At 52.9% G+C, this 60948-nt stretch overlaps 2 protein-coding genes across 11 annotated transcripts; one reads left to right on the top strand and one right to left on the bottom strand.

Annotated features, from left to right (window-relative positions):
- Positions 1–11647: 11647 nt before the first annotated feature.
- On the bottom strand, positions 11648–33987 carry MAP7D1 (MAP7 domain containing 1). Of its 10 annotated transcripts, none has more exons than XM_060089491.1 (18): positions 33626–33986; positions 20646–20996; positions 20395–20463; positions 19635–19798; positions 18873–18987; positions 17316–17426; positions 16001–16123; positions 15750–15904; positions 15513–15655; positions 14379–14731; positions 13939–14116; positions 13714–13852; positions 13502–13606; positions 13154–13207; positions 12913–12958; positions 12731–12827; positions 12420–12613; positions 12243–12337 (listed from the first exon to the last, which is right to left on the bottom strand). In XM_060089491.1, the coding sequence occupies exons 1-18, from the start codon at positions 33669–33671 to the stop codon at positions 12264–12266; spliced, it is 2517 nt and encodes an 838-aa protein (XP_059945474.1). In that variant the 5' UTR covers positions 33672–33986; the 3' UTR covers positions 12243–12263. The 10 variants fall into 10 exon arrangements, with proteins under 10 accessions (XP_059945473.1, XP_059945474.1, XP_059945476.1 ...); XM_060089493.1 differs by having other exon boundaries at positions 14406–14731; positions 33626–33985; XM_060089494.1 differs by having other exon boundaries at positions 12913–12955; positions 14406–14731; positions 33626–33984.
- Positions 33988–39513: 5526 nt separating this feature from the next.
- Positions 39514–49702, top strand: TRAPPC3 (trafficking protein particle complex subunit 3). The gene is made up of 5 exons (XM_060082251.1): positions 39514–39689; positions 47221–47318; positions 47561–47660; positions 48748–48930; positions 49398–49702. The coding sequence occupies exons 1-5, from the start codon at positions 39648–39650 to the stop codon at positions 49515–49517; spliced, it is 543 nt and encodes a 180-aa protein (XP_059938234.1). The 5' UTR covers positions 39514–39647; the 3' UTR covers positions 49518–49702.
- The last annotated feature ends 11246 nt before the right edge of the window (positions 49703–60948 follow it).

The raw sequence follows: 60948 nt of genomic DNA, 5'->3' as shown, positions 1-60948 counted from the left end.
TCAGCTATTGCTATGACTTCATCCTGAGGTAGTCACAAGCCATCAGAGGAAGCCTGTGAGCCAGGGGGAGGCAAATCAGCTCTGAGTGGTCGCTGGGGCAGCCTGGAGGTGAAATTACTTACGCTCACAGTATCTGCATTTAGTTCCCTCCAGGCAGGTCCAGTCTAGCTGTAATCTCTCCTTGCATGGCCTATACTCTTCCTTTTGTTTAGTTCAGTGCCTCAGCGGGTTGTTGCCACCACAGTAATCTGACTACAGCAGAGAAATACATTGAGGTTGTAATTTGCATTTTGGTCTCCTTGCTGTGGGTGAGTTTCCTCCTTTTTGCCTGGGGGTAGGGACTGAGGCTGTCAAAGGTTGCCAGGCATCAAAAGACATCCCCCAGGCAGGGCTTTTGTTTACTAAGGCCCCCGGCTCTAGGAGACTAAAAGCTGGGTTATTCCAGAGTACAGGGCTCCCAGCCTCTAGGCTGGGGAGGGGAAGAAGTGGCCCCATCCAAAAAGGTTTGAAGGTTTTCCCAAGCTTGAGAAAGTGAACAGGGGTCTGCGTGTCTTGGCTGTGGCTGTTGTCTTTCTTTGAGTAATAGGGACTTTGCACCGCTCCCACTCTGATCTCCCAGGACCTCTGATGGGCCTGCAGAGCTTCTGTTTGCTGGGATGGGGATGGGTGTGAGTACGTGTGAGTACTAAGAATGCTGGCTTGGGAGTCACAGCAAAAGACCACTGTGGCTAAGCCAAGCAGGTCCACGAGGATAAATCAAAGTTGATTGACGATTAAACAGTCCTGCCCTGAATATTCTAGATCGGATAAACACAGGAATTAAACACAGTGCTTTAGAGGGGTGGGGGCATTATAAAAAATTAAATTATGTAAACTTACAATTAAATAAAGTATATTCAAAGGTAATAACATTCAAAGTGTGTCACTTCCTAATTATTTTACTGCACTTTGCTATTACACATGCTCTTGGGGTTATTCGTGTCTACATGGTGGAAACGCTACATAACGGGTGCACTGTTGCTGGCCTCTTCCCAGCAGCACCTTCAGTGACATCAGGTTGGCAGCTTGAATTTGGCGGTGGTGGGAGTATTTACACCACGGAAATTGGCAAATGCTACAGATCTTTCCCTAACACACCCCTCCCCCTTTCCCTCAAGTCGTTTGTAAACATTTTACCAGCACAACACTGGGTAGAGGATTCCCAAAACATGACAGTGATTGAATTTCCCACCAGCTTGGCTGGCAGGGGGTTTGGAGCAGATAATGTGATTTAGAGAAATAAATAAATATGACATGCCTTACATCTGATTATTGTGGGTAAAATGAATACTTGCTACAAATACCTAGTCCAGACATACTTGGGGACTCGTCTCTCCCTCCTCCCTTAGAGACAAGAGTGTATACCCACTCACAAAGCACCCCCTAGAGCACCCCCAAAACACCCTGTGGTGCCTTCTGGATGGAATAAGACCCGAAAAGCCATGAGGACACGTACTTTGTTCATGGCTGATTCAGCAGATCTTCAGACCCCTTCTCAGTCTCAGCAACTCTCCCAGTTTGCCTGGCTTCAGAATCAGGGCAGTTGAAGCCATGCGGGGAGCAAAGGGGGTTCTGGATGGGAGAACCAGAACGAGCCAGAAACCAGGAATTGGCTCTCAAGCACATGGATCTACTTGGGAGCAGGGAAGATTGTCAGTCAGGGGCAATTCCTCCCCAGGGAACATTTGGCAATGTCCAGAGACATTTTTTGGTTGTCACATTTGGGGGGAAGGGTGCTACTGGCATCTGGTGGGCAGAGTCCAGGATGCTGTTAAACACCCTACAATGCACGAGACAGCCACCCCTCAATCCCACATCAGAGAATTTCCTGCCCCAAACATCAATAGTGCTGAGGATGAGAAACTGGGGTAGGAGACACAGTGGGGAGACACTCAGACAGGGCAGCGTCTAAGAAGAGATAGAGGAAAGGTCTGCTGGCCGGGTAGCTACTCATCCCTCCCTCCCCCACAAAACCCACTTCTGTGGGTGGCCATTCAGTCTCTTATTTTGTGTCCTGTCCTGGTTCTCTAGTCTCTCTCTGGTGATGTCCCTGTTTATCTCAGTTTATCTCTTGGTCTCTTTTTCTCACTCTCAGCCGTGCCATCTGCTCTGGCTGGATCCTTGTGTTCTGAGACGTGAGACAAGCTTTTGGCATTCGTACTCCCTCGGCCACACTTAGCACTCCAGCTGCCTTGGCCTGGGAGCTGGGCCAGGAGCTTAGCAAACGGGAGGGTATAACGACAGGGGGCTAAAGGGTCCCACACCTCCCACCACCCATCTTGCCTTTGCCCCGAGGGCCCTACCTGTCTGTCTCCCTGAGGCCTGGAGCTCCAAACTGCTGTCACCCCCCCAGGGCCTGGCACCTGAGTCAGCCTGTCCAAGTGACCTTGCTCAACCCACAGATCCCTTCCTCCCCACCCCCAGCTCCTTAAATTTCTCCTCTAGCTTAGTCCAGCAGCTGTTACAAAACAACTGGAGTTAGGCAGCTCCTCCTGACCCGGGGCAGTAAGTGACACCAGGCTCATGACTGCCCCTGAGCCCAGTAACTTCTGCCAAGTAACCAGGCACTTGTGGCCTCTGCCCTGGTCCTGGTTTCCAGGACCCAGAGCCCAGAGCTCAGAGCCACGACAAGGTGCCCGGTGCTTGGAACCCAGTACTCAGCATCCAGGCTCAATTACCAGTGCCCATCACCAGGACCCGGGGCCTGGTGCCAGGGCTACTGACCCTGCCCCTCCCACTCACCACCCCTGGCAGACCCTGGCGGCCTAGGCTGCTGTGTGCAGGTGGGCACTGTGTGAGGACAAGGACACTGCAGAAAAGTCTAGTGGCAATTTTTAAAATAAATTGGAGCGACTTTTAAAGTAAAAATTATTCAAATCAAGATTTAAAATAAACGACTTCCCTCGTGGCACAAGTGGTTGAGAATCTGCCTGCCAATGCAGGGGATAAGGGTTCAAGCCCTGGTCTGGGAAGATCCCACATGCTGCGGAGCAACTAAGCCTGCATGCCACAACTACTGAGCCTGCGCTCTAGAGCCCGTGAGCCACAACTACTGTGAGCCCACGCGCAGCAACTACTGAAGCCTGCATGCCTAGAGCCCATACTCCGCAACAAGAGAGAAGCCACTGCAATAAGCCCGTGCGCCACAACGAAGAGTAGCCCCCGTTCTCCGCAACTAGAGAAAGCCCACACGCAGCAAGGAAGACCCAACGCAGCCAAAAAAAATTTTTTTTTTCTCAAAAAGATTTAAAATAAAAATCGGGGAAAGGGAACTTCCCTGGTCCAGTGGGTAAGACTCTACGTTCCCAGTGCAGGGGGCCCAGGTTCGATCTCTGGTCAGGGAACTAGATACTGCATGCTGCAACTAAAGACCCAGAGCAGCCAATTAAATAAATATTTAAAAAAAATTTGGGGAAAAGCCCAGCAGTATGGGCAGAGGGAAGAGAAAAGCTGGGGTATAGGGTTGCCGGATAAAATAGAGGCTGTTCAGTTAAATTTGAATTCAGGTAACAACAAAGAATTTTTTTTTTTGGCCATACCACCAGGCTTGCGGGATCTTAGATACCCAACCAGGGATTGAACCCAGGCCCTCGGCAGTGAAAGCGCAGAGTCCTAACCACTGGACCAACAAGGAATTCCCAACAAAGACTTTTTTTTAAATTAATTAATTAATTTTTGGCTGTGTTGGGTCTTTGTTGCTGCACATGGGCTTTCTCTAGTTGCAGCGAGTGGGGGCTACTCTTTGTTGAGGCACACAGGCTTATTGCGGTGGCTTCTCTTGCTGCGGAGCACGGGCTCTAGCTGTGTGGGCTTCAGTAGTTGTGGCTCACGGGCTTAGTTGCTCCGCGGCATGTGGGATCTTCCAGGACCAGGGCTTGAACCCATGTCCCCTGCATTGGCAGGTGGATTCTTAACCACTGCGCCACCAGGGAAGCCCCCTTTCATCCACTCTTTAAAACGATTTTTTTGACCAAGTGATATAGTCACATGCTTTAAAATTCCATAGGGACAAAAGAACATGCAATGAAATGTCTCTTCTGCCCTGCCTCTCAGCCACCCAATTCCCTTCCCCACTTCCCTGTGTGTCCTTCCAGAGACATCTTACTGCCACAGCCTCATAACTGTCTTCCTGCCTGCAGTCTGGCCCACCTGCCTCTATACTGTGGCCAGCTGGTGTTTCACCTCCAATCACATTACTTTCTGACTTAAAACCCTGCTGTGGTTTTCCATGCCATGGGATGAAGAACAAAATTCCCAGCTAATCAGGATACAAGGCGTTCGGTGCCTGATTCCTGCTCATCTACCTGGACATTTGGCACCATCCCGGCTGGTCTGACACGCCACCACAGAAACACAACCCGCCAAGTAGTCTCCCTCACTCTCCCAACTGTTCTGGCGTCCATGTTCTTGCTCATGTTTCTCTGTCAGACATTTATTGCACACAGACAGCATCTATGGTGTGCCCGGCACTGGGGGCTATGAGGGACATGGTGGACAACAAAACTGAAATGTCCCTGCTCCTGTGACTCAAGTTCTGGCAGAGGAGCATTTAATAGACAAATCATTTAAATAAAGCATTTGTTGTGCTAGGGTAGGTCCAGAGCTCTGGGGTCAAAGAAGGCCTCCTGGAAGAAGAGCTATTTAATTGAACAGTCATCAGCCAACTAAGGGTGGGAGACGGGCAGGCAGGGAAGAGCGTCCCAGGCCCAGGAAACGGTTCATTGGGAGAAGTCACAAATCCAGGGTTGGGGGAACACAGAGAAGAGAGGAAGGGTGTGGGAGCTGCAGGGTTAGCAGCCCTCAGGGAGCCACTCTACAGGGTTTGCGTTTTATCCTAAAGGCCTGAGGGGATTTACGCAGGGGAGTGTGTGGGCACATCTGTGGCTGTTCTGAAGAGACTGGATTGGAGGAGAGGACCTTGTTGCTGTTTCTAGGATGGCAGAAATGACGCAGCCTGGGCCAGCGAGAGGGCACTTGGGATGGAGTAGGAGATATCACAGAGGTGAGGCGGCAAGAGGAGTGACTTCCCAGGGATCTTGCTTGAGAGGCTGGTGGGTCCTGTGATGCTCTCTGGTGATATTTCTAAGTCCAGATTTGGACTTGAATTGGTGGTGCCTGCAAGATGTCCAAGCCAAGACGTCCAGCAGACACGTATGGTGTCAACCTCGGGAAGAAGGTCTGGACTGGAGATTCGTTTTTTTTTTTAATTTAATTTTAATAGTGTGCCCTCTTTTTAAAAATATATATATATTTATTTATGTTTGGCTGCATTTGTCTTCGTTGTTGTGCACGGGCTTCTCACTGTGGTGGCTTCTCTTGTGGTGGAGCACGGGCTCTAGGTGTGCAGGCTTCAGTAGTTGGGGCTTGCAGGCTCTATAGCACAGACTCAGTAGTTGTGGTGCACAGGCTTAGTTGCTCTGTGGCATGTGGGATCTTCCCAGACCAGGAATCAAACCCATGTCCCCTGCATTGGCAGGCGGATTCTTAACCACTGCGCCACCAGGGAAGCCCTGGACTGGAGATTCTTATTCGGGAGTCATTAGCAAAAAGTTAACCGAAAAATGTTATCTACCCCTTATCAACTGTTAGACACTTTTCTAAGTTTTTTTTTTTTTTTTTGGCCGCGCTGCACAGCTTGCAGGATCTTAGTTCGAATGTTCGAACCCCGGCTCTCAGCAGTGAAAGCACGAAGTCCTAACCACTGGACAGCCAGGGAATTCCTTCTAAGTTCTTACATACTTTAATTTATTGATTTCTTACAACAACCCTATGAGGTACTGTGCCTTCACTCTTTTTAAATTTTATTTTATTTCATTTTTTGGTCTCATGCAGGGCCTTTTTTTTTTTTTAATGTATTTTTATTATTTATTTATTTATTTTTGGCTGCGGTGGGTCTTCGTTGCGATGCACGGGTTTCTCATTGCGGTGGCTTCTCTTGTTGCGGAGCACAGGCTCTAGGCGCGCGGGCTTCAGTAGTTGTGGCACAGGGGCTCAGTAGTTGTGGCTTGCGGGCTCTAGAGCACAGGCTCAGTAGTTGTGGTGCACAGGCTTAGCTGGTCCGCGGCATGTGGAATCTTCCCGGACCAGGGCTCGAGCCCGTGTCCCCTGCATCGGCAGGCAGATTCTCAACCACTGTGCCACCAGGAAAGCCCCAGGAGAAGCATTTTTTAACTGATGTTGTTTAAAATTGCCAATGGGTGGTGATGATAAAAAGCAGGCCAATTTTTAGTTTTTTTTATTATGATTCTTTAATTCTCTACCTTTATTGCCCACACCTGGGGCACACCCAAACCATCATTCTACCCTTGTTGGCCATTGCTAGCAATGCTGGGACCCAAATCCACCTGGCAACAGTGGACCAGAGCTGAGTGCTAGGGGCTGTCCTTTCGAGGCATAACGTTCTCAGTTCTCAACCCTTAATTTAAAGGAGCTTCTCGGAAGTTGTCTCCTACGGGTAGCCGCCCCTGAGATCTGGATCAAATATTTCTCCTTTATACTCCTATCACATCCTGTGCCTGGTTCTGTCACTGACCTCTTAGGTTGCATTCAATGCCTCCTTCTACATCTAGACTGAGCACCCTGAAAGTACGGACCTGGCCCTATGTATCACAATGTTCTGGCCACATCGAGGTATGTCTAAAGAGGCTGTCCCGAAGCGGAGTGGTTTGGGGAAGGGGCTGGTAGTACACAGGAGGTGTTGTTGAGCAGCCCCAGGATGTCAAGGCCCCTCAGTTAGGGACGGGGTCTTGCAACTAACAAGACTCTTTTATTCTATGTGTTAGCTCAAGGAATGCCTCACCCAGACCACTAGCCCTAATTTGCAGGCGAGGAAATCGAAGCTCACAGAGGTCACGAGAATAGTCCAAAGTTATAGAGTGAGTCACTGGCCAGGACTGGACACTCACTTCCTGACCTCTCTGCCAGGACCCTGGCCACAGCCCTGCCTCTGGTTCCATCAGCTCCGGCCTCACCTAGCTCGCCAATGTGCTCATTTAACCACCAGGGGGAGCCAGATGCCCGTTCATGGAGTAGCCGGGCCCAGGCTGAGGGGTGGAACGACCGCTCCTTTGACCGAGGCCCATCCGGACTGACGCCCGCCCGTGAAGCCGGTAAAGAAAGTAGCGAGAGGATTGGGCGGTTATAAGAGAGCCGACGCTCAGGAGCGGTGGAGGCTGGGATGAAGGGAGGAGGAGGGAAGGGCATTTGTTGCCTCCTCTGGCTCTGCTGGGAAAGGGACAGAACTGGAGAAAGGGAGGGCTCTCCGGAGCACAGGCTTCTGCCCCCGCCTCCACTCTGCTCGGTCTTGCTCAGGAACAGACCGGACATTCCTAAAGCTCAGGCAGGAAACCAGGAAATAGACCAGGAGGCCAGCCTCTCTGCAGCCTGGCCAGTTCTTCCAAAGCAACCCCCCGTGATGTGCCAGAGGACCCAGGCCCCAGGCGCCTGGGCACTGCACCCTCCTAGAACGTCCCCTGCACTCTTCCCTCCTGGCCTCCAGGCCCCTTCCTCCCAGCCTATGGTTTCAGACCCATTCCCAGAGCTCCAGACCTGTAGGAGAAACTGTTATCCACCACCAACTTCTAGGTCAAACTCATGATCTGTCCCCCTAAACCTGGGTCTCTTCCAGAGTTCCTTCTCTCAGTGAATGATACCAGTATCCATCTGCTTATTTGCCTCAGAAAACTTCGAGTCATCCTTGACTTTCTTTTCTTTTCCCCATTTTTTCAGTTCCTCTGTCTACCTCTCGGTTTCCACCACTCACTGGAGGGAGGGCCCATCATGTCTCACCAGAATTGGTGTTCTTGTTCGGACTCCCTACTGTCACTCCTCTCTCCTTCTCCTCTGAATCCCCTCTCCATGTGGTAGCTTCTGATAATCTTTTCAGATCATCAATCTGATCATGTCACCCACCTGCTGAAATCTCTCAACAGCTTCCCAGTGCTCTTGCAATAAAGACCATACTCTTAGTATGGCCAGTCAGGTCCTGCATGGTCTGGTCCTTCCTCCCTCTCTGGCCCCACCCTCCCTCTCACTCTCTCTGTTCCAACTACACTGGCTGTGGTCATCACAGGGCCTTTGCACCTGCTGTTTTCTCTGCACGGAATTCCAGCCTTCTGCCTTGTTAACTCCTATTCCCTCAGATCTCTGCTCCAGCATTGCTTTCTCAGGGACACCCTCCTCTTGACCTTCCTGACCAGGTCAGATTCCTCATTATTCACCCTCCCAGCACCACATACTTCTCCTTCGTGTACCTATCATAGTTGTAATTGTCCATTTGGTTGTAGTATTATTTTTAATATTTTATTTATTTATTTGGCCGCGCCGGGTCTTAGTTGCGGCACGTGGAATCTTCGTTGCTGCATGAGGGCTCATGCGGGATCCCACAAGAGCGGCATGTGGGATCTAGTTTCCTGACCAGAAATTGAACCCGGGCCCCCTGCATTGGGAACGAGGAGTCAACCACTGGACCACCAGGGGAGTCCAGGTTGTAGTATTAAAGTAATGTCTGTTTCTTTCACTAGACTTTAAGTTCCGTGAGCGTAAGGACCCTGTCAATTTTTGCTCACTTGAAAATCTCCAGCACCTCTGTCCATATATATATATATTCTTTTTCAGGTACTTTTCCATTACAGTTTATTACAATATATTGAATATAGTTCCCTGTGCTATATGGTAAGACCTTATTGTTTATCTATTTTATATATAGTAGTGTGTATCTCTTAATCCTAAACTCCTAATTTATCCCTTTCCCAGCTTGTGGGATCTTAGTTCCCCAACCAGGGATCAAACCCTGGCCCTCGGCAGTGAAGGCACAGAGTCCTAACCACTGGACCACTAGGGAATCCGCTTTCCCCTTTGGTAATGTCTGACTTACTTCACTTAGTATGATCATCTCTATCAACGGGCCTTCCTTAATTCAACAAATATTGAGCACCTATTGTACCAGACACTGAGGACTCAGTGATGAGTAAAAACAGACCCCTTCAGATCTGTCTACAATCCTCCAGATACTCAAATATACCTCCTTTCCATGCAGTGCCTATGCACATGCTTTTTTTTTTTTTTTTTTGCGGTACGCGGGCCTCTCACTGCTGTGGCCTCTCTCGTTGCGGAGCACAGGCTCTGGACGCGCAGGCTCAGAGGCCATGGCTCACGGGCCCAGCCGCTCTGCGGCACGTGGGATCTTCCCGGACCGGGGCATGACCCATGTCCCCTGCATTGGCAGGCGGACTCTCAACCACTGCGCCACCAGGGAAGCCATATGCACATGCTTTTTTCCCTGTCTAGAAAAGGCTTCTCTTTCCTCTCCTTTCTCCATTCCTGACTTTGCCCAGTCAACACCTACCACCCATCAGATCTCAGATTCAGCACCATTTATTCAGGGATATCTTATCTGATTACAGCATAGGTCCACCTGTTAGATGCTCTTATTGCTCAGATATTCCACCTTCATAGCACTTAATCACATTTGCTATTTTCACTTTTGTTCTGTGGTTTTTTGGTTAATACCCATCTTCCCAGGAAGCTCCAAGAGCTTCCAAGTCTGGTTTTGCTTACCATCCTATCCCTCTGGTCCTCCACAATTGATTGAATGAATAAGTAAGTGATTCTCCTGCAGCAGTATTCAGAGGGTACTGCCTTCAGGGAAATGGCACCTCTGCTTTGGTGTGAATATGAGCTGGGGGCTGGGAGGGGTGTCAAAGGAGCTCTCACTAAGGAGAGGGCCTAGAAGCTGTTAGTCCCTTCCCTGCCCCTCTCATCCCCGACACCTGTGACTTGGCCCTGCCCACCACTCCTCCCCCCACCCCAGCTCTCCCCATTGTTCACAGTGCCCCAGTAGCACTGGTCCTGCCCCCGCTCCTCTGGGGCTTCTCACACCCTGATGCCGCCCCCTGCAACTCTTCTCCCTGCTCTTTTTCACACGGCTTGCTCCACCTCATCATTCAAGTCAAGTTGAAATGCTGCATCTTTAGAGGACACTTTCTCTGAGTAGGTCTCCCTGTTGTTGGCTATCTTTTCATCCAGTTCATTTCCTTCATCTCAGCTCGCAGGGAAATGCATTTATATATTTATCATCTAGGTCCCTAGATGTGTTAGAAGCTTTTGGCCACAGTAACAGAAAACCCAACTCCATTGGCTTAAACACAAGGAAGGTAGTCTAGTGGTAGGAATGGTTTTGAGGTGGGTTAATTCAGTGAGATTCTCAAGGTTTTTAAGTTCCCCCCACCTCACTGCTCTGCCTCCTGGATGTTGGCTTTGTCCTCAGGTTAGCAGGATGGATGCAGCAATTCCAGGCATCACAGTTGGACTTCATGTCATACTAGTAGAGTTTTCTCCTCATTATGGGTCTTAGTTAACTATTGCTGTGTAAGAAGTTATCACAAAACTTAGTTTTCTTTTGTTTTTGTTTTTTTTTTCCGGTATGTGGGCCTCTCACCGTTGTGGCCTCTCCCATTGCGGAGCACAGGCTCCGGACGCGCAGGCTCAGCGGCCATGGTTCACGGGCCCAGCTGCTCCGCGGCATGTGGGATCTTCCTGGACCGGGGCGTGAAGCCGTGTCCCCTGCATCGGCAGGCGGACTCTCAACCACTGCGCCACCAGGGAAGCCCCACAAAACTTAGTTTAAAATAACATTTTAACTGGAGTGGCTTAGCTGGTTGGTTCTGGCAGGTCTCTCATGAGGTTATTGTCAAGCTTTTGACCAGGGCTGAAGTCACCTGAAGGCTTAACTGTGGCTGGAGGATCCACTTCCAAGCTTATTCACGTGGCTGTTGGCAGGAGGCTTTGGTCCGTCCATACGTGGGCCTCTCCATAGGCCGTTCCTAATGTAGTGCTTGCCGTCTTCCTCCAGACTGACCAAGAAACCACATCAGAAGCTGCAGCGTCTTTTAGGACCTCATCTCAGACGTGACACACCACCACTTCTGCTGTATTCTATCATCAGCCCAGCCCTGGTTCTATAAGGGAAGGGACTACACAGGGTGAGAACACCAGAAGGTGGGGGACGCTGGGAGGTCATCTTAGAGGCTGGCTCCCACATGGCATTTTTTCTCTCAAAAGTGAGGGAGCCTTTCCTAGAAACCCGGGGAGACTTTTTTTTGTATCCGCTGGCTGCAGTTGTGTCCCATGCCCGTACCTAAACCAGTCCATCCCGAGGGGCGTGGGACCATCAATTACAATCATGATTCACCCTTGGGCTTAGGAGCCATCTCTGCTGAAGCACAGGGTGGGATCCAGGAGGAAGACAGCCACCTGAACAAAATCAGGATTCTGTCTGGAATGAGGAAGGGGCGATGGGAATGGATGTTGAGTGGATGACTGTGCCTCTGACGCTCACCTGCTAGACTGTCAACTCCACGAGAGCAGAGGCCAAGTCTTTTCCTACTACTACATCCCTGGCACAGAAGCCCCACTGCCTGGTACCGGGTAGATGTAACCATTTATGTTAAATGAATAAATGACAAAAAGGAAGGCCACAGGCAGGATGTCTAGGACTGATACCAGGTAGGGATGAATATCTGCAGGCCCCTGGCTCCTCAAGTTCTTCTTAGAACTCAGGAGGCCACCTGCTCCCAGCCCCACTGCCAGCCCCAAGAAGAGAGAGCACTGGCAGAATTATTCTCATTTTATTTCTGGAGAAATTTGATCAGATGCAATAACACTGATTCCAGGCGAGGGCAGGGGGCATGGGTACCCCTAAAGCAACCAGTATCCTGTGGCCCAAGGTGCCCCCCATCCCCAGACCTGGGTTCCCCCTCAGTCACAGTTAAATAGAGGGAGGAAGATCTCCCCAGGGAGTCTTGGGAGGGTCTGCCTCTTGCACCCACCCCTCCACGCAGAGGAGTCTGAGCACAAGCTATTTACAGTATTCACATCCACTGTACCCCACCAAACCAAGGCAAATACTACAGGTAGCCCTTCCCCATGGGAGGAGGCCAGAGAGGCTGTGAGTGTATGTGTGTGTGTGTGGGGGGGTGTGTCCGCGCGTGTGAGCACACGAATGCACTGAGGGGCTCCAGCCAAAGAGACATCAGTCTATAAGGTGCAGGTTAAAAATAACAGAGAGGACCCAACCCTCAGGGGCCCAGGCCACTTCCAGCTTTGTTCTGTCTCTTTCTCTTGCAGACATCCTGGTAGATGATGCAAAGGAGCCCTCATAGTTGTGCCTGGATCCAAGGCAATCCCTTAAAGGACTTCTGGGAAAAAAGCAGGAGGGGAAACAGTCAGGGGAAACCAGGCTCCAAGCTCAGACGGCTGGGGGTCTTCAGGGTAGAGCTTGAGAGGGCCTCTGGCAGAGCTAGAAGAGAGGGCACGGCTGAGGAGGCCAGGGAAGGCTGCTGGGAGGTACACATATAGGTCCGGGAGACAGGGAAACCTACCTGTGACCTGCGGGGCCTGCACCACAGCTTTCTTGAGGAAGGCTTCTGCCTCTGCGAAGGGCAGGAGTGCCTCTGGAGTTCGGCCCAGACTCTTGTCCCCAGGGGGTCCTTTAGGGGAGAAGCCATTCTCCTGGTGTGCTGGGAGAGGCTGTAGGCCATTCACCAGGGACCCCGGCGACTCCTTGTTTGGCAGGCTGTGGATGCAGAGGCCAACGCTTAGGCACCTCCCAGCGTAGGACAGCCCAGGTACCCCACAGCGCCAGCTTGACCTTGCCTCCCTGCTCTCGGCCCCTGGGGTTGGGAGCTGGTACCTCCACTGAGGCTCCTGGGGGGCCAGCTCCTCTTTCTGCACAGCCTCCTTCTGCAGCCCGGAGGGCCGAGCCTCTATGGCTTTCACAGGGTCTATCCCTGGGAAGGAATGGCCACCAGTTAGGGGCTGGTGAAAGGATGAGGTCTGAGGATCGGGATGGAAACGAGGGGGACAGGCCTTTACCTGGGCTGGAATTGTTGGCCTTTGCCTCCTTTCTGTCCTGCTTCTGCTTTGAAGAGGAAGAGCAGTCAGGCTCAAGGGGATATCTGGCCCCATCCCACTGAGCTGCTGAATTCTTCTCTCCCCAGCCCAGACCCTGAGCAGCCTCCCAGACGGCCTCCCTCCTCCACCCTGGATGCCTTTCCCTAACCTCCCTTCCGCACCGGACCTCCACTCCCAACACCGCTCTTGGAGGCATCCTGACCTTGGTTTCAGCAGCTTCCGACTTCCGAGTCCTCTTCATGATTTCCTCCAGGCGCTGTTTGGAAGCCCCACACCAGTTAGGCCCAAGCCCCGCCCTAACCCTCAACCTCCCACCAGCTAGTCCTGGTCCTGGAGTTTCAAGGCCCTTCCAGCTCGTATCCATTCTTTCCAGGCCAGGAAGCCAACCTCACCCCAACTCCTTCTTGTCCTACCCTCTACAAGTCCAAGGCAGGGCCCACTTCCCAGCCCCACCAGCCCCTCCAACGGAGTGGGGACTGAGCCCAGGAGCTGGCCCCGCCCACTAGGACCAAGCCCCGCCCACAGAACTCCCGCCCGCCGCTCTGCACACCTTTTTGCGCTCCTGCCGCTCCTGCTCCTCGCGCTGGAAGTGCTTTTCCCGCTCCAGACGCTGCCGCTCCGCTTCTTCTCGGGATCGAGCTTCGGCCTCCTCTTTCTGCCAGAGAACCCCGTGAGCTTTAGGCAGCCGGCCTCCAGCTGTCCCTCCCGGTCGGCCCCAGGCCCGCCACGAGGAGGCGCCCGCGCCCCACCCCGCGGGGGCACCTGCTTCTGCAGCCGCTCCAGTTCCTCCTGCTCCGCCTGCGCCTTCTCCCGGGCCTCCTGCTCCTCCCGCCTCCTGGCCTCGGCCTCCCGCTCTGCCCGGGCCTCGGCCTCCCGAGCCAGCTGCTCCTCTCGCATTCGCCTGGGGGACAGAGGAGACTCAGGCTTATACCCAGCTTCTTCTCCAGCCCCTGTAAAGGCCTCCTCCATCCCCGAGGGCGTGCTCACTTGTCCCTTTCTGCCTGCAGCCTCCGCTCCTGTTCCTCGCGCTCCCGCTGCTCCCGGGCCTGGCGCCGCTTCTCAGCCAGGAGCCTAGTGGCCTCTTCTCGGTCAGTCGTGCCAGCCATCGGTTTGCTAGGGGTCACCAGGGGAGCAGGGGCTGGGGGTGAGGTCAAGACTGCTGTATCTGGAGCGGGATCCAGGACCAGGAATCAGCACACACCAGCACAGGCACCTCCATCACCCCTGCACGCCCCCGTGCCTCCTGGACCTCAGGGCGATCCAGGTGGCCCACCTGCCCAACTCCTGCCACCAACTCAGAGCAGTGAGGTCCTCCTCTCTGGCAGGAGCCTCCTTTTGCCAACACCCAGTCCCCAGGCATCTCTGGCAGCCCACACCTCTGACCGCCTGCCCCTCACAGGCAAAGCTGGCTTCTCTGCCCTGCCCACCTTTTGGCCTCTTCTCTCCTTGCCCACCTGCAGGGATCTCCGTGGGTTGCTCCTCCTGGGGCTGGGCTGGGGTGGGTGAGGGCACAGGCGAGGGTGCTGGTGAGGCTGGGGCTGCGGGCTCCTTCTCGTCACTGGCCTTGCCCTTGCTCTGGTTCTTGTCCTCAGGCCCCACCACACTGAGGCTCTCCTTTGCCTCATCCTTCCTCCGAACCCGCCCCTTGGGTGATGCAGTGGTACCTCGAGGGGACGGTGGTTTTGGGGGCAGAGCATGACCTGGCCCTGGGCTGAGGCAGGGAGAGGCAGGCCTGTGCCAGGATGTGGAGGGAGAGGATGGCCGGGCCTTGGATTTGGGACTGGGAGAAAAAAAGAAGAGTTAGACCTTGAGGGCACAGAGTGTCCACGCACACACATGTACACACTTTCAGCATGTCACTTCCTCAGGGAAGCGTCCTCCCCAGGCTTGGGTCAGCACCCCACCTTATGTGCTCTCACAGAAACATAAAATTTCCTTTTAGAGCATACATCCCAGTTTGTAATTACATATTCATTTGTGATTCTTTGATTAATGTCTGTTTCCCCAATAGCCGGTAAGACTAATAAGAGCAAGAACTAGGCCTAGGGACTTCCCTGGTGGCGCAGTGGTTAAGGCTCTGCGCTCCCAATGCAGGGGGCCTGGGTTTGATCCCTGGTCAGGGAACTAGGTCCCACATGCATGCCGCAACTAAGAGTTCACCTTTCACAACTAAGGAGCCTGCCTGCTGCAACTAAGAAGCCCACGTGCTACAACTAAGACCCAGGGCAACCAAATAAATAAACATTAAAAAAAAAAAAGAACTAGGTCTGGTTTGGCTCACAGAAACATCCTCAGCGCCCAGAACAGTACCTGGCAAGGACCATTCATGCATCCAGCAGGTATCTGTTGAGTGCTTACCAGACGCCAGGCACTGTTCTAGGTGCTAGGGTACTTCGGTGATCAAAACACTCCCCCCAACCCCCAAAAAAATCCTCCCTCAAGGAGCTTTCCTTCCAGAGGTGGGTGCCTAACACATATTTACGAATGAATGGCTGCCTGGCTGGCTAGCCAGCTGCCTGGCTGGCTGGCATAGGCAGGCGGTGCCCCACTGCCCAGCCCACCTGAGCTCCGCGTTGCCAGTGGAGAGGCGCGGGCGCGGAGAGGCAGGCAGCGACTGGCGCTTCTTGAGGGTGCGCTCTCGGGCCAGGGCACTCTTCTCCTTCTCGTTTTCCCGCTCCTTGTCCTTCTTCTCCTTTTTCTGCACCTGGGGAGGAGGGTTAAGGAGAGCGTAGAGAGGGGGAGCAGAGGTCAGAGGCGCCCACACTGCCCTGGATGGGATCCCTGTCCCCACCACTCACCAGCGAAGCCTCGGGCCGGAGGCGGGCCGGAGCAGGGCTGCCCCCGGCGCTGGCCTTGCGGCGCTCCCCGGCGGGGGCGCAGCGGTGCCCACTTCGGGGGGCGCTGCACGGTGTCAGGGGGCTGGCGGAGGCCGAGCGAGGGCACACGGGCACGGCTGCGGAGGGATGAGTGTGGTCGGGGCGCGGCCCACTCACGAGGCTGGCCCCTGTCCCGCCTCTCAAGGGGGCTCTCCCAGGACCGTGGCCCCTACCCTGGTCCCGGCCATTTCGGGGCAGGGTGACTGCACTGCGACTCCGTGCCAGGAAGGAGAGGGTGGGCGTCATCAGACGGTCCACAATGCTGCTCTCCCATGGGCTCAGCTGCAGGCTGCGATCTAGGGGGAGATGCCGGGAGAAGCGGGTTACCGCAGGGCCAGAGCAGGCAGAGGCATCCGGAGACCGCCAGGTACCACCCCCATGCTGAGCTCAAGGAGTCTCCTCCCCCAGGAGACCTCTCCCCCCAGTCGTGGGGGCTACACAGGTCCGTCCTGGGGTCTGACCTCCACTGCAGACCCAGGCAACGAGACACTTCCCATGGCAATGTCCTGCAGGGCTAGAGGGTCCCCTCCTACCGCTCTCCCCAGGTGAAAGGGTTCTGCATTGAGTATAGAGAGGAGCCACCCAAGGTTGGTGGCAGACCCAACCGCCCACTTCCATGTCCCACTTCCTGCTCTCAGAGGGCTGGCCTGGGGAGGCATGCCCCATGGATCTGGGACAGTGGGGTTCCTTGTGCTCCTCTGACTGAGGAGAGGCCCAGCTTTTGTGCATCCCATGCCAGGGAGAGGCTGCTAGGGGGGCCTGGCTGCCCTGGGCCACCCTGCTCTGTCCCCTCAGCTGCTGGGTTATTTTTAAGCTTCAGTCAGGTGGGGTTGGTAACAGCAGCTGATTTGGTTGCTAGGCAACAGAGCAACCAAATAAAAGCTGGAGAAACTTATAAATAACTCCTACCATGGCCCCTTCACATGTGAGCACCAGGGCATGGTGGGAACACAGGGGCTGTGCCACCCTCCTTGGCCAAGGCTCTGGAGCCAGCCAAGGCCATGGCTGGGGCTCTGAAAGCAGAGAAGGCAGGGTGGCATGGGCCCTCCAGGGTGGAGTCAGAATAAGAGGGCTCCTCCACACACGGCACCCAGGCTCGTCGGGTACTCGGGGGCAAGGCCACCTGCCTAAGGCTGGCCTAGGCCAGCTGGCTGTGGTTGGAGATGAGGCTGCCTGCCCATTCCCACCCTCCACCGCCAGTCCCACCCCCAACCCACCTGCTCTTGAGGCCCCAGCCAGGCTCTCTGCCTGCTGGGTCACTGCCCTTTGTCTCTGTTCTCCTCCCCTGTGGGGCACACCTCTGTTCGCAGGGCCCAGACCCAAATGCCGGCTCCCCCGAGGGGTGCAGAGCCCCGAGTGGGGTCGAGTGGGGATGGAGACCTGGGGTATGTGAGGGCTCCTGGGACCTGGGGTTCTTGCTGAGCTCTGGATGAGGCTTGGTGGGGACTACAGGAGCTCTGGAGGGAGGAGGGCTGGGCCTTCTCTTACTTCTACTGGGGGAGTTCCAGAGTGTGGCAGAGGACTTTGAGAGCCGCTTGTTGATTATAGAGTCCACGTGTTTGGGCAGGTTTACTGCCGACACGGAGCACCTGCTCCCACCTGGAGGGGAAAACACACGGCATTAGGGCCGGGCCGGACGGGAGCCAGTGGGGGCACTGAGGCCTTCCATGCAGGATGCTCCGCGGGCAGGAGGGGACAGGGAGGAGTGGGCAGGCTAGGAAGGGAAGGAGGAGGCAGACTCGGCTCTGAGAGGACGGGGGCGGGGGGGTGGGTAGGTGACCAGAGACAACCTGGATTGGGGGAGCCGACGGAAAAGGAACAGAGGAAGGAGATGGAGTAAAACTAGAGAAACTACAGCCTTCCTGGCCAGGAAGTCACTCCCTAGGGCTGGGTGCTGCAACCCCGCCCCCATAACCACCCAGCGTCGGCACTTGCTGGCACTGCCCAGCCAAGGCTCTATGGCTACAACACCCACGGTACTGGGACAAATGCAGAGACGTTCCTAAACAGAAGAACCCATGGTCAAAGTCACTCACACAAATCCACATATTCATAGGGACACACAAAGACAAAGACGTGCAGGCCCGGGCATATAGAGTGATAGGTACTTCCACATGCATGCGTGTGTGCAGACATGCACAGATACAGAAACAAAAACAACAGAAAGAGGGTCAGACCCAGATGCACACAGGCACAAATACATTGAAACAACTTAATCATATTTGTAACAGCTAGAATTTGCTGGATGCTTACCGTGTACCAGGCACTGTGCTGGGCACCACACACATGTTACCACACTTGATCCTCCCCAACATCTACCTACAACCTCGGAGGCAAGTAGTACTGTTATCCCCATTTTACAGATGAACAAAGTGAGACAGCAAGAAGTCAGAGGTCACACCACACGTGCCAGAGCTGGGATCCTGACCCAATTCCGTCTGACTTGGGAACCCACACTGAGGTACACAAGGCCACAAACACACCAAGGCAAACACATATTAAGACACATAACGCACAGATCCACGAGCACATACGCCAAAAGATGCACAATGAGAAATAGAGTCTTGCCATTACATAAAGACATCCAAACACAGCAGTACATACATGCCAGCAAAAAGACCAAAATCCGCGATGGCCCTACGTGAAGAAAACTCAGAGACAAAAATCTACCTTCCAAGACAGATACATAAGGGGGTGGCTGTTTTCTTTAAACATCCAGTGTCTGCAGGGTATTAAAGTGCTCTTCTATGTATCAGCAACTAATAGTAATTGACAGGAGCAAAGAAGGCTAATCTAAAATGACAGAGGTTTGAAGAGCAAACCAAATGAAGAGACTCGACCTCTGACTTGATAGTGGAAGTCCTTGTAAAGGACTTGGCTGTACAGACTTGGGTTTACAGATCATTCCAGAAGGCACAAGTCACAGGAAACAGGGCATACCTGCTGCAGGGAGCTGCCAGCTCCTTGCACTGAAGCTGCTCCCTTCCCCCACCTCTCAGGCCCCAACCTCCCCCGCCCACCCTGCGGCCCCTCGGGCGCACTCACTGGTCTTCCGTCCTGGGGAACTGTGGTGCAGGGCCCCTGCCCAGGACCAGCGCTGCTGCCGGATTTCGGCCCACGTCTTCTTCACTGACCGCTGGATGGCTGCCTCATATCGCTCCTGGTGAGGAGGGGGCAAAGGGGAAGGGTCTGGGCTCAGAATCATTCCTCCTACCTGGGAGAAAGGCCCTCTCTCTCCTGGGACAGTGCCTCCCCCTATGATTGAAGACAGTTTGCAACAGATCCCTTTCAACTTGTTCTTGGGGAGCTTTTCACTGTTCTTGACTCATTATCTGAGTGTATGAGCTGTTTCTCTGAGGATGGAGCGGGACTCTCCGTGCCTGGGACTCCCAGGTGGGCCACTGGCACGAGGATCCTGACCCTGGAGCTGTGTTTGCTTTTAGCCTGAGGCCCCGGGGCAGGGCCAGGCTGCCTTTTCCTTCATATCTTCATGGTGCTCAAGCCAGGGTTCTCCTAACTAGGAGCTCGCTCAGCGCACTCAGACAGACACATCTCTGCACACCTATACACACACACGTGGGGCACACACACACACATACGTGTACTGACAGCACAGGGTTACAAGTGCTCACCCTGGCGTGTACAGAACCAAACACATCTGCACAGATGCCCAGATGTAGTACCCATGGCACACAACTGCAGACACATGAACACAGATGTGCATACACACTAAGCCAGTGTGCAGATGTGTGCACACACACGCACACAGATCCACGTGCACCTGGTCAGAATTCAGCGTAAACGCACCTTGTTTTTCTCCAGTTTCTGCCGCTGCCGCTCCTCCAGGGCTGCTCGGCGTTGCTCGGCTTTGAGCCGCTGCTCCTCCAGCCGCCGCCGGCGCTCCTGGAGCTGCTTCTCCCGCAGCACCTTGGCCTTCTCCTCCTTCTCCAGCCACACCGCCTTCTTGGCCGCTGTGGGGAAAGGAGCCCCAGGGGGCGTGAGCAGTCCTGCAGCGCCCAGCCCAGCAAGTGTCTCCTCCAAGTGGCCTTGCCTGTTCCTCCGACCCTGGGTGGGTCTTCCCCCTGCCTGCTTGTGGGGGAGGTGCCTCTGCTCTCAGACTCCGCCCTCAAATTGAAGGGCATCCTGAAGATGGGGTGAGGCCTCAGAATGAGGGCTTCCCCAACGGGAGGCCTGTTTCTCCCCCATTGGCCTCATGGTCTCTGGGCACCGAAGGAGAAACGAGCTCTTTAGTGCCAGATCCCCGTCTGACTTTGGGGTCTGCTGTACAGATACTCATGTACTGTGATTAGGAGCGTGAGATTTGGGGTGAGATGAGGCTTCTGGGTCTGAATCTCAGCTACGCCCCTAGCTGTGTGGCTCAGGCAAAGGATTTCATCTTTCTGAGCCTCTGTTTCCCCATCCTCAGAATGGGTAGAGGGTTAAGTGGGATAAGCGTACTGCTCCTAGCACAGTGCACATAATAGATGCTCCAGAAATGTCAGTGTTACCAACAGGACGTCGATGGTGGTGACGCTGAAGAAGATGCTACTGCTTCCCACACACTTACCCAGGTACTTGGCCCGCTCTTCCCGACGCTCCTTCGCCAGCTTGTGTCTCTCTCCTGCCTTCTTTGCATCTTAATAGAGGGAACAAGAAGAGACTTAGGTCAAGAGCTTCCCCCAAGAGGGGAGTCAGCCTCAGGGCCCTCCCCGAAGGCCTCATCCCATGCCTTTTCTTATCTCCTCCAGGGTAGAGACTCCCTCTTGTGGCATCATCCAGGGCTGGGACTGGGCCCAGGACTAGGGACATCACACATACCTTGCTTTGTGGGAGGGCTGTCGGCAGCTGACACTGCTGTTGGAGATGGCTGGCTGCTCCTTCGAGGAGGCCTGGCATCCCGTGGGCCTGTGGCTGGTGGGGTGGGTCCCCTGATCTTCACTTCTGAGAAAGGGGACTCTTCCTGCTGCGGGGCTGGCCTAGGCCCTACCAGCTCTGAGGGGCTCTCTGGTTCCAGTGGGAGCTGCTTAGGGCCAGTGATGTTCTTCATGGCGGGAGGGGTGTCTGGGGGAGTGTCGGGCACCAGGGCTGACATCGGTGGTGGTGGCGGTGGCGGGGAGGGGTCACCTTCTGGAGAAGGTCTTGGCTCTGGAGGGGTCCTGGCTGCCACATCTGGAAGAACAACACAAGAGAGGAGAGAAAGTCAGATAGAACATCTGTGCCATCAGTTCAACATGTAGCTCTCTCCCTTGTCCAGCTGATATTCATTCATTCATACATGTTTATTGAGTTCCTTCCATGTGCCAGGCCCTCTTCCAGATACTAATGATATAATGGTGAGAAAATGGCCACAGTCCCTGCCTCTGTGGAGCCCACACTCTAGCAGGGCAGACAGACAGATAGCTAGGCGATTACAGTATAGAATAAGTACTATGTCTGGGGTAGCAAAGCAGAGATGGTTAACCTATATTGGAGGGGCTTCCTGCAGAAATTATAGCCAAGCTGAGGTCCAGGATGAGCTGGAGTTGGCAAACCAAGGAAGAGAGGGTTCTGGCTAAGAGAAGAGCATTTGCCAAGGGGCAGAAGGGAACAGGGTGTATCGGAAAAGCTGAGAAGCTTGTAGTAGTTACTAGTGCACCAAATGGTAATGATTGGTTTCCATATCTGCCTCCCTCGCCTTTCTGCTTTACCTTGGGGTCACAGTGCCCATCCCAAGGCCTGGTGCTCAGGGGCTGCCAGTGCTGGGCACAGTGGGATGCCCGTGTGGAACCCCCAAAAGGGTAGGCAACCAGCGACATCCCCTTTGTCATCTTTTTTTTCTTTCCCAACCACCCTCAGATTTCTTCTTTTAAGACACTGATATTTCAGGGTCCCTGTAAAAGACACCAAAGTGCCAAGTAAGGAAAACACATGATTTGGTGTATACATGTTCATGCACACATGTGAGCACAAGTACACTATAGCGCAACAGAAAGACAGGCTTGGGAGTCAGCCTGATGAGGGCCTGATTCTGACTTCACCACCCCAAGACAGGAAGGGCCTGATAACCTTGGGGAAGCCACTCAACTGCTCTAAGCCTCAGTTTTCATATCTGTAAAATGGGGACTATAAGCCCAAGCTGATAGGAATGTCAGTGAAGTGCCTGGAACAATTCATGTGCCAGCAAACAATACTTCCCTCTATTTTCCTGTGGGTCTTATGAAGCTGCCAAAGAGAAGCCTCTGCATGTTGAGCCCTGATGCCATCTACTGCTGCCCTCTGGGCACTGAGGGGATTGGTGGGGACACAGCCACTGCCTGGGCGTAGGGATCAGGGCCAGGGTCCATGGAAAGGTCAATCTAAGGAAGCATTTTTCGCTCTTGCCAGGTGCCTCCACCATGCAGGGTCCTCTGCCCTAGGAATGGTGGCCCTCTCAGGAGGTGACAAACTCCCCATCCCTGTGTGTGACAATGTGTATGCAGGGAAAGGACACTCCCAAGCAGTCAGCTTTGGAACTCTGGGGACCCTTTTCAGGGAGACGGGTGTCCAGTGGGCTCTGAAGAAGGCAGGCTATTTGAATATGTGGCCTCCCCACTAACTGTGTGACCTTGGGCTAGTCACAGGCCCTCTCTGTGCCATAGCTGCTCTTCTGTAAAATGCAGACAGTAGGACTGTGATGAGTGTTAGTGACAACAATAACCGCTAACATGTGTATATTTCTCGAGAGCTTCCTATGTTGAGAGCATTTTACACATATTAGTTTTAATCCTTATGACAATACTTCTGAAGAAGGCACTATAAATATCTCTTTCACACAGAGGAGGAAAGTAAAGCAAAAAGAGGTTAAGTAAAGTAGTTTGAGGTCATTCAACTGGGAAGTGAAGGAGCCTGGACTTGAACCCAGTGTTTGTCACCACAGCCCATGCTCTTAGCCCCACACCCTCCTGCCCCTGTGTCAGGCAGTATGGGGTAACACATGTTACACAATGAAATTATCTGAGGCTCACACTATTTCCCCCTCATTCCTTCCCTTCCAGCTTCCTGGGCTCCAGGCAAGAGCCCCAGCTAAGGCCCTTTTCCCCCAGTGGTCCCTCAAACTCTGCCAGTCCCTAGGCTCACGACAGCTCTCACCAGACCAGCTCCAAAAGGCTGCCTGGTCACTGCTAGTCGACTTCCCAGCCACCCGCAAACTCCTTTCCAATTCCAATGGGCAAAACAACTAGTGGCAACCATTTAGTGAGTGCTTACTACATACCGAGAACTGAGCTGGGCCCTTTGTATCCCCATCCTGCATCTTCATATGAGCTCTGAGAATCTTATCCCCATTTGACAGATGAGACTATCAAAACTTACCCCACTAAGTGATTTGTCCAGGGTCATAGAACTAGTATGTGGCAGAGGCAGGATTGAACCCAGGGCTGTCTGGGGCCAGAGGGCCTAGGTATGTAGGTATCAATACAAAGCTTGAAGGCTGAGGTTGAGGCCTGCTTATTGCCATTCTCCTAGCACCTGTGCCTGCTACATGTGTTGCAAGGAAAACTGGTAGGCGGCTGTTTGTCTACACCTAGGCAAATCACACCCACCAAGCAAGACAGTGAATTTCCAACTAGCTTCTTTTTTTTTTTTTTTTAAAGCACTATTACTTTTTTTTTTTTTTTAATTTATTTATGGCTGCGTTGGGTCTTCGTTGCTCTGCGCAGGCTTCCTCTAGTTGCAGTGAGCGGGGGCTACTCTTCGTTGCGGTGTGCAGGCTTCTCATTGCAGTGGCTTTTCTTGTTGTGGAGCATGGGCTCTAGGCTCTTGGGCTCAGTAGTTGTGGCTTGCAGGCTCTAGAGCGCAGGCTCAGTAATTATGGCACACGGGCTTAATTGCTCCGTGGCATGTGGGATCTTCCCAGATCAGGGCTCAAACCTGTGTCCCCTGCGTTGGCAGGCGGATTCTTAACCACTGTGCCACCAGGGAAGTCCCCCAACTAGCTTCTGACTAGCCCTGTGAAGGGAGTCTCGGAAGAAGTAGAGGGATGAGGCCTGGAAGGGCCTGCACCTGGGCATCAGATGCAGCGGGGTGGAAAGGTCTTGGGCTTCAGAGTCAGACAGGCCTGAGTAGGGAATTCCAGCTCTGCTGTGGGACCTTGGACAGGCCCTGAACCTGTCTGAGCCCCAGTTTCCTCAGGCTGGGGCCTATGGTGTTGGGACCTATGGTGAGTAGGTACACCACCTCTGGCACCTGACAGGGGCTCAGTAAGCAGCACCTGCCTGGAAGAATTGGTCCACTTCTTCCCATCTCTGCGACAAGCGCCCACGTGGGTCAGGCCTTCACGCCCACTGCTCCATGACACTGCTCTTCTCAAGGTCACCAATGACCTCCGCATTGCTAAGTCAGCAACCATTTCCTGGTCCTCGTCCTGCTGACCTGTCAGCCGCATTTGACACAGTTGATCCCTCGGTGCTCTTTGAACTTTCTTCAATTGGCTCTGAAGACAACAAGCTCTCCCGATTTCCTTCAACTTGCTGGCTGTGACTTCTCAGGCTTCTTTGCTGGTCCCCCCTTAACTTCCTAACCTCTTAGCACCGGAGTGCCCCAGGGCTCCGGTGAAGACCTCATCTCTTTTTGGTCTACACGTACTCCCTTGGTGATCTCATCCAGACTCATGGCTTTAAATACCATTGCTCTGCTGATGACAACCAAATTTATACCTCCAGCCCAGACGTCTCCCTTGAGTGCCAGTTTAGCTCATGCAACTCCCTACTTGACACCCCTGGATGTCTTACTGATGCCCCCAATTTTTTTTTTAACATCTTTATTGGAGTGTAATTGCTTTACAATGGTGCGTTAGTTTCTGCTGTATAACAAAGTGAATCAGTTATACATATACATATATCCCCATGTCTCCTCCCTCTTGCGTCTCCGTCCCACCTTCCCTATCCCACCCCTCTAGGTGGACACAGAGCACCAAGCTGATCTCCCTGTGCTATGCGGCTGCTTCCCACTAGCTATCTATTTTACATTTGGTAGTGTATATATGTCCATGCCACTCTCTCACTTCGTCCCAGCTTACCCTTCCCCCTCCCCGTGTCCTCAAGTCCATTCTCTATGTCTGTGACGCCCCAAATTTAACATCCAGAACTGAGCTCCCGATCTTTCTCCCCCAAACCCTGCTCCTCCTCCAGTGTTCCCCATCTCGGTCAATGGCAACCCAGTCCTTCCAGTTTCTCAGGCCAAAAATCTTGGAGTCATTTTAGAATCTTTTCTTCTTGTCTCACAGCTCACATCTAATGTCTCAGTAAATCCTTTTGGCTTCACATGCCAAGTATATTCTGAATCCAATCACTTCTGTCTCCACTTCTATCATCGTGGTCCAGCCACTATCATCTCTCATAAAAGCCTCCCTGCTGCCATTCTTTGTTCCCCTTTGGTCTTTTCTCACCACAGCAGCAGAATGATTCTTTTCAAGAATAAGTCAGATCAGGAGTTCCCTGGTGGCCTAGTGGTTAGGACTGCAGGCTTTCACAACCGTGGCCCACGTTCAATCCCTGCTTGGGGAACTGACAAAATCCTCCAAAGACGCCCCACCTCAAGGGAGGAAAAACCAAAGGCATCACAATGGCCTCCAAGGCCCTTGGGGATCCTCACTCTCCAACCCATTACCTCTTGGCCTCCTCTCCTCCTCCCCTTCTCCCCCTGCTCCATCTCTTCTGGCCATTGTTCCTTATTTGTGACAGGCATGCTTCTGCCTCGGGGCTTTGCCCTCGCTGTTCCCTCTACCAGAATTCTCTGCCCCAGGATCTTGCATGTCTCACTCCCTCACCTCCTTCAGATCTTTACCCGTATGTGACTTCTCATTCGAGCCTTCCCTGATCCCCTCCTTAAAACTACAAACTGTAGTTGAAGTCTCCCTCCCCTTTCCAACTGTATTCTTTTTCCTTCCAACTCTATTTTTCCCAGTAAGCATTAGTAGCACTTTAACACTGTCCCACCCCCAGAAGGTAATCTCCATGAGGGCACACATTTTTGTCTACTTTGTTTAGCTCTTCTATTTCTAAGGCCAACAGAGCCTGGCACACAGGTGCTCCACAGCTATTTGTTGAATGAATGTATCAATGAACTCCACCCTGGCAGATACCATCAGCACCTCTCTTCCTTGGATGACTGCAAACTCCCCCCACTGTCCTAGCCGCACCCTTTCCCACTCTGCTCTTCACTGAGCAGCCAAAGTAATTGTTTCCAAATGCAAATCTGGCCATGGTATTCTTCCCCACTGGAAGCTTCACAGTGACTTCTCCTTGTTCTGAAGAGAAAGACAAAATTCTTGAACCCAGGCTGCAAGTCTGGCAGAGTCTGAAGCCCCTGTCTCCCTCCCGATACCTCTTGAGTCCCCACCTCTGCTCCCCGGCTCCCCACTTGCTCTCTACACTCCAGTCACACTGACCTTTTAATTCTGATAGCCTTGTACACTCCCTCTGCCACAGGGCCTTTGCACATGCTCTTTTCCCTCCATCTTTTCTTATTTAACTCCCATTCACCCTTCAGGTCTTCGCTTAGGCATCACTTCCTCAGGGAAGCCTTCCCTGGCCTCTCTGAACAGGGTAAATTCCTTCATTATATATAGTCATGGCTTCATGTGCCTCTTGTTTGGAGCACTGTGACTGTTACGATTTTATACTTCCTTGTTTGGTTCTTTTGTTATTGTCAGCCTCCCCCTAAGGGCTGGGCCGCATCTGCTCTGCTCGCCACTGCTTCAGCAGCAGCTACCGTGGTGCCCAGTATGTGGAGACCGTCACGAAATGCTGCCGAATGAGAATAGAGCACTGTACCAGGAAGCCACCCTCACCTAAAGCAGGTGCACAGAGAAGGAGATTTTTGCTCTGATAATGAGCAAACCCATGTTGCAATTTCTTGCAAAGGGATGAGCACTTGAAGGGAAGCAAAACAACTCCCCCTCAATTGAGTTTGGGCAGCTTATTGGACTAAGGTAGTCAGGGAGAAGTTAATAAAAGTAATTAATAATGAGTGTTGACTCCAGCAGTTCAACAGGAAAAACTTCCCAAGAGGCAAGTAGCACGTTTGGAATTCTTCTTCTGACCTGGAGGACTATTGACCCCGAATCCAAATATTTTCCTCAGAATTATGCCAACCCTGATGAAATATCATTGGGACAGTGTTATTCAGAACAAATTATGTTAAGCCAAATTAATTCCTTGGTTAATTATCTATATGGTGTGGTTAAACCAATATCTGATTATTCCCATTTTCAATCATCAAATGTGATCCTTCAAGCCACCTCATTTTATTGTATTTTTGTGTGTGTCAAATTGTGAGGTTTTATTTTGCTATGCTGATATCTACCAGAAGTACTTGTTAAGAACTGGATAAGTGACAGATAGTTTGTATTCATTTCTTGGCACAAAGAGCATTAGCAGGGCAAAGGTGCAGGAGCTGGTTGCAGGGTCAGTAAGTCTAGTCTTCTCAGAAGACCCAAGAAGGACTGCAGAGAGATCGGGGCCAAGTCTCTCGGAGGGCCTGTCACATGTCTCAGGGTGCTTACTCCCCATCTCCACCCTCTGGGCGCTGGCAGGCCTTTCCTCTCATCCCTCCCCAACAACTGCTCCTGGGCCAAAACTCCTCTCACAATACCGATAACTCAGTCTGCCCTTTTGTCTGCCTGCTGCCCCTGCAAGAGTTGGTGGCGAGAATCCTTTTTGCAGCCCAGAGCTTTAGACAGGACCTACCCAGCACAGAGTAGGAATTCTGTGTCTGTTTAATGAACACCTGCATGGATGGATGGATGGATGGATGGATGGATGCACTGTGGATAACATAGTAAAACCCCAAGCTGCTCCAAAGTCTAGCCTCTCTAACCTTAAATGTCTTTACTATATCAGAGCCTTGTATGTGCCCTGCCAGCTCCTCAGCCCAGTAAGGGAAACACAGCTGAAGCCCTACAGTACACCAGGCACCTTCCCTTATCTCATCTAGTTCTTATTACAGCCCCAAAGGGAACGTGCTATAGGGGCCCCCGTTCCCCAGGTGCGAACACTTAGACAGGTTAAGTGAACTGCTCACGTCAGTGTCAGAGGTAGGACAGGGCCCAAGGCTGTCTGATGACAAAACCCTTATGTCACACTGTTTCTGGTGGGTGTCACATCACCCCTCCCTAAGGCTCCTGCCTGTTCCCTGAAGAAGGAAGTGATTCAGTGGTTCCCCTGGGGAGGTTTCCCCCATGAAGACGAAGGGTGCAGGTGGGGCAGGCAGGCACTGAGCTCAGAGGGCAGGAATGCAGGGAAGGCAGGCGCCTGCCCAGGCTGGCCACCAGGAGCCAAGAAGTGGGGCACCTGAGCAGGTGTGAGGGCGAGTGGCCCTCCTCCAGGAGGCTGAGCAAGGGAGTGCCCAGGGGAGGGGCTGCACAGACAGCAGAGGTCAGCATCTAGCTGACCCCTAGCCAGAGCCTTCCTGGCTCTCGTAGCAGCTCCTTAGGTGGCAGCACTGGACCAGACAAGCGAAGACAGGGAGGCCGACAGAGGGACAAAGACACACACGCAGACAGAGGGACCCAGACAATGTGGACAGAGTCTGCGTAATGGCTAGAGACAAGACACGTTTCTTGTCTCTCTCCTGTTACATACAGAAAACAGACCTACTGGGATTCAGAAATCTGCGCGCACGCGCGCACACACACACACATGCAGTCAGGCACCCCCTCCGAGGCACAGACAGAAACCTCAGAGATTCATACAGCGCTCAGGGACGTGATGTCCCAGTACATTTACACAGCCTCATCCAGGTCACTTCGGCCCTGTCCCTCTGGGTACTCCTTTACCTGGGCCCAGGGAAAGTCCAGTTAACTGCAGCAACAGCTAATGCTGTGTCAGGCACAGCTAAACACCTTAAAGCTTCAGTCCTTTTCATCTTCACCACAATCCTATGAGGTCGACATTATTACCCCATTTGACAAAGGAAATAGATTCGGAGAGATTAAGACACTTGCTGGTGAGTAGCAAAGCTGGGTTTGGGTCCCAAATCAGGGTGACAGTCTGTTCCTTCACTCTGCTACCCAAAGGGGGCAGCCTCCTGGGTTTCCTCTCCTGGAGAGATCTGGGCTGGGAGGATGGGGTGGGCAGGAAGGACAAGCCCTGGGAGATGCCTGATCATGGGGCTGGGACAGAGGGGAGCCTTAGGGGGCAGCATTACGCCCAGCCGGGACAGAGCTGAGCCAGCTCTGAAAGGGAGTGAACTAGGAGAGGGACAGCCTGCTCCGGTGGTCCTCCAAACCTGGGCCACAGGCCCTTCGCAGCAGGGCACTGGGGCCAGGCCGTGGGCCTCTGTGGGTGATAAAGCCGGGATCCCACCTGAGACTGCAGATCTGAAGAGCTCTCTGGCCCGGTTGGTGGCCATTGTTCCCAGCCTCCAATCAGGAGCACCCACTTCCTGTTATTTTAGGCGGCAGGAAATGACCCCATCCCACAGCTTGGGCCCTCCCTCAGCCCCAGCAGGGCTGCCCACGCTGGGGCCTAGAAGCTGAGGACCGAAGCCCAGACTTAGACCAAGGCCTGAGGATGGCCTACTGGCTGAACAGTCACCACTGCCTGAGTCCAGGGCCTCCTTCCGGTCCGACTTGCTCAGATTCCAACCCAGCAGGAGGCACAGAGGACCCAGGGCTCTGCTGATTCTACCTCTGCCTGCCAGAGAAAAGATCACAGGGTCCCTAAAACCAAGACGCCCATAGAAGACCAGTCATGCAAGGACAGTGGGCCAGACTCTATCACCAGCTGGCTTGGCCATGCTAATTCAGCATAGAGGTTTGGTGCACAGGCTTTAGAGTCGGATGGACCTGGGCTCAAATCGTGTTTCTGCCAGTACCTAACTGTGTGACTTTAAGCAAATTACTTCCCTCTCTGAGCCTCATCTATAAAATGAGGATATGGGACTTCCCTGGTGGTCCAGTGGGTAAGAATCCGTGCTGCCACTGCAGGGGGTGCGGGTTCAATTCCCGGTCAGGGAACTAAGATCCCACATGCTGCGTGGCACAGCCAAAAACGAAAAAGAAAATTTGAATAAATAAATAAAATGAGGATAATACTAGTCCCTACCAGGATAGTTCTGAGAATCAAATGAGACAATGCACGGGACGTACTAAGTGTTACGTGTGGCACAGAGAAGGTCCTTAATAAACAGGGGTGGGAGATAAAGTAGGATCACCAGGAGGGTCTATTCTTTGCCCATATCTCCTCTTATAACTGGGGAGGAACACTAGATACCAGGTTGTCTACCCCCTACCATGCTCTCTGCTCCCCTCGGGGCAGAGCTGCAGCTGAGAGGTGATGGTGGAGATGCTGAAGGCTGTGCCCTGGGGTGCCAGGCAGAGCTGCCACCTCCAACAAAGCGGCATTATCTGGGCTGGCTCGTTGGCTGCCTTACCGGCCCCAAGGCCCAGTGGGGACCCAAGGACATGGTCCCCAGCTGCTTGAGGCCAAAATCCCAACATTAATCAGAACTGAGACCTGCCCTGACCACCCTCAAGTGCCACCACCCCAGCCTGGGCCCTGCTTTCAGTTCCTTCCCTGCTCCCTCAGCCCTGCCCCACCACCAGCTGATGCCCATCCCTGAGGAGGAGGAGCTGGGGGAGTGAACTGGCCTGGTGCCCCTTCCTCCTTATTTGCATATGCATGACTGCACATTAGGAGCTCATTAGAGGCCTCATTATTGGGCCCACCAACCCAGGGAGGGACAGAAACTGTCAGTGGGAGCTGCCAGCCAGGCTGGCTGCTGTATGTAGAGAGGCAGTCCATTTTCTCATCCATTCAGGTCCACGTCAAATGCCTCCTCTGTGAAGTCTTCCACAAGCAGATTCCACCAACCACTGTATCACTGTTATACCTGGACTTCCCAGCAGTGAACACATCGGCTTCCCCCACTGGGCTAGGAGCTCCCTGAGGGTCGTGACTCTGATTCACTTCTCTGCCATCTGTACAGCCAGCACCAAGCTGGCACATGGCGGGCATCAGTATGGCTGCGCTGGATGGCTGCACCCATCCCCTGGGTCTCTCTCCTACTCCCAACTGCCCCACTTCAAGTATGGGGCCCTCTGTTCCCCAGATACAGCTTGGCTCATGTCTGTCTAGAACGCACCTCCCCCTTGCTCTCTGGCCTACATTTACCTCCTGAAGTTCTAATTAATCACACCTCCACCTCAGGCCTCTGAAGGAATTAAAAATAATAACAACAAAAATAAATAGCGTTTATTGAGCATTGACTACGTATCAGGGCCTCTCCTAAGTGTCTTATGCGTTTCTCTAACTTAATGATCCCAATGTCTCTATGAGATAATTTCCAGCATTACTGTCATTTTATAGATGGGAAAATTTAAGACTTAAGCAAATTACCTAAGGTCACACAGTAGTAAGTTACGAAGGGGAGACTTAAACTGTTTGATTTCAGAGTCTACACTCTTAAGCAAACTGACTCCCAATTCCTGCCCTCACTTCCTCCATATTTCGTACCTCGCTGCTGGCACCAGTTCCAATAAGCATAACGACAATAATGGCAATAACACTGTATTGCAGGTGTCTGTGTGCCAGGTTCCTTTAGGTACATCACCTCTGACCCTCACATTAACCCCACAAGGTGGATAATACTACCTCCATTTTCCAGGGGCATAAACTGGCCAGAGGAGGTTAAGTCACTTGCTCCAGTCCACACTTGACCCCTGCTGCATGCTGCCTCCTGTTAATGCTCAGTGTGCAAAGGGAACTCAAAGAGGGCAGGAATCACATCATACACACTCGGTGTCTCAGACCCATGCCTCAAACTCTCACAAGGGCACGTGTAGTGGACAATTCCTTTACTCCCTGGAAGCTCTTGACTCACAAGGGCCCTTGTCACCTTCAGCTTCTCTGTGTAGGGACCAGCCACCATCCTGACCCAGGTTCTCAAGTAACTCCATCTAGGTCCCTATGTGTAGAAGTCTTCCTAATCCAGGACCCTGTATGCAGGACCCACTCAGGCGCCCCCCAATACAGCCAAGCAACCCGCCCATGCCCTCACGTTCAGTCCAGACATCCCACTCCAGTGCCCTGCTTATAAACCAGCTACTCACTCCAGCCCTCATCTCTGGCCCAGTAATCACCGCCATTCAGGCCCCGATGTACACACCAGTGCCAGAGACCCTCAGCTGCAGAGGGCCAGTAAGCAGATGGAACTGACCCAGCCTAGGCCTCCCTGGGTCCCCTCTTAGGCTCAGCAGAGCCAAGACGGACCAAAGTGCCATTGTTCCAGCACAGCCTACAAACCTCCCGAACCACAACAGTCTGACAGCCTCCCCTTTGCGTCCTCCAGCTCCCACACCCACAGGATCCCCTCCAAGCACCCACACTGGCATGAGGAGGATCCCACCCACAGCCAAGAGGCTCCACCTTGTCCTGCACTCTCCGCACCCACAGACACTGTTTCATCCTGGGCCCATGGCCCAGGGGGCAGGGAGGTGACAGGGATTAGGCTCTAGGACTCTAGGGAGGTGTGGGGTTGGGGCCACCTCCCCCCTGAGTCAGTGGGAACAGGACTTAGGTCCTCAGTAATCAAGCTCTTCCCTCCCTTTCCAGGAAGAAAGAGAAGGAGAAATCCCTCCCTCCAACCCCAGGCCCAACCAGAAACCTGTCCCCACCCCCTCATCAGCTGCTCCCAGATCCGAAAGGGATTTGCAGAAGTCCTGGGCACTGGTGGTTGGTGGGGTGAGGGGAGGGGAGAGAGCTTTGATGGTCTGGGGCCTGGAGAGAAAGAGAAAGAGAAAGAGGGAGGGAGGGAGAGAGAGAGAGAGAGAAAGAGAAAGAGGGAGGGAGGGAGAGAGAGAGAGAGAGAAAGAGAGAGAGAGAGGGAGAGGGAGAGAGGGAGTGTGTGTGTGCGTGCGTGTGTGCGTGTGTGTGTAAGGGGGGTAGGTATCAGAAGCCTCAGCCTGAGGAATGATGTGGCAGGTCCCTGGAGTGCCGGCCTCAAGCCTTCACCTCATTCTCCAGGGAAAGACTCAGGACTGGAGAGGCTGGGAAGGAGGGCACCAGGGTAGACAGATTTACTTCTGTCCCCTTCCTCCCCAAATCGGCCTGGGTGGGCTCCAGAGTAGGCCAGGCTGCAGGGGAATCGGCCCACTCCCCAGCTCCCGCCCTCGCCCCAAACAATGCCGCCTCCCCCTCCCCCTCGCCTTTATCCGGCGGGTTACTTGGCAGCCGCCGCTAGAGACCTCCCCTCCCCTCTCCTCCCCTCCCGGCCAGCCCGCAGCAGCAACAGGCCCTTTGCGCGGCAGCTGGAGGGATGGGGTGGGGGCGAGGTCTGGGCTAGGGCCTGGGCGGTGGGGGGGGGGGGGGGGCGCCAGGGCCTAGGCTTCGGTATGCAAGGCTTCAGGCCTGAGAATGTGGACCCCCGACACACACGTTCAGGCTGGGGTCACACGTGCCCACCGGGGATGGGGAGGGGGACAGACGCCCCAGCTCAGGAGAAGAGGATCTTCAGGGCCTGGGGTGGATCGGGAAGAAGGATAAGGGCAGGGAAGCCGAGGTGGCACTGGGCTGGGGCGGAAGGGTCACCAACAACTCCACATTGGGTTCCTCGCGGATCCTGGCGCCCAGGACGTCCCAGCGCCCGGGATGGGGGAGGGGGCAGCTGTCAGAAGATGCGTCGGTGGCCCAGAGCCGCCGACGCCGCTGCAACCTTTATTTTTGAACTTCCAAGTGGTCAGAGGGCTCGGCAGGGGAGGGGTCCCCGCCGACCGGGCCGGCCTCATCGTCGGCCTGTCCAAGGCCCCACGATCCCCCTCTCTCATCTCGCCTCTGGCATACCTGGGGCTGCGCCGGCACCGGGCTCCGAACGTGAGCCGCTCTCCATGGCTGCGGCGTCACTGGGGAGTCCGGGATTTCAGCAGCGGCGACGGCGGCGGCGGCCAGCGGCCAGGATAGGGGTCCCGCGGCGCATCACGCCCGGCCCGGCCCGGCGGGCAACGATTCGAAGGCGGAGGGAGCTCCGGGGTAGGTCGAGGCTGGCTCGGCTGGTGGCCTGAGGGCTCGGAGTCGCCGGCCGCCCAGTGTCTGTCGGCTCCGGCCGCGATCCTGCTCCTCGCCCAGCGCCGGCCCAGTCCCCGCCGCGGCCCAACCCTATTGTACCGCCCGGGCTGGGCCTGGCCTCGCCGCTGGCGCGTACCAAGTTGGATGCGGGGAGGGCCACCCCCGCAGTGCCCGGGACCTAGCGGCCGCGAGCCCGCCCCACCCGCCCCGCCCCCGCTCTGGGGGCGCGGAGCCTCGAGCCTGGGGACGCGGCCGCCGCGGAGAGGACGCCACGGCTCCCGGAGGACGCCCGTCGAGCTGTCTCCCCCTGCGGCGGCGCGTTGGTACGCTCCGCAGCGCGAGGCGACTATGTAGGGAGCGCTCTGGTGACTCACCCGCCGCTAAGACTGGGGGGAGCAGGGGGGAGCTGGGATGGAAGCCCCCAATCCCACCTTGGAGCCTGGAAGCTCCGGCTCTGGGGCCTTGGCGGCAGCTTCAAGTCCTCATTCTCTCCCAAACCCACCTCAAACAAAATCCTCCCGGGGGACGTCGGGAGACCTGAAGGAGGGTCGCAAGGAGACCCCTAAAAGGGCTAATGCTTTCTGTCCCCTGGTGATGGCTGGGGTGGCGAGAGGCCCGGCCCGAGAGCCTTGCTGCCGCCCTTCCTCCATCATCGTACGGTTGGTGTCTTCCCTGCTCCTCTGGGGTAATTACAGGCCTGCACCACCGCTTTACCCAAGTCTCTAATCTGCTGGGTCTCTCCCGACTCCAAACTGGGTGGTCCTGACCCTGAGCCTTCCCCACAGACGACCCCTTCAAGCTCCCCTGAAGGATTTTCTCCCCTGTGTCCTGTCGAAGGAGTGAGTGGGTCCCTTCTGATTCCCCTCCTCCAAGAAGTCCTTCCCAGCACGGGGGAGTGGATCCCCGAATCCCCTTTTTAGTGCCAGCTGAGGTGGGGCCTCATGCCAAGTCGGGCCCAGCCTGGGCAGAGAGGGGGGAGCTTGCTGGGAAGGTGGATCGATGATGGTGCTGCAGGGACTGACTGAGGGGTGGAAGGAGCAGACGCAGCTGGGCCCTGCCCACCCCATCCCTGCCCTTTGTCCTGACCTCCAGAAGGTCAGTTGTCTAGTTCTCCATTGCCCAGAGATCAGGCCCAGCGATATGTTGTCCTCCTGCCCCCCTTTCCTGCCAGTGTCTCCTTCCTTTGAGCAGCTCCAGAGAGCAGTCATTTCAAGGGGGAGGGTTGGGAACAAAAGTTCTGGGTCTCAGGCAACCTGGGAGCAGACTGTCCTGGGAGGAGTGAGTAGATGGGGGACTGAACCCTCTTCGAGGGCCAGGGAGGGAATACTACCTTGCCCAGTCCCAAAACATTAGAAAAGGATGATGCTAGAAGGCCTGCAGCTGGAGCTGGTAACCTTAAGCTACTGTCTTAACTTTTCTGAAACCCAGTTAGCTCACCTATAAAATCAGGAAAATAATAATACCATGAGGTATCATGGGGTCGCTGTAAAGGTTAAATAAGGCAACACAGATGAAGTGCTTAGCACAGAGCCTGGCATATAGGAAGTGCTTAACAAATATGATGATGATGATGGGCATTCAAAAGTAAAAGCAGATTAGGATGAGGAGCAGATCCCCCATCTTTGTTGTCAGCCATCCCATCTGCAGGGTGAGGGGACCATGTGGATGGTAGAGTCCAGCACTGTCCTTTGTGAGGTCAGAGACCTCAGGTTCTGCATCTTCCAGAGCTGACCAGGCCCACTCTGAGCCAGGTAGTGACTAGACTCAGAATTCATGAACAGAACCCAGTAGGGGAGAGCCATCTGGGATGGTTCTTCCCCACCCCCACGCACAATCTTGAGGATACAGTAGGGACAAAGACATATATTGGTGGGAATAGTGAGATACCCTCTGTAGCTAGAGCTCAAGAACAGTAGAGGGGGAACATGCCACGGAGCAACTAAGCCCATGCGCCACAACTATTGAGCCTGTGCTCTAGAGCCCACGAGCTACAACTACTGAGCCCGTGTGCCACAACTACTGAAGCCCACGTGCCTAGAGCCTGTGCTCCACAACAAGAGAAGCCACCGCAATGAGAAGCCCATGCGCGGCAACGAAGAGTAGCCCCTTCTTACCGCAACTAGAGAAAGCCCGTGCACAGCAACAAAGACCCAACACAGCCAAAACTAACTAACTAACTAACTAACTAACTAACTAACTAAATAAATAGAAAAAAAAATAGTAGAGGGGGAAATGGGAGCTGAAGATGAAGAGATAGGCCAGGGATGGCCTATATAGGAGGATTTGAATGCCAGTTGGCATCATGATCTACACAATATAGATATTAAGGAGCTGTTGAAGGTTCTTCAGAAGGAGAAGAGTGAGCAGTGCTTTAGAACTGGAAATCCTCCATTGTGTCTAATGATCTAGGATTGACTTTGAGGAGCCCCCTGCAAAGAGACAGTATATGGTATTAACCTACTCGGTGGTTCTCAACAGAGGCAATTTTTTTCCCCAGGGGATATTTGACAATGTTTAGAGGCCTTTGTGGTTGTCACAACAAGGGGTGTTATTGGCATCTAGTACTTAGACACCAGGAATGTTGTTTAACATCTTGCAACGCACAAGACCACCTCCTGAACAAAGAATCATCCGGCCCAAAATGTCAATGCTGCCAAGGTTGAGGAACCCTTGCCTAAACTGAGGGTGGAGGCACCTGCACCTACCTCCTCGCAAGATGCTAGTGGTGGGGACATCTGGGAGTTAGACAACTTGATGGACAGTTCTCCTGGCCAGCCCCAGGAGGCTTCCTGCACAGCGAGTCCTGGGAAGGTGACTGAGGGGAGCCAGGAGAGCACTGATGTCCTGTGATTGATGCAGTTGGAGTAGGCGGATGGACTGGGCTCCTCTTCGTTTGCCCCCTAATTGACCAGGATCCTTGGTGGATCCCAGGCCCCAGCAACTGATGGGGTTTAGAGTGGGTGTCTCTGAGTTTGGGGCTGAGTGAAAGCGCTCCATGTAGCCCTCCACGTATTAGACATCGCAGAGAAGGAGCAAGCAGGGCACTTGCAAGGAGTTTCACAGGGGTCTGAGAAGGTCTTGCCCTCTTCAGTGAGGGGCTGGGAACTCTGTGACCTCCCCTGTTCCTCCTCTACGGCCCAGGGCAGTCCCCTCCCCACTCCAGGGAAACAGGTTTGAATGAGCTGTTAGTTTCACCATGAGGCTGGGCTGGGGCTAAGAGACAGGTCACTGAATGGAAATCAGATACATGTTCTCTTCCTGATCCCCCTAGGGGGACAGCAGGAGCAAGAGCATTTACAACCTCCTTGCTTTGGTGGGGCAGGGTCCAAGATGAACCTGATGGAGAGGTGAGGGAAATCACTGGGAGATGTGACAAAGAGATATGAATTGGGACCAAGGCCCTGGAGGCTGTCTCCACTCCCACACAAGTAGGAAGTAGGAGGGGCCTCATGGTGGGGGCAGCTTGAGAGAACAGATATCAGATTCTGACTCCCACCCTACACCCAAGGCGCTGCAGCAAGAAGGGGTCTCTAACCCAGACCACTCTGCTGGGGAGCTGTAGCCTCCAGGGCCCACCCTCTGGGGTTGGGGTTGGGGAATGTCCTCAAGGACTAGGTTGACACCAGCTGCAAAAAGGCCTCCCTCCCTCCAGCTCTTGCAGAGGGGAAGTAACAGAGAAGGATTGGAGGGGGAGGAACTCAGATCCAGGACTAAAGAGGTTCAACCTTTTGGGTTCTTGAGAAGGGGCGTCTAGAGTCCCTGCTAGGGATGGGAAGCTGTCCCTGCTGCATTCTTTTCCTGGGAGAAGGAGATGAGGGTGGGGAGGGGGTGCCTGGTGTTCTTAAATGTCCTGGCCCCAGGGGTGATGGAGAGGGATTGGGAGTTGGGAATGAGAGCCCTTGAAGAAGTCGCTAAGGAGCCAGGAGGAGACCCTCTAGATTAGCCTGAGGTGGACTCCACCCCCACCCTCAATTCAGTACTGCTGACTTTCCAAGGAGGAGTCCCAAAGAAAAAGCGGAATTCTTAAAGGAGGAATCACAGGCAGAGAGAGGAAGAATCTCAGAGGTTATAAGATAGGCGGGGAGAGGCTCCGCCTTCAGTCTCTCCAGACCCACCCTGCCTGACAGCAGGCTGGGTGGGGTGGAGCGCTGGCTGTGACTGTGACTCAGGTTTCTGTGGGCAGCCAAGGGCAGCCGGCAGGGAGGAGCCCACACCAACAGACAGGCCAGCCAACTGCAGCTTTCACCTCAGCTGTCCTTTCTCCTGGGAATGCAGGAGGTTCTTCTCTAGCTTTGCTGGCCTCCAAGGGCTAGCCCACCCCTGCTTCCTCATCCTCACCCCCAGCCGACCCTCATGTTCCTTCCCAGAACCCTCAGCCAAGGCACTGACACAGGAGGGAGAGTCAAAGGTCACTGCCTCTAGGAAGGCCCCAGAATGTCTGTGCCACAGGGAGAAGAGTATAATAATGATTGGTCCTGCACGGGAGGGACAGACTGGGGAAATCTTGGGTGCTGGCTTATCAGGCTGAGCAGCCTGTTGCCCAACCCCCCCACTCCCCCAGCCAGGATAGCCAGGATGGCTCACGTCTGCGCAAGCTGGTTGTCGTGGTGAAGGCTAGGGGCTAGAATAGAGCTGCCACAGAGTCAGGCTCTCCTAAGTGAGGAGTGGGTGCTCAGGGACTCCCAGCCAAGCCCTCTCAGAATTGACCAGCCAGGGAGGGATGGCTGGGGCTGCAACCAAAGAGCTATAGCCAGGGACCGACTGTAGGACTTCCGCTTGGTGATGGGTGAGGGTGCGGCCAGCACATTCCGCTGGTATTTCTGGGGCCTGTTTGCTGGGCTGAGTTTTTAGAGAGTGGCTAGAAGAAAGGGAATGCACATTTGGCACTTTGTGCCAAGTGCCTGCATGCATGTCTCACCAATCTTCACAACAACTGAGAGAGATCCAGCAATTTGCCTAAAATGGCAAAGCTGGGATTAAAATCCAGGACTGACTGCTACAAACACCGGTGATCTTTCTTTTCTGGTAACCAGGCTGTGTACTTGTTCTAGGGGAGGGAGAGGGAGAAAGTGACCTGAACTTTATCAGCCTGGATATTTCATCAGGAGGCCACAGTGGTAGGATGCAGGTGCTGGCTGCGTTTGGGGTTTGGAGGCAGATGACAGTTTGAAGAGAAAGCCACTGACGAAATGCTTGGCACATAGTAGGTGGTCATTGAATATTTTTGTAAAGAAGAAACCAGATCTGTGTATGAGCCATGGCCAGTTTTCTGGGACATCCTGGGAGCTTCTGGCTCTGAATTGCAGCAACAGCGCAAGAAGCTAGTTTGAAAGAGGGACTTTCCAAGACCACCCCTGGCGAGAGAGGAATTTGCGGAGCATCACTGAGTGGAGGTGGGGGAGTGGAGGGATTGGGGTGGTGGGGAGGAAAGGGAAGTGTGTGGATGATACAGGATTACAGCAAGCTGCGGACGCCACCCAGCGGCCATAACGCAGCCCATGAGGGAGCCAGGCTCCAAGAGCTCGCTGTGCGCGGAGCGCTCTGGGAGTTGTAGTCCTGCTACATTAAGGGCCGGTGCTTCCAGTGGGGCTGTTGGGTGTTGTAGTCCGACGTTTCCTGGGCGGGAATTACCCTCGTTGGCCGGACCACGAGTCCCGTGGTGCTCCGCGGCAGGCCGCGCAGGCGCGGTGGATCGGTGCTGGTCAATCCCGAATGTTGAGGGGCCGCTAACTGGGTCCAGCGGTGTTAGAAGGGGTCACCGAGTGGGTCTGTGTTGTGGTGGGGTAAGGCGGCCGGCACCATGTCGAGGCAGGCGAACCGTGGCACCGAGAGCAAGAAAATGGTAACCGGAGCGTGTGACCTCGGAGGGCGGGGCGGAATGGAGGTGTTCGGGGGAAGGGGCCCGGCGCGGGGCGCGAGTCGCAACTGGGAAAGCTCCTTTTGCTAGCGCTGGGAGGGGGTGGTTCCGCTGGAAGGAAGGAGGAGGAGGCTCCTTGGTGGGTCGAGAGCGGAGAATCGCTCCGGGGTGGTCCCGGGTGTGAGGCAGGTTGGAGGGCCCCTGCAGTAGCTCGGAGACCCCTCCCCCGAGTGCAGTTGGGTGCAAGACCAACAACGACGGCGGCAATAACAGTAACTCCCACTGTTGCTCTCTTACTGTGTGTTAAGTACTGGGCCTGGCATTTTATGTCCGTTATCATTTAATCCGCAAAATACCTCTCTCAGGTGGATAATGTTATCGCCATTTTAAAGCTCAGAGAGGTTGCATAACTGGCCCAGGTTTACAGCTAGGAAGAGTTAGGATTTGAACCCATGTCGCTCAGACCCCAAAGCTAATGCTTCAGACTACTAGACCATAATGTCTCTCACACTCAGCTACTGGTTTTGCCAGAAAGCAAGTGTAAGGGGTGGGCCAGAGTAGGGAGTAAGTGCTCTCCCTCTGGCGAATGGCGGGCAGGCTCCCTTCTTGTCCTGGGAATAGTGGGACATCATCTAGTCCTATGAAGTTTGGCTGCAGATGGGGGCTGGGCCTGGAAAGTAACGTGGATGATGTTTTTATCCAAACTGAGGGGACTTCTTGACAGGTATTCCTTTTCTTTGGCATATTCTTATTTCCTCCAGAATTGCCCGTTTGTCTTTGTTTTCCAGTTTACAGACAGTTATTGAAGGTTGCATGCCGGGCAGACCAGGGGCCTTTTGTTGACACTCAGCTCTAGAGGGGATGACTAAACTTCCCTCACACCTTTGCATCTTATACCAGGAACAGCCACCAAAAATGGGCAGCAGGAGGCCCTATTACTCCAGAGTAGTACTGTACATTTTCTCTCAGATCCCTTTTGAGAAGTTGATGAGAGCTGTGGATCTTCTCGCAGAAATAGTAAATAGACAAACATATACAGAGACATTTACTTACATTTGGGGAGGATTTGTGGGCCTGCGAATATACTCTGTGAATTCCTGTTTTGGAGGAAATACTGAGTTAAAAAGAAAAAGGAGAGAATATTTTGCTAGGCAACAATGTCATGTAGGGGAAAAAGCATGGATATCGGCTGGAATTCTCATTGGTCTTCAATTTCCTTATCTATGAAATGGGGACAATAATACCTCCCTAGGATTAAGTGAGGTAGTGTAAAATGCATGGGGCATGGTAAATGTTTGCTTTCCCCTCCTTTTCCTATGATATGAATGGATATGAGAAGTCTTCCTGTTTAGTTTTCATATCTAGCTCTTTTTTGCACCTTTTTTTAAAAACCTGAAACCAGTATTGAAACTTTTAATACCATTTTAGCAGGAACCTTCAGTCTCCACCCCCCACCCCCAGCCCTCAGTATTCACTCAGTTTTGGTGAAGTGAGGGAATTAGGGAGGGGTAGCGGTGCATTCCGGCCTCAAAGCTTTTGCTACTGCTGTAGTGTCTGCTTGGAACTTCTTTCCCCAGAGGGTAGCTAGCTACTCCTCACATTCAGTTACTCAGATATCATCTTCGCAAAGAGGGCTTCCCTGACCACCTGACTAGTTCTCTCTCCTCTTACTCTACTCTGTTTCTCTTCAAGCACTGTCTATTTCATTTAAAATATTTCATTATAGATTCTATACTTACTTGTTTATTTTCAGTGTCCCCCATGAGAATGTAAACTTCATGAGGGCAGGGGTTGGTTTGTTCACTGCTCCATTCCCAGCACCTAGAATGATGCTTGGCACTAGGCAATCTATATTGAATGAACAACATGAAGGTTTGGTGCATCCTGTCATTCAATTCCTATTGGTACCCACTCGAGGCTTGTCACATGATCCTGTTTGTAGCCCCCTGGTTCTGACATGCTCCCCTTCTTTCCTCTCTGCCTTTGGAGTCTCCCCCTCTAGCAGCCCACTTCCCAATCAGCCCAACCTTCTGTTAATTGCTGCATTCCCAGGTAAGCCTTCCAAAACTTAAATGGTTAATATGCCCAAGTAATTAGATCTCTGCTTTTTGTCTGTGCAAACAGAAACAGCCCATTTGTCTAGCAAACTTTTCCTGAGTCCCAGCTCTGTGCAAAGCATTGTGGGAAATGCAGAGATGAAGTCCTAGTCCCTGACCTTGAGAAGCACATACTCAATGAGAGAGGTGGAAAAATACACAACACAGAAGAATGGTACTGTCTGAGATTGAGTTCTGGCTTCACTGCTTACTTATGTGACCTTGGCCAAGTGTCTTCATTGTTTTTTGTTTTTTTTTTTGCCGTATGCGGGCCTCTCACTGTTGTGGCCTCTCCCGTTGCGGAGCACAGGCTCTGGACGCACAGGCTCAGCGGCCATGGCTCACGGGCCCAGCCGCTCCGCGGCATGTGGGATCCTCCCGGACCAGGGCACGAACCCGTGTCCCCTGCATCGGCAGGTGGACTCTCAACCACTGCGCCACCAGGGAAGCCCTCTTCATTGTTTTAAGCATCAGTTTCACCATCTTTATTTACTTATTTTCGGCCACACCAAGCAGCTTGCGGGATCTCAGTTCCCCGACCAGGAATTGAACCCGGGCCATGGCAGTGAAAACCTGGAATCCCAACTGTTAGGCCACTAGGAAGCTCCCACTAAAAAGGTAATAATAGTATCTATATAATAAGGTTGTTCTCAGGATTAACTGAGGTATCGCATGTAAAGCTACCAGTGTGATAGTGCACCTAAGAACACAGTTGACACTCAGTAAATGTCAGCTAGCAAGCTTCTTCTCTTCTGCTGTGCTTGTCGGATCCTAGTTCTCCAACCAGGGACCGATCCTGTGCCCCCTGCAGTGAAAGCACAGAGTCCTAACCACTGGACTGCCAGGGAATTCCCAGCATCCTTTTTGTTTTAATTGAAGTATAGTTTATCTACAACACTATGTTAGTTCCATGTGCACAACATAGTGATTCGATATTACTATACGCTACAAAATGGTCACCATACAAGCATCCTTATCAGGAAAGATATTAACCTTAGTGTGTTTAGGCCTGCCCTTCTTTTGTGTTGTGGCTCTATTCTCCAGAGCGCAGGCGAGTTACTACTTGAGTAGCAGCACTCAGAATCTCCATGACAGGAGGCTGGAAAGTGACAAAAGAGGGATGGACTCAGTCCTGTTACTGACCTTCCTTCCCCAGCTGCTGGGGAGCAGTCACACTGGATTATTTGTGTTGACAAAAATAGTAAATATGACTCAATAAGTACCTTGGAGCATTAGCTCAAAAGATCAGTCCCTTAAGGAGTTTTGATGTTTTGTTTGGGGCACTGCAAGGTGCCTGAAAACCGTGCAGTAGCTTACCTGAGTGTAGGGCTTGGCTTACTTGCTCTGCTCAGGTTGTGCCTGAAGTACTTGGCTTTGCCAGTATGAAACCACTCTTGTGGTTTCTTGGTCTGCAAAGCATCTTTAAGTCCAGGATCTCATTAGACCCTCCTACCAACCCTGTGATTGGCATGACATATTTCACTGTTACTGTTTTTGTTGGAGAAGATTGAAGTTTAGCAAAGTGAAGTGACAGGTGAAGTCTCACAACTAGTGACAAGTCCATACTCAGAACCAGGTCTTCTGACTATAAACCGAGCATCCTTCTATATGCCTTACTAATTGTTTTAAAGTTCTTTATAGCGATTCAGAATCTCCCTCTTTGAACCTAGTTCAGGGTGCTTTCTGGCACCACACCACAGAGAACCCGTTTAAGAACAAAAATAACAATATCTACTTTTATTTATTTTTTTGGTGAGCAGTATGTGGGATTGAACCCGTGCCCCCTGCCTTGGAAGCGCGGAGTCTTAACCACTCCAGGGAAGTCAGGGAAGTCCCACAATATCTATTTCTTGAGTAGGTACTGTGCAGCAGGTACTCTACACATATTATCTCATTGATAACCCTGAAGGGCAGATAATACTATCGCCATTGTACAGATGGGAAAAGCTGATGTTCAGGGAGATTAAGCAGTGGCTTAGGATGACATACCTTTTTTTTTTTGGACATAGTAACTTACAGGACAGTGCTCAACTCTAAGAAGACTGAATCTCAGTTACTTAACCTATCTCCTGTAAAATGGGGATAAATAATGTTTGTTTTACTAACCTCTCATGGTTGTTATAAAGCTCAATAAGTATCTGTGAAGACACTCTGAAAGTTTTATAAATGTTAATGATCATTATTATTAAACATAATTAAAGCAGTCTGAAAGTAGAAGTTTTGCAGAAGGGATTCATGTTTCTGTTGGAAGAATGTGCTTATGTTCAGTGAAGAAATGGGACTGGTTGAATTGGTTGACCTTTAAGGTCCCATGGAACCTTAAGTTATAAGGGTCTTCAGACTCTGCAACCTCTTGGTACTTTTCTGACTTCCTCTTCTATTCTCTCTTGTGTTTACTCCTGTCTAATCACACTGGTCTCCTAGCTGTTTCTCACGCATGTCAGACATACTCCCACCTCAGGGCCTTACACTTACTGCCTCAAATTTTTTCACCCAGATACCCTTACTACCTTCAGGTCTTTGCACAAATATCATCTTAATGAGCCCTTCTCTGACTACCCTATCTAAAACTGAACCCCCCCCCCCCCCGCCGACACACATATAGGTAAACATAAATGCTCCCTAATCTCCTGTGCTTATTTTCCTCCATAGCACTTTTCACCATCTGGCAAACCATTTATTTTATTTATTCAGTTTATTACCTCTTTCCCTCCTGTTAGGTAGTTCCTGGTACATAGTAAACTTTGAATGATTTTTTCTATACCACAGCTCATTCCTATTTTTAAAGTCTGAAGACCTTTAAGTTGTATATTTATGTCATGCACTATTCCAAATAGGCTTGGTTCATAACTGAAGATGGAGATAGACTTACAAATTAAGAGAGGGTGTGGGGAACCTGCATCAGGGACCCTATTCCCAGATCCCAGGCATATTGATTCTGTGACCACCGACAGATCTATTTAGGACCTTGATTTTTCTTATTGGTAAACTGGGGGCTGCTGCATGTATAAAGTGCTTGGTAACATCATGATATGCATGTTACTTGGCATCATGGTGGGCTGAGGCTCTTGGAGTCTCCATCCAAGGACTCATTAATAATGGAAGGAAAGCTCTCCTGATTTAATGCCGTGGTGCCAATCTATGGACTGGTTACTGCTGGATTGTCTCCATGCATTCATGCCTAAGCCATTCTAGTGCCAAACCCTTAACTTTACTAAAAATTATTCTCCTCCTTAATAGCTTCCCTTTAATTGCCATATTTGGTATATGGTCTCTTGGAGACATCCTGATCTGTTTTAGTTGAATTCAAAGAGCTTACTTATTCTGAAACTGATTCTCTTTGACTCCCTGGTACAGCTACCTTTTATTTGTTTGTTTTTCAGGGGAGGTTATTAATATTGCAGTTGTGGGGAACAGTGGACAGAATGAACATCGGCTTAGAAACTCCTGGTTTTTGTCCCCCCACATTACTTTTGTCAATAGTTAGCTGTCTCTTGGGGACTTCCCTGGTGGTCCAGTGGTTAAGAATCCGCCTTCCAATGCAGGGGACGTGGGTTCAATCCCTGGTTGGGGAACTAAGATCCTACATGCTGTGGGACAGCTAAGCCCACATGCTGCAACTACTGAGCCTGAGCGCCACAAGTAGAGAGAAACCTGTCCGCTGCAATGAAACATCCCACGTGACGCAGCCAAAAATAAATAATAAATAAATAAATAATTTTAAAATAAAAGTAATAATTATCTGTCCTTGATCAAATTACTGAACCATTCTGAGGCTCAGTTTCCTCATCTCTAAAATGAGATTAGTTTCTGCCCTTTCTGCTTTACAGAGTTATTGTGGGGTGAAAAATGAGATAATGAAAAATAGAATGTAGTATGTAAGCAAAACGCATTCACATTATTATTCTTTTTTTAAAAAATTTATTTATTTTTGGCTGTGTTGGGTCTTCATTGCTGCACGCGGGCTTTCTCTAGTTGTGGCGAGTGGGGGCTACTCTTCATTGTGGCACGTGGGATTCTCATTGCGGTGGCTTCTCTTGTTGTGGAGCACAGGCTCTAGGTGCACGGGCTTCAGTAGTTGTGGCACGTGGGTTCAGTAGTTGTGGCTTGCGGGCTCTAGAGCACAGGCTCAGTAGTTATGGTGCACGGGCTTAGTTGCTCTGCGGCATGTGGGATCTTCCCCAGACCAGGCTCAAACCTGTGACCCCTGCATTGGTGGATTCTTAACCACTGTGCCACCAGGGAAGTCCCTCACATTATTATTCTGCAGTGACCTCATCACCAGGCCATGGGGATGAGGTGAGGAGCATTGGGCCGTGGGAGCCTGGGCCTTAATGTTAGTTGTACTTTCTTCCCCAGAAGACTTGCAGACAGAGAGGCGCTCTGCTCCAAGTTTGACAAGCCTCCATTCAGAAAGGACTGGTTGGGGCTTTCCTGGTGGCGCAGTGGTTGAGAGTCCGCCTGCTGATGCAGGGGACACGGGTTCGTGCCCCGGTCCGGGAAGATCCCACATGCCGCGGAGCGGCTGGGCCCGTGAGCCATGGCCGCTGAGCCTGCGCGTCCGGAGCCTGTGCTTCGCAGCGGGAGAGGCCACAGCAGTGAGAGGCCCGCGTACTGCAAAAAAAAAAAAAAAAAAAAAGAAAGGACTGGTTGGGTAGCAATCTTGATTTTTCAGCCGTGTTTCTGTATGAGTACATTGATCCAAATGTGCTGCTAACACGTTTCTCACTTTGTTTAACTCCGATAATACCTTTCCCCCAACCTGCTGCTTTTATTCTGTAGTCTTGGTATTTGCTGTTCCTTTCACCTTCCACATCTCTCTTTTTTGGTAAGTAGGTGACAGGATTCTTTATCTGAGAGTTTCTGTGCTTTCAACTGTGGTTGTAATAGAAACCAGTCTAGGTCAGTATTGTGTTCCAGGTACACAAAAGATTGTGTTCCTTTCAGAGTTATCCCTTTCCCGCAAACACTTTAGCTATGTGTCAAGAGAAACATTACTTTTTCCCATGTTGGTGACTTAGAGGGTTATCATTAGTGCAGTGGACTTCATCTGGTACTTCCTTCCTTCCCCCTGGGACCTCTGCTGCTCCTGGATGGGGCCTTGGGAGTGCAGTTAGGCTTGGCAGCTGTGGTGGGATCCTGGGTCAGCAGAAGTCCACCTTGGTGTGTTGGAAGGGTGACTGCTCAGTGCATGAGGTACCTTTCACAGCCTGTTTTTTAGTGGGTCTAGTTTCAGCCCTGACACATTGACCCTAGGGAGCTAAATTCTTTGGCTACTCCACAGGGGGTGATGGTCTTTCCCACCAGACACAAGTAACTTTCCTTTGAATTCTGACAGTTGCATTGAGGCCCATCCAGACTCTCACCAAACTTTCTCTTTTGTGTGGCTTGGTCCTGACTGCCTTTTGAATCTCTTTTAGAGCTCTGAGCTCTTCACCCTGACCTATGGGGCTCTAGTCACCCAGCTGTGCAAGGACTATGAAAATGATGAAGATGTGAATAAACAGCTGGACAAAATGTGAGTGAACTCCTCTATGGGAGAGACAGTAATGGGACTCCTGAGCACACTGAATCTACGTGGTCCCTTAGAGCCCAGAACAGGGTTCACTCTCGTTACCAACACTTTGGGTAGTTTCCACTGCTTATTTATTGGGATGTTTTGGGATTGTCCTAGTTTTCCCTTTACCACCAACAGCCTTATGTTCAGACATAAGACATTCAGACCGCATAATATAGTCTGTTCTCTCATTTCTTTCCCAGGGGTTATAACATTGGAGTCCGACTGATTGAAGATTTCTTGGCACGGTCAAATGTCGGGAGGTGCCATGACTTTCGGGAAACTGCAGATGTCATTGCCAAGGTCATTATCCTGGGCCAGCTGGCCATACCGAAGGATTGTCATTGGAAGGCACTGCTTACCACTCGCTCCCTTAGAAAGGCCCTTATTATTCCAGAAGAATAGCTAGGCAGCTGTTTGGACCAAAGAAGCCTTCCTGGTGGTTTAGGAATAACACCAATTATGAAAAAGGGAAGAATGGTTGGGATCATCCCTGTGGATTAAAGACCCACTAAAATCAAAGCCAGATCTCTTCAACTGTGCAGATGTAGCAGAGTAGCATGGGGGTTAAGAATATAGACAAACCTGGCCATGAGGCATGTGGGATCTTAGCTCCCTGACCAGGGATCGAACCCGCGCCCCCTTCATTGGAAGGCGAAGCCTTAACCACTGGACTGCCGGGGAAGTATGGTCCACATCCAAAAAAAAAAAAAAAATCTTAGGGGAAAAAAAAAATAAAGAATACAGACAAACCTGGCTTCAAATTCTGGCTCCAATACTTAGTAGTTCTTAGGTAAGTTATTTTTAACTTCTTTAATTACCAGTCACCTCATCTTTAAAATGAAGAAAATAAGAGCTACCTCATAGGGTTTCTGTAAGGAGTAAATGAAAAAAATGAACATGAGCATTCAGGTAAAATGAATGCCCTTATTGTAGTGTGTATATAGAAAGTGTTTGCTATTAATAAGATGAGTGTTACATATTATAGGGTTAATAATAAATGATATAACACCTGTAGCTTTGTGGTGATAGAAGAAGGGTTCAGACAGCAGAGAGAGAGGACAGGAAAGTGTTGGGACCGCTCTGTGGTTAGATGCTGCTTCAGGGCAGCCACCCCTGTCAGAAGATCAGTGCTCCTTTCCACTGAGAAGTGCAGGTAATCAGCAAGTTGTCACCTAATTGTATGATGCCTTGAAGGAGAAGAGTGTGGAATTGTGCACAGTTGCTTTTCCTTTTCTGCCTTGAATACCTGAAGCTTCAGTGTCTTGGCAGAGGCCACAGTTTTTTTCCTGAACCATTTAATTCCCCTTGCTGGTCCCATCACATCACCTTCCCTGTCGTACAGCCCCTACTGCTCTTCCTCACAGTGCCATTGTGTGTTTTTTGACAGGTGGCGTTCAAGATGTACTTGGGCATCACTCCAAGCATCACCAATTGGAGCCCAGCTGGTGACGAATTCTCCCTCATTTTGGAAAATAATCCCTTGGTGGACTTTGTGGAACTTCCTGATAACCACTCATCCCTTATTTATTCCAATCTCTTGTGTGGGGTGTTGCGAGGATCCTTGGAGATGGTGAGTGCAGCTCTTTACCTTCTGAGACACCTGAAACATAGTAGGGTCTTAATAAATGTTTGAACGGAATGAATGGGAGAGTGAAAAGAAGGGCTTTTAGCTCACCCCAGCTTCGCTGCCTGAGGTGGTGATGCTGCCAAGTGTAGGATCCAAGTTGGAAATCTCCACGTGGTGTTGATGCTCCCTGCTAGGCTGGGAGGGTGGTATGCTCAGCCCTCAGAGCCCAGGAACATCTGTTTCCAGATTGGCTTATTTGGTGACAGTTTGATTTGTGAGTGTTCTTTGCTAAGTCTCCCTTATTGGGTGGGGGCCACTGCCTTCTGCACAGGAACTGGCAATCTTGTCCATGTGGAAACCAGCCCCCTTGTTGAGGCTACTGTGGATGAGTCAGTTATAGCTCCATCCCTGGTGGTTTCCCAGACGCTGTGGCTAGGCAGCTGCCCCTTCATTTTCGCACTGTCCCCCAGGTCCAGATGGCTGTGGAGGCCAAATTTGTCCAGGACACCCTGAAAGGAGACGGTGTGACAGAAATCCGGATGAGGTTCATCAGGCGGATTGAGGACAACCTCCCAGCTGGAGAGGAATGACCATCCCCAGGACTTCAGCGTAGCTGGCAGGAGCCTTGTTGGAGTCAGAAAGCCTCAGTGCTCCCTCTGCCCTCTAGAATTAAGTCAGTGACTGTTTAGCACGGATGTTATATATTCTTCTAACCTTGTTTCCCTTCTCCATGTTAATAAAGAGAGGACTGTGATATAGTCCATTTACCCTACAAGTGTGCACATTCAGGAGGGAAATTCTTTGCTCCCTTTCCCTTCAAAGGGGCTGGATGTAGTCATCCTTGGCTGGACTAGAAAGAGCTCAAACCATTTTACATTCCTGTTTGAATTTTCCAAAGCAGAACCCACTTTGGCCCCATTAAGAGGCAAGCCTAGCGCATTTGTCCCTGGGTCTTCAGAAAGTCATTGGTGAACGGCCGTAGGGAATCCAGGATTCACTGGGACAGGGGAGGAGAGGCTGGGAGGGGTGGGTCGGATTTGCTAGCTGTAGTGTGACACACTGGAGTGCTTGCCAGGAAAGGGGAACCAGTCATACCAGAAACATTGACTTCTGGGAGGCCACCCAGGTCTCTCTTTCCTCCCTGCTGTTTGGAGGCAACATCTCCTCTTTTTACAGAGGGTCCATCTTTTTTTCTTACAAGTTCTTCAGTAAAGACACATTCTTGAGTGAAATCCCAATCATGTCATGTTTTCTCTCTGCTCAGCCCTGGGAATTTTGTTAACAGTGGGGTGAGGAGACCTGCTAAAAGTTCCTGTGCCCTACCTTGATTTCATCTGGTCTAGGAATGGCTTCTTCCCACGGACCAGAGAGTCTGGGAAACGGGAGCAAATGAGACCCCTTCAGAGTCATTTTTGAGTCTACTGTCTGTAGCAAAATCTAGAAGCAGACCATTATCCCAGACGTGCCTAAAATGGACTATCCTGGGCCCTTGGCCACCAAGTTGGAGGATTTGGCTAGAAAGACCATGTAAGCCTTGGTATTGGGGTGCCATTTATTGAGTGCTTACCATGTGTCATCACGGTACCGAGCACTTTGTATGTATCATCTAATTCACAATAATTCCATTTTTAGGAGGAGGGCCCAAGTTGCCCAAGGTCATAAAGCTAGTAAGTGGAAAAGCTAGGATTCAAAGCCCCAGCCAAACTCCAAAGCCCGTGTTCTTAACTGTGATGCCTGGTTCACACTGTGGGAGGGTGGGGGAGCAGGCCTGCGGCTCCCTCTCAGTGTCACAGAGCTTAGGATAGCTTTTAAAGGGAGCGATCAGAGGTCGTCAGGCCATATTTGGTAGCACTGTTCTTGGGGATGGCCTAGGGCCTTGAGGTCTCAGGCTGTTGGGGTGAAACAGAGCCCCAGGCCTTCCCTGGGGTTAGTAGGCAGGCCTGAGATGAGGGGAGCATTGTGCTTGAAGTGTGTCTTGGTCATAAAGGTTAGGACAAGGGTCCTGGGCCACCAGAGCACACGGCCTGCCTCCTCCAGCTGTGTTAAGCCGCTGAGGAGAGGAAAGATCACTTTTGTGTCCCCAAGTATAGGGATCCCATCCTTCTCTGAGCCTCTTTACCTCCCCCTCCAAGTACAATTGGGGGCCCCAGGGTGTGCACCCCATTTTGGTCAACTGTATCCTCAGCGCCCATCAGTGCTGGGTCCAGTCACACCAGAGTTTGAGTGAATGAAGGAGAGATGAAGGGAATGAAGGCTGGGCCCCAGATGTGGAAAACGTCTGAGTGGTGTCTGGACCCTGCCAAGAAAAGTGAGCTGCACCACCCTTTCCTTCTCCAGGGGGGCCCTTGCCCTTCCTCTCCTCCCAGACCACAACCAACTTCCCAGCAGCTGTTTGTATGGCGTGAGGTTTAGGATATTTCCTTTCCCAGAATTTAACTTGGGCAACGTTACAGGGTCGGCAAGCTGTGGAAACAAAGCCCCCTTGGTGAGTTCTTGCGGTTACAACCCCACAATTGTGTGATGTGCACCCAGGGGCTAAGGGAAGGGAAAGGGCTGAGGGCTGCGAGCTGTTGGGAACATCACCTCATCCTCTCCCCAGATGAGCCAAACATACAAGGCCCAGCTACCCAACAGCTGGTCCCCAACCCCTGAAGTTAATTAGCTGTAGATTACATATCCCTTTGCTTTACTATGACTGAGGCTGGGACGCCACACCCCGCAACCCCCAGGCTAGGCCATTCCCCATTTATGATGTACTGGTACAGCCAGCAGGATGGGGCAGGTTTGCCTGGTTGTATGGGAGGGCCTGACTAACCGGGGGGGAGGTGGGGAGGTTCCCAAAGAGCCTGGGTGGCTGGAGTAGTCCATGCTGGTGGCTTTTGGACTTGGCGCTGCCTGGGCAGAGCAGTAAGGAAAGACCTTGCTCTGCAGCCTTCGGCCACCAGGGGTCTCCAGACCACCACTGTACTGTCCCAGAGAGTTACTATTGGATCTCTGGTTTTCAGAGTTTGCCAGAAGATGCACCTGATGGAGTAAATCTCAGAGGCTGGTCAGAGGCTGAAAGTGCCCCTTTGCTTTAGTCACAACCATGGGACCTGAGCAAAGCTCACATGGCTGCCTGGCTAAGGGCCTGCCTACTGAACCCAGGGCGCGGGAAAGAACACATTGGCTAAGAAATCACTGGCTTCCATTCACACCCCAAACTCTCATGCTGGCCTCCTGAGTTGGACGAGCTAGCTCTGAGCCCTCGCCTAACCAACCCCCCTTACTTCCTGAGTCGAGACCAGAGCACCAGCCCTGTTCCCCTGTTGTAAGAGAGTCCTGTTCCTGCCTCGGACTTGCACCCAGTGACATTTCCATATTCAGGTTACACCTTTCTCTGGTGGATTGGCTGCCCCTACGTTTGTACTGGGCATCCAGGTCTGAGAAGGAGGTGGCAAGAGAGGCCCGAGAGCAGAAATTGCGCTAAGTAAAGTTAAAACAGTCTCCTAACAAGCAGTTCATTGTGAATGGCTGGGGGTGGTGGGTGCAGGAAAAGCATCCTCCCGTTCTCTCCCGTTCTCCCTCCCGGAGCTTAAGTGCTACCATGTGCTGTTCCCTGGAAGCCAGAGGGCTGGTGGGAGGGGAGGGGAGGATGGTGGCAGGCGAGGAGCCTCGCTGTTAACCAATCCCCATCCTTTGATGTAGGGCCAGGCCTGACCCCAGGACGGCCGCTGGCCACTGCCAGGGGAGCTGTGGGATGCAGCGCATTCCTGGGGGCAATTTACGCTTCTGGCGGCAGGAGAGGAAAGTTTCTACTGTGGGGAAGGGGGTGGGGGGAGGGCGCTGCAGTAGAGTTGAGGGCTTGGGTGTAGTACGGAATAAGAATAACGGAGGGAGCCGAGGCACAGGGCAGCACCCTCCTAACTCAGTCTGGCTCACCTAACCTGCTTGGCTAGAGGCCTCCTCCAGGCAGCATTCTCTGGTGGACCCAGAGCTGGTGAGGGGCAGCACCCTCACCCCCCCAACCCTCCGGGCTCTGGGGGCCTGGACTGTTAGCCATGAGGGCATCTAGGACTGAGCTAGGCTAGAGGAGGGCTGGGAGGATGGTGTGATGAGCATGACAGCATGTGTGAGTGAGTGCGGACAAATGTTATTCATAGCAACAGCTAATATTTATTGCAGAGTGACTGTGTGCCAGTGCGAGTCTAAGCACTTCACCTGGATTTCTCGTTTAGCACGCACAACAACCCTATCACTGTTCCTATTTTGCAGATAAGAAAACTGAGATACACAGCTAATGCATAGTATCAATAGACTTAGGACTTGAACCAAAATAGTCCAGTATTGGACACCAAGCTCTTATCCAGTACATTCTGTGTTGCGTATGTAAGTGTGTGTATTTCAGTGGGTGACTGTTTCCTTGTATTCCTTGGGGAGTGTGTCTGTATGTGAATTCTTTCAGTTAATGGAAATGTAGCCCTGAGCTGGGGACTGGGGACATGGAGATGCTGGGAGCTTCTACCTATGGGGAAGCAGCTGAAGCCATGTGTGGTGGTGGGGAGGAGAGGAGAGGTTGAAAATAAGAGTCAAGGGCAAGTCCCAGCTCTGAACATAACTTATTAGTTACGTGACTCTGGACAAAGAATTTGAACTCTGAGCCTCAGTTTTTTCATCTGGAAAATGGGGATAATAATGCCTACTTTGCTGACTGTTTTGAGGATAAAACAAAATGAAGTGTGTATATTTCCTGTCATAGGCTGAGTGTTCCCTAACTGGCAGTTACGATGAACATATTAGGGGAATTGTCTTGCAAAATTGCTGTGGGTGGATATGTCAGTGTCTGAGTGTGTGCAGATGGAAATTTTGGCAAATCAGGGTCGTGCCTCTATTGTTCATTGCTATATCCCCAAGCGTCTAGCACTACTTTCAGCATAAAGCAGGTGCTCAATAAATTTTTATTCACTGTTGGCTGAGTGTAAGAATGGAGTGAGGAGGGCCCATAGGGAGAGGGTTGAGTGAGCAGTGTGGGCTTCCACTGGGACCAGCTACATATTTTTTTTAAATATTTATTTATTTATTTATTTATTTGGTTGCACCAGATCTTAGTTGCGAAAAGCGGGCTCCTTAGTTGTGGCTCCAGGGCTCCTTAGTTGTGGCATATGAACTCTTAGTTGCGGCATGCACGTGAGATCTAGTTCCCTGACCAGGGATCGAACCTAGGCCCCCTGCATTGGGAGCGTGGAGTCTTATTCACTGCGCCACCAGGGAATTCCCCCAGCTACATATTTTATCGGGCTCAGTGCAAAATGAAAATGCAGAGCCCCTGATTCAAAAATTATTATGAATTTCAAGATGACCCACGAGAGCATAAAACTAAGCCCTTCCGAGCTACAGGCCCATGAAGCCAGCCCCAGCCTTCCCTTGCCTTTGAGCATCACCAGCCCCCAGCCCAGCTGTTCAGGAGGGAGTATAAGGAGGCTCCACCCAGGCCTGCCGTGCTTCCCAGGCTGTCTGAGGGAAGGTGAGGAAGGGGAAGGATTGCTCAGTGTGAGCAGGCCAGGGAGGGACTCAGTGACCTGCAGACCTTTACCCCAAGGAGCCCCTCCTGAGCCAGGCGGGGCCTGAAAACAGTCCTCTGCCCTCCATCCCTCTAGGAGCTCACCACCCCCTCGCAAACCACCAAGCAGGCCACTGGGTGGTCTGGGCACATGTGGTCACATTTAGACATTGATTGAAGCAAAATTGTTATAAGATTAGAATATTTAAGGTAACTTTAATTTCCACAGCATTACTGGGATTTTTGAGGATGGGGCTGAGAGATCCTCTGGGATAGAAGTGAGGAGAACGGTGGGGCCTGCGGGAGGAGTCTTCATTTTCCTAGTTCTGTAACAGAGGCCTGTGGCAACTGAAAAGAAAGAAGCAGGGCTAGACAGAGGGAAGGACTTTCCAGGAATTGTAGAGCCAGGAGTCTCTAGTCCCCAGGCAGATATGGAAAGTCAGGGGTGGGCATGGGGGTGTGCAGAATCATCAAGGCCCTGGTGGAGCAGCAGTTTACCAACACCACGCCCCCTCCCCAGGCTATTTGCACACCCCAGGCACACATCTGTGCAAACATCCCTCTCTCCCGTCAGCTTGCCAGACAGATGGAAGGGGTGGCAAGAGGAAGGTTCCAACCAGGCCCTCCCCAGGCTCCAACCTAGGGTGGTTGGAGCCCAGAGTTTTCTCATTGACAGATCAAGAGAGAAATTTAGAAGGAATGGGAGAATCATGGTAACAGTAATAACAATTGCTAACATTTACTGAGTCATTACTATGTGCCAGGCTTGTATTAAACCCTTTATATTCACTGTTTCTAAGAGGCTCTATAGCATGGTGGGAAAGGGGAAGACTGGGAAGCCAGCCTTGGAGTCGATTCCCAGCTCATCCACTTCCTAGCTATGTGACCATGGGTGAGTCAGTTAACCCATATGTGCCTCAGTTTTCCCATCTACAAAGTGGGGACAATTCTCATACCAATCTCAAAGGGTTGGTGTGAGGATTAAATGAACTAATCCATGAGAAGTGCTCACAATAGTGCCTGGCATGGAGTAAGAGCCCTGCAAGGGTTAGCTGTTGCCATTAGGGACTATCATTATCCCCCTTTTAAAGAGGAGGAATTTGAGGTCTGGAGAAATGAGGCCACTTGCCCACAGTCACAGAGAGGCAGAACTGCGATCCAAGCCCAGGTCTACTTGACTCCTCAGCCTGTGCTCTGAACCACCAGGCGGGTGCCAGCATCGGCTCTGCCAGGGGCTGTGCGAAGCAGGTTACATGCCTCATCTGGTTCAGTTTAACCAGCCACCCCATTTCATACCCCTTCTCAGGCCTAGAACAGTCCTTGAATCCTCTCTGGCCAGCTTCTGATTCTTGTGGCTGAGGAAAATAAAGCCCAGAGAGGGGCAGCAACTTGTCCAAGGCCACACAGCAGGCGACCACAGGCAGAGCCGACCCACTGATATATCTAGGCACTACCAGAGACAGACCAAGGACGGAAGCCCTGGCAGGTGGGATGGGGAACCGGGCTGGGAGTCTGGCCTGGCCTAGCCTAAAGGTGAGCCTTGGCGGGAAAGTCTGCAACCTCTGGCACCCAGACACTCATTTCCTGTCTTGAGGTTTGCTGTGCAAAGAGCTGGTAGAACAGGAGGCAGCGGTGGCAGGGTCATGGCAAGACTGTTTCAGCCTCTGTTGGGGGATGGGTAGCTGAGGCTCACCTTGGGGGTCCAGTGAACACCAGGGGCCACAGGGCAACAGGACAGGGCCAGACTTGGCCTCCTAGGGCCGGTGGAAAGGAGGAGCTGGAGCCCTCCCTTCCTGCAGGGGGAGAAGAGAGGGACTGGGGACATGTGTGCCACATAAAACCAGGCAGGGGGGCCTCAGGAAAGTTTAAAGGGTGAGTCAGGAGAATCAGGGGTGGGATCACGTCGGGGACTGAGTATGTGTTGCAGCAACTGTATGCACGGAGCCCATGGGAGCCCCTTCCCAGGCACAGTGCACCCCCTCACTTGCCTGCTTGCTTCACCAGTGCCCCCTTCACTGAGCTCCCCCCCCCAAGAACAGCTCACACTCAGAGCTAAGAGCTCGATGTGGATTAATGGATTTAATCCTCACAACAAGCCTATGAGAGCTTTTCAGAGGAGGAAACTGAGGCTCCAGAGGTTAGGTAACTTGCTCAAGACATGCAGCTGTTGAGTGGTGGCCCTTGGACTTGAACCCAGGCAGCCTAACTCCACCCTCTCCCTGAACACTCACCCCCATCTGATCCCCATCAAGGGCCTGGTTTTCATACCAGCTCTGGGGGAGGGCCACAGCTCTCCACCCCAGCCAGTGTCCTCTTAGGTACCCCGCCAACCAGGCCCCCTCCCCTTCCTCGGACAGTGCCCCAGCCTCGCTCCCCTGCTGTTCCTCTGAGCGGCTCAGGCCAGGAGACCAGACCCAAAGACCCGTTGCAATACCCCCAATCTGAGGGCTAGGATGGGAGGGGTCCCAGACTCTGGAGGTGGGTGAGGATGGGAGGCCCCATCGAGGAGTGGCAGGGCTGGTGTGTACCTTGGCAGGGGGACAGCAAAGTGGGAGGCCTTCGGAGGGCAGGCGGTAGGAGGGTGAGGGGGCCATGGAGGTGGGCCCAGACCCAAAGACAGACAGCCATGGGCTCTCCCTGCTCCTTTTCTGGATCTGTGGAGGGAACACACACACACACACACACACACACACACACACACACACACACACACACACACACACACACACACACACACACACACACACACACACACACACACACACACTCTCACACCCTCACCCCAAACCCCCTTCCAAACTCCCCTACTGCACTTGCTGCCTCCACTTTCTCCCCTGTGGCTGCTCCTTTGGCCTCTGCAGCCTGACCCCCGCCCCTGCCCCTGCCCTCCACCCCAACCACCAGTCCCTAATTGCCAGTCCCAAAGGACTGTGACATCTTGACCCTGGGGGCCTCCCTGGCCTTCTAGAAACACCCTGTCTTTGTTTTGTGAGTTACTGCTCTCTTGGTTTCCCCCCACCTCCCAGCCCCACCTTCTAGGTCTCCTTTGCTGTGACTCTCTTCCTCTACAGGTCCTTTGAATGTTAATGGTCCTCGGTTGTGGCCTGGGCACTCCTCCCCTGAGCATCACTCCCATGGCATCTGTCACCATCTGTACACCATGGGCCCCTAATCTCTAGCTCAGAACTCTCACTTGCCTGCTGGATACGTGGAAGCCCACAGCAGTGTGCAACTCAGTGCGTCTGACCATCCTCCTTCTGGACCACCACCTCCCCACTGCCCAATCAGAAACTTGGGCCCTGTCCTTGATACTTCCCTCTTTCTAGGTCCTTCACCCCCACAGCCAAATCCTGCCTATCCCACCTTCTTTACTCCTCTCACATTTGACCTTCCCTTCCAGTGCCCATTGTCCACCTCATTGGACCAGCCAGGATTATTCCAGCAGCCTCCTTACCAGTGTCCCTGCCTCTCTCTTCCTCCACGTAGAAGTCAGATGGCTCTTTTTTTTTTTTATTGGCGTATAGTTGTTTTACAATGTTGTGTTACTTTCTACTGTACAGCAAAGTAAAGTAGAGAGGGCTCTTTCTAAAGCACAACTCTGACCACGTCACTGAGCTGCTCCAGAGTCTTCAGTGGCTCCCCATTTCTCTGAAGTGAAGTCTAACCAGCTTCTGCACCGCCTACAAGATCCCGCTGTGAGCACACAGGCTCACCTCCGTAAACCCAGAATGTGCGGGTCACCACCATCCCTCCTCCCGCTTCCCACTAAGTCTCCACCCTACCCGACCCCACCCCCAGCCCAGTCCCTCTCAGCTAGGTCACCACTGGCAGGAAGCCTTTGCGGACTGCTCAATTATGGGCCATCACCCCTGTGCGGCCCCTTCCCCGCCCTGAGCGCACCATGTCCCCCTTCTCGGCGACAGGGTCTGGGCCTGTGTCCCCATAGACGGGTCGTCCCCGAGAGCAGGGGGCTCCAGACGCAGGCACAGGGCGCGTGAGGGTGAGTGGGGACCGAGCTGCCCGGGATGTGCGTGGGGTGGGGGGTGTCTGAGTGGGTCCCCGGAGGGAGGCGGCTGTCGAGGCCAGGCTGGGCGCGGACCTTGGCGGTGCCTATGGAAAGAAGAGGGTGGAGGCCCCGCCTCCCTGGCCCCCCCGCGCCGCCCGCCCACTCCGGCAGCCGCGAGGGGCAGCCGGCAGAGCGACGCTGATCCCCGCCGGCACGGACCCCGACGACGCCCCTGCCCGGAGCCCGCGCGCCCCGGGCCGCCCTCGAGGGCCGGGAGTGGCGCCAGGCGGCCGCCCCTGCAGGTAACCGGGGGCCGGGGGGCGGGTAGGGGAGGCGGCACGGCTGCCGGGCTTGGGGGCTCCGGGGGCAGGACCCGGCCTGGGCTTCCCCCAAAACTGTCCGGGACAGCTGGGACAGCTGGGCCTGCGCCTCGGACCCCGAGGTGAGGATGGGATGGGGGACTGGGCCGGGGGTCGGCGCTGGTATGCGGGCGCCCATCCCGTTTCCTGCTTCCCGGAGCAGAATCCCAGATAAAGCCCCTTCCTCCCTTCCTTCCCAGAAGCGGGGGCTCCAGCTTTAGCCAGTCCTGGGTGGCATCCCTGACCATGTGTCTCGGAGCAGTCACTTCCCCTCCGGGAGTCTCCCTTCCCGCCTGTAAAATGGGGATGACAAAGCTTCCATCGCAGGATGGTGGAGCAGGGAGGAGGGAGCAGTGGCCTTAGACACCCGCTGTAGTCCCAGGCAGGAGAAACCCCTCAGATCTCGCCCCATCTCTCTCACGATTCTAGTTTGCTGGCGACCTCCCGGTTTCCCGTTTTTTCTGCTTCTGCCCCCAAGTTCCTCCTACTCTAGGTGTCCTGGCAGCGCCCCCCAAACTGGAGACTGGGGTTCTGAGGAATGTCCCTGCCAGAGACTCAGCACCTTGCCGCAGCTCAGGCCTGAGACCTGCGGGGGTGAGGGGACTGTTGCCCGGCTCAGAGGGGCCAGGGGTCTGAGGGCCCCAGAACAGCCTCCCCAGGTGTCTGTCCTGGGGCTGGAGACATAGTGGCCACGTTAGTCCCCGGGCGGAGAGACACTGTTCATCCAGAGGAGCCCACGAGTTGCGAGCCGGGGAAGGGCAGACCCTCTGAGTTTGCTTGTTGTGTGTGTGCATGTGTGAGCCTGTCAGTGTGTGCGTTTGCGGGGTGTGGGGGGGACAGTGAGTGTCTGCTAGTATGTTATTAATGTGTGTGTCAGTCAGTGTGTGCTTGTGCGAGGTTCTCAGTGTGTGTGAGAACATGCTAGGCTTTTGATGCAGAAATACCACTGACCTCCCTCAGGGGACCCTGGCAACCCAGAAGTCCTTCCTCCTGTCTACCTTCAGCGTCTCTTGCTAAGGCCTGTGCCCTTGTCGGGTGGTAGGGTCCATCCCCTCCCTGGAGTGCCCTTAGTGAAGGCAACCTCCTAGGGAGCTGCCTTGGGTGTTTGGAAGATCTGGGGGCTGTGGAGCTGGGATGGCTGGAGGGTCAGGCAGTCTGGGGTTCCTCTCTGGGGACTGACCCTCACTGGTCTGAGTAGATGGGGGGCCCTCAGGGATCCCATTCTAGAGCCCAGAAGAGGAGGTGTGGGGGGGCAGCAACCTTGCACTGGGAGTTGGTGGTCTCAGTCAGGGCATAGATGTCCCCACTGGCCTCTCACTGGGCTGGTGAACACCGATAGACCCTTGGACACACAATCACCCCAAAACGATAATGAGGACACACCACAGACAGAGTCACACACAGCTGCATAGCTACACTCCCTCCCACTGACAGTCATACACAGTCATACACCAGAACACGCTCTGTTGAAACACATACCATCACAGATGCTGAAACAACAGACAGAGCATGCACATGCACGCGCGCGCGCACACACACACACACACACACCACACACACCACACACACCACACACACACACACAAACTCCTACAGACACATGGCAGGCCCTACGTGGCCCAGCCAGACGTACTCAGACAGGACAACACACACACTCACACTCACCAGGGTCTCTCTCTCCAGTTTCACTCTGTCCACCACAGTGAAAATGAGTTTCCACTCTTTGGCTCAGAGGAAGGGGAAAGAAAAAGGGAGGTGAAGATATCAAACAGGGCTGTCAGCCTGAGCACCCCAACTCCCCCCCTGCTCCGGTCTGGGCCAGACCAAAGGTTGGTTGCCCTGCTAGTCCCCCAGCCCACTCCAGGCCCCCCAGTGGCACGCATGGGGCTCCCCTTGTAGGAAAGTGGGGCCTCAGATGAGCCAGTCCCATCGGTGGCCTGAGGCACTTACAGAGCCGGGGTGGAAGAACCAGAGGCACAGTGGCCTCTCATACGGGGTGCAGCTGTCTCTCAGGGTGCCCGTGGAGCTACATGAAGGGGAGGAACCTTACAAGCCAAAGTGTGTGTGGGAGGAGCCAGGGGAAGCAGCAAAGAGGTGAGTCTGGCTGCGGTTTTCAG

This window comes from Mesoplodon densirostris, chromosome 2 (assembly GCF_025265405.1).
Source record: "Mesoplodon densirostris isolate mMesDen1 chromosome 2, mMesDen1 primary haplotype, whole genome shotgun sequence".
NCBI lineage: Eukaryota > Metazoa > Chordata > Mammalia > Artiodactyla > Ziphiidae > Mesoplodon > Mesoplodon densirostris.
This window is presented reverse-complemented; position numbering and strand designations above follow the sequence as displayed.

Bases quoted from the DNA above. Each gene is read 5' to 3' on its own strand.
- MAP7D1 (XM_060089486.1), bottom strand. From the start codon at position 33,671: ATGGAGAGCGGCTCACGTTCGGAGCCCGGTGCCGGCGCAGCCCCAG. The intron at 16,124-17,315 runs GTAAGAGAAGGC...ATCTCCCCCTAG, and splicing joins CTGGAACTCCCCCAGTAGAA to ATCGCAGCCTGCAGCTGAGC. The intron at 12,959-13,153 runs GTCAGGATGCCT...TCCTCTTCAAAG, and splicing joins CGGAAGCTGCTGAAACCAAG to CAGAAGCAGGACAGAAAGGA.
- TRAPPC3 (XM_060082251.1), top strand. From the start codon at position 39,648: ATGTCGAGGCAGGCGAACCGTGGCACCGAGAGCAAGAAAATG. The intron at 47,319-47,560 runs GTGAGTGAACTC...TTTCTTTCCCAG, and splicing joins AATAAACAGCTGGACAAAAT to GGGTTATAACATTGGAGTCC. The intron at 47,661-48,747 runs GTCATTATCCTG...GTTTTTTGACAG, and splicing joins CTGCAGATGTCATTGCCAAG to GTGGCGTTCAAGATGTACTT.